This window comes from Oncorhynchus mykiss, chromosome 18 (genome assembly GCF_013265735.2).
Source record: "Oncorhynchus mykiss isolate Arlee chromosome 18, USDA_OmykA_1.1, whole genome shotgun sequence".
Taxonomy (NCBI): Eukaryota; Metazoa; Chordata; class Actinopteri; order Salmoniformes; family Salmonidae; genus Oncorhynchus; species Oncorhynchus mykiss.
Genome location: NC_048582.1, coordinates 19448326 through 19516914, shown reverse-complemented (window position 1 = coordinate 19516914; position 68589 = coordinate 19448326). Strand labels below are relative to the sequence as shown.

The window sequence follows — 68589 nt, the reverse complement described above, 5'->3', positions numbered from 1 at the left end:
TGAGAGTATGGGAGAGGAGATGGTGATATATAATAGAAGAGGATGATTGTGGTGGGAGACTTGCAGAAGGAGATTAAAAAAGAGGATGTTTTTTATCACTCTTAACGTCTCGAACCACACTCTCACAGCCCTGTGGCTCTTCTAAAGGGATTATCTTCCTCATTAATCTCAATACTAATCCTGTATGTTTTCTGTCTGGCGTGCACACACTCTGCTGTCTGGTGTGCACACGCTCTGCTCTCTGGCGTGCACACGCTCTGCTCTCTGGATGTAAATCTCTAATCTCTCCATGCATAATGGCATTTCAGTTACATGCACATTTGTCCATTTGTTTATTCAAAAATGATTTTCATTCATCCATCCATTCCTCCCAGTATGTTCATCACGGCAGAGTTCCCAAGCTAAACATGACCGACAGTTCTGCTTTCTATCCAACTCCACAGAGACAATCTATTCTATTCCAATGCTATTTTAGACCCCCCCCCCCCCCCCCCCCACCAGGGGTGTGGATGTGTTTGTTTCAATAGTGTCTGTTTCCATGGACCTTATGGACATGGGGGGTGGGGGGGGGGGACTGTTGCTAAGGCAACTAGTATTGGTTGTTAGACAGAGGGGGAAGAAATTGTAAGAGAACGAGCGAGACTGCGGAGGAGATAGAGAGAGGAGCCGAGTAAAAGCTTTGGGAAGGAGAGGTAAAGGGATTCAGAGGGACAGGGGGAGAGGGAAGAAATGGGAGGGAGTTCAGATTTCAACTCACTCTCACTAAATGTTTGTGTTGAAGCAGAGCTGCTGCCTGCCAGGCACGCAGGATTATACCATTGTTTGTGTAGCTCTATGTTTGTGTGTGAGAGTGCTTCCTGGAAGGCTAAATAGGCAAATCTCAAACTAATGCTGACTGAATGGAGACTGTCCGTCTCTCTTTCTCTGATTGGACATTACAAGACACATGGTTCTGCTTTTGGTTCTGTTATGTAAAGGGAGTGTGATGTTGAATGCAACTGTGGTATCTATGACTGGGAGAACAATTCTTGGATCACGTCTTGTGATGACTGGTTTCCTGTCTCTGGTTTCTTTTCTCTCTGGCTCTCAGCTGCACACAGAGGTGTGTGTCTGTCTGTGTGTGTGTCTGTCTGTCTTTTGTATTGGTACTGCTGTGCTATGACTCTCTCTCTCTCTGGCTCTCAGCTGCGAGCGGAGGTGTGTAGTCTACAGGGGGAGTTGGAGGGGAAGAGGTCAGAGATGGAGACCCTGGATACACTCCTCCAGCTGCGAGCGGAGGTGTGTGGTCTACAGGGGGAGTTGGAGGGGAAGAGGTCAGAGATGGAGACCCTGGATACACTCCTCCAGCTGCGAGCGGAGGTGTGTGGTCTACAGGGGGAGTTGGAGGGGAAGAGGTCAGAGATGGAGACCCTGGATACACTCCTCCAACGGCGAGAACGAGAGAGTCAGGAGGGAGGCAACCTCCTCAACATGCTTACTGAGGACCTACACACTGCCAAGGAGGAGAGGTGAGGCTGTCTGGAGGAATGTAGGCCTGACAATGATCAGCTAGAGTGTGCATGCTTCATTAATGAAAAAAATGCTTTCGAGTTTAAAAAACAAATGGAGTGATTTTGTTGGTCTCGTCTCACTTTGACCTCTAGGCACACTCTCCAGTCAGCCAATGAGAGGCTGAGGAAGGTTCTGATTGAGGTGGTTCTGAGCACCATGGCAATGGAGGAGCTAATTGGCTGCCGGGTCAAAGCCTGTGTCGGGGTCAGAGGTCATGATCGGGGTGAGAGGCCAGGAGAGGAAACAACCAATCAAGAGGCAGGTGGGTGGAATCTAACAACTGGACCCATTTCCTTGATACATTTATGACAGGGAGTGAACAAGGACACACTTGGGAAGAAAGGTCTGATAACTGTGTGTGTAATACCTGACCTGTCTCCTCTTTCTGTAGCAGACATGTCGACAGGCGCTCTAGATCTCTCTCAGCGTGTGTGTGAGAGCCTTCTACTGGCAGAGTCCCAAAGAAACTCTGGAGGAGAGGAAGCAGCCCTGGGAGAGGAAGCAGCCCTGGGAGAGGAAGCAGCCCTGGGAGCCTGCAGCCAACTACGCCACTCTGTGGACACACTCCTGGAGCTCCTCACACGCGCTAGCACACAGGTAACACACACACTAGCTTGTTGGCATGCAGTGAACGCTTGAGGTTAGTGGGGGGGTCAACACAACATTCTATGCATTGAATTTGCATGAAGCTCAGCCACTGATCTTTGTGTTCCTCTGTCTGTCTCTCTCGCTCTTTTTTGGTCTCTCTAGTTGGAGGAGTCTTGTTCTGTCCATCTGTCTCTGGAGGAGAGATTTTCCCAGGGCCGTTCAGACTCCTCCCAGATGCTGCTCCAACACCAGCTCGTGTTGGATCAGCTGGACCAGGAAGCGGGACTCAAGAGCAAGCTCCAGCTGGAGCTCCACAAGGCCGAAGGTCTGTAGAGATACTGTGTGTCTCTCCGATGTGTTTTTAGAATCTTTGTTTGTAAAAACAGTGTGATATTGTGTGTGCATTCATGTATCTGTGTGTGCATACTGTTTTTGTGTGTAGGTCTGTTGGAGGGCTATGTGGCTGAGAAGGCAACTCTGGAAGAATCTCTACAACAAAAGGAGGCTCAGGAAGAACGGCTTGTTGATGAGCTAGAGGGCCTCCGGGCGCAGCTGCACCAGATGGATGGCCTCACGGTGGAGCTGGAGGGCCTCAGGGTGCAGCTGCATCAGAAGGAAGGCCTCACCTCTGAGCTAGAGGACCTCAGGGTGCAGTTGCAGGAGCTAAGCGAGGAGCAAAGTCTCCTCCAGCGCCAGAAGGTCCATCTCACCGCCGGACTGGGAGAGAGAGAAAAGGGTGAGGGGAGGGGATAGATGAGAGAGATTGTGGTTTAAGCTTAACTGGGATTGATTATGTTGCGTATGTTTTGTGTACACGTTAAGTCCTATTCTTAGTTGTCTGTTCTTCCTGTAGGGTCCTGTCAGAGTATAGAGGGGGACACGGGTTTGTCGCTCAGTTTCCTGTGTGTGTCTGTGTGTTTTAAAAACTGCCCCGTCTCATTTCTTATACAGAGTCCATGGCATGGGGATTAGTGTGTGTGAGTCGATTAATGCAGAATGTTTATTTGTGTGGTTGTATTTGTTTGCTATGACTTGTGGCCAAGTTTTTTTAATAAAAAAAATATATATGTTTCCTGACCAATTCTATACTTTCCCTTATCTATAGAAAGTGCATGTTTGGAAGGATTGTGTGTGTGTGTGTTCCTAACCACCTGTGTTGTGTGTGTCTAAAGGCCTCCTCGTTGAGGCAGATCGTCTGGCCCAGGAGAGGCTGTGTGTGCAGCGGCAGGCGGCGAAAGACCGCAGCTCACTGTCTCTGCGCCTCAGGGCTCTGGAGACCGAGCTAGAGGAACAGGAGAACCAGGGCCTCACGGCGGAGCAGCAGCACAGGGCTCAATCAGAGGACCTCCAGCAGCGCGTCCAGGCCCTCGAGAAACAGCTCAAACACGACAGGCAGTTTATAGACGTAAGTGTCACGCTGTGGGGAAATGTATGGATGTGTAACACACTTGCATACACTCAAGTTTATCTCTGTGTCTCCAGGAGCAGGCAGTGGAGCGGGAACATGAGAGAGATGATTTCCAACAGGAGATCAGAAGTCTGGAGGCTCAGCTCAGACAGCCAGCCAGACACACTGCCGGGGCCAGCAAGGGCCAGCGGGTAAGACACACGCGCACACGCATTCTTACCTTAGTGTATTGGTGTGTGTTAAGTCTTTAATACTGCAGTGTTTAGTCAAGACAATATCTGATGTTGAGTCATTATAGATATTGAATGTTTCTAATGTTTGAGTTCCTGCTCCTGAATGGACCTGTTGCTGACTGTTTGTTTTGTTTTATTTCACGGAATGTTCTAGATTGAGGACTTGGTTCTGCAGGTATGGAATCTCACCAGTGACTCCTAAAGCTACATGCTACTCTGCCCCCACCGTGTGTGTGTGTGTGTTGTGATCACACCTGCGTGAATAACTGATACATAATCATTGAAGATACATCTGCCGTCAGAGCGCCGCCGCTTCTCTCTCCTTTTCATCCCCCTTTTCTCCATCTCGCTCGATCACCCTCCTTTCCCTTCCATCCCTCTGTGCTGTGTGTTGCTGCTCTGTCTCATGGCCTCAGTAGTTGTAGTGGCTGCAGACCCGGAATGGCTTTAGTAAACCCGGCGTACAGCTTAACATGGGAAACTCCATAGGACCCCTGGCAACTGGCGCCCTGACAACCGACATTACCCCCCCTGTTTCTTTCTCAGGTGGAGAGCCTTCAAGCCCTCATCAGGGACAAGACAGAAGACCACACCTCCCTGCTGGCAGCCAATCAACAGGTCCAGCTTGAGGTTGCTGAGCGCAATGAGGAGATTGACAAGCTGGCTGGGCGAATTAGGGAGCTGGAACAGGCGTTGCTAAGCAGCTCCGAGAGCAGCAGAGCTGTCAGTCAACTGGAGCAGGAGCTGCGCAGAACTCGGCAGAGGGAAGAGGAGCTCACACAGGTAAACTCTATCACTCTCTCTCTCTCACTCTCTCTCACTCACACACACTAAATGACTCTCTCTCCCTCCAGGATAAGGAGTCATTGCAGCAGCAGCAGTTGTCAAATCGTCTCCAGATTTCAGCGCTGCAGTCTAAACTGGACGAGACCCGTCACTGTTACCGTGACAACAATGCTAGCACCCCCGACCCCATCCAGCTTCTCCGAGACGCGTTGGACACCGCACAGCAAGACCTGCAGAACAAGGAGCAACAGGTGTGTGTTTCCAACCTCAACACCTGCTTCAGTAAAAGGTCTAACAGAGCTTAACTGCTAGTGTATGGAGATCTTTGGCCAGAGAAGATTAGTTTGCTTGGTTGCATTAATTTGTTAACGTGTGTGTGTTCTAGGTGTGTGTGTTGGCTGGTCAAATGGAGGAGACTCAGAGAGACCTGACCATAAAAGAGGCGGCGTTAAAACACCTCACTCTCCAGCTGGAGCTCCTGACCAATCAGAACACGGATACCATCACCCAGCTTCACGACCAAGTCGCTTCTCTCAAAGTGGGTCTGCTTCAGTTTTCAGTCATGCTAGTACTTGTTAGTCCTCTCTAATGCCAACAATGATTCCCCTACTGTGTTCTAAATCTCCCCCTTGTGTCTTTCTCTGTTTAGGAGACAGTTTCAGCCCTTACCTTTCGCCTGGAGGAGAGGGAGATAGGAGAGGAGGAGAGTCTCCCATCTGCTCTGTTAGAGGAGAAGAATGACGAGATAGACCACCTGACCCAGGAGATACACAAGCTAGAACTGGAGCTGGAGACAGCCGGGGACATCACGGTACACACCCTCCCACCCACATACACACACACCTCCATAATTCAGCCCCGTTATATAATGACATAATCTCTCAGAATTCAAACTACTGTGACCTCAATGTAGTACACACTACACACACACAATGGAACGGTCATTATTTTTGCCTGAACTGGAAGCCATTCTCCCGGTCTCTCTACAGGCCTTCCAGACAGAACTTGAAGACCTCCGCTCCCAGGTGGAGCACCTCCGCTGTGACATCATCAGGGTGCGTCAGGACAAGCAGGAAGAGGAGGAGCGGTTTCACGAGGTCATCAGCACGCTACAAGCTGAGCTAAACACCCTTGGCCCCGCCTACCACGAGGTCAGCGACCTATCACAAGAGGGCGACAGTGTTAACCCTTCATCTGCTCCCAGCCCGGAACCTGCCAAGTACCCCCAACCAGAGAGAGGAGGAGGAGAGGGCGACAGTCTTAAGAAGGAGATGCGTCTCCTCCACTCTTCATCTTCTCGTTCTCGTGTGGAGGCCCTGCAGGGGCAGCTGGAGGTGACGGTGGGAGAGAAGGAGGCGATGGAGAGACTGCTGCTCTCTCAGGAGGAAGAGTACAGAGGACAGGGGGAGGAGATGGGGAAGAGGCTCAGGGAAGAGAGGGAGAGAGGGGAAGAAGTAAAGAGAGAACTCCATCTAAAAGAGGCAGAGCTTGAAGAGGTGAGAGCCAGGAAAGAAGGGCTGGAGGAGGAGAGAGATGCAGCTGTGGAGGAGAGCAGTCGCTGGCAGGCTCTTGCCCAGGAGACTAACTCCCTGCGAGGGGAGAAAACTCGGCTAGACTCCCTGGTCCTGGTGCTAAAATCAAGGGTTGAAGAGCGGGAGAAAGAGACTGAAGCCCTTCTACAGACCTTGGTGGCTGTCGAGACAGCGAAGGCAGAACTTTCGTCAGAACGCGAGGCCCTGCGGAAGAAGGAGTGCAGACTCCAAGAGGAAATAGAACACCTCCAGCAGGAAGTAACCTCTCAGAGGGCCTGCCTCCAGGAAGTCAGCCGTCAACTAGAGGAGAGGCGAGCCAACCAGGAGGAGGCTCAGAAGGAAGTGCTGGTAAGTGGCGGCAGCGTCGATCCAATCAGATTGACTCAACATGTGGCATCAATTTAAACACATTTCTTTCTAGCCAAGTAGGAGCGGTGTTATATTTAGTAGTATTAGTTATTTGTAGAATTAGTTGGTAGGTAAAGGTTGACGCAGAAAGGATAAGTTGTCGTCTTTGAAAGCCTGCCTGATGTTTTCATTCAAACTTGAGTAATCCATTCCATTTAGCCTCTCTAAGCCTAACTTGCAACACTAAGTAGCTTTCACTGTTTAGGTATTTTTCTGTGTCAGCTCAGCTCCCTCTAACCCAGCTGGCTATGGTTAAAGAGGGAGAGAGTGAACGAGAGATTGACTCTTTGGAGAAAAAGCATCAGCTAAATGGTATATTTATAGAGGGGAAGAGACTAAGAGTAGGCATAAGAGAGAAACTAAGAGATGTTGATGTGTTGGCACCCAACAGAAGAGTGCTACTCATAGAGGAAGTGACCTCATCAGAAAGAGGAAGCCAGGAGTGGTCAGAAAACAGTTCCGTGTTGTGAACTTCTTTCACACTGGCATTTATTTACTTTCTTTCTGGAAATGGAGAATGGCGTATAGGTTTCTCGCCATGTGTTCTGGAATGCGACTTGCCAATCACTATTTTATTTTAAACACTTTTGGTGAGCAGTTTGCTATAGATTTGTGTTTGGGGAAAATAATGCTGTTGAGTAGGGTTAGTCGCACAGCATTTTCGGCACATTGTGGGTAGGAAGGGTAAGAGATTTGTGTTGGTGTGCGTTTTGCATATGTTTCTTGTTGTCTTCAAGGTTTTTAGTGCTGTTCTTGAATGAATCAAAGCCCAGGATAATGGATTGCAAAGAAGACTGATTTACATATTTGATGGTGCTGTTGATATTGATCATACTGATGATGATGATGATGATGAAGGCTCTTCTCTTAGACATGTGCTGAGGAAACTCTGGCGAAGGCTGACGCTGCCCTGCGACAGAGGGAGGAGGAGCTACAGAGACTAGGGGCAGAGCATCAAGCCCTGGAGGCAGAGTTAGCAGCTGTGAAGGAGGGTCTTTGCTCCAGCACAGAGAGAGCTGAGAAACTACTGGAGGAGGGACAGGTACGGTGTGTGTGTGTGTGCGCGCATTTAAACTGAACATGTCAAAAAATGTATTTTGAACATAACACTGTTTTCTCTTATTTCATTCACCTGTCAATCAGACCAAGGACCGGGCCCTGGTTGACCTGGAAACCAATAACCAGCATCTGAAAGCGGAGCTCCGGGGCCTACAGGAAGACCTGGCCGTGCAGGAAGAGGAGCTGGCCTATCAGCAACAAGAACTGCTGCAGCTCAGACAGACCTGCAACCCGCACAGCAGACAGACACACTCATTGAAGGGTGAGTACACATTCAAGCTGCTACACAGACAATGGTGTTTCTCTGATGAGTGCAGAGCTGTTGGATGAGCGTGATCATCTTCCTCCTCCAGACGTCACGCCCAGAGGATTCCAGGACGGTGTGTCTCCCAACGAGTCCCTGAGTTCTCCCGAGGTTCTCCGTCGACTGGACTGTTCTGATGAGAGAACCAGAGAGGACAGGTTCCACCCCTCTGTTCTCCACGGTTCTAGACTGTCTGACCTCAGTGCTTTAAACAGCACAGGCCTGGGGCTCCAGGCTAAAGCCTCCCCCCGGGTAAGGAAAGACCAGTCCTGTCCAGGGACAATCAGCCCAGAGCTGGGCACACACAGCACCCACTCCCCTGGGTCCATCTCTGCCTCGGACAACCTCTCCATGTTGGACTCAATGGACGCTGACAAGGTGGGTGGAAAAAGTGTTGGGAAATGTGTCCACACACACACACGTATATTAAACCTCTCTCACCTGTCAGGTGCATGAGCTGGAAGCCCTGGACCTGACGGCTCCTCCCTCATCTCTTGGCTCCGCCTCTCCTCTGTCTGCAACGGAGTGGGCCAGTGATGGATATGGCAGCAGTAAGTCTGTTTGTCTGTCTTTTTGTTGGTCCTGTCTGTCTGTGTTCATGTGTCTAATCTCTGTCTGTCTCTTTCTCTCGGTCGTGTAGATGTCAGTTCAGAGCTCGGTGTAAGACTCAAGGTAGAGTTGGAGCAGACAGAGAGGCTGGACGCACAGTTCTTGGAGTACCTGCGTTGTCGAGGCATGAACCCCGCAACCAACACACACACAGACAACACACACACAGGCAGCGCCGCCGGGAGTATGAGCTACAACGACGAATTGTTGTCTCCTGAACTACAAGTATGAACACACACACACACACACACATGCCTTAAATGTTTCAAATGAGCCCTATACCAAACTATGTGTGTGTTTCCAGGGTCTGTTGAAGAGAGTGTACCAGGAGAGCTGCAGGGTTCTCGCCCTCTCCCAGCGTAACGCCCCCTCTAACCACCTCTCATTGGACCAGACGATCTGTCAGTTAGACTCTAAAGCTCCTCCAATGTGTTGGGAGCAGGAGAAGAGGGCGTTACAGGAAACTGTCATCGCTCTGAGAGAACTGCTATGTCGGATGGCACAAAGACCGGTGAGTGTGTGTGTGAGATCTGTGCTTAACTTCTGCATGTGTGCATACTGACCCTCCTGTGTGTTTTAACAGGAGAACTCGGTGGATGCTGGTTGGAGCAGAGGGCTGCAGGCTGCAGTAAGGGGTGTGTTTGACTGTGAGAGGGCAGGGCTTCGCTCTGAGCTGCAGGCCTTTCTCTCCTCCCACCCTGAGATAGACTCCATCCACCTCCTCCGTCAGCTGGAAACACTGCTACAGAGACAGGTGTGTGTTTTACGTGTTTGGAGTGATCTCCACTAAGGCAGTCCTCCACTAAGGCAGTCCTGTATACTGTAAAAAAAAAGAAGCTTCACTGTATCTGCTTAGCTTAATTGAAAGAGTGAAAAAATAACGCTCTCCCCTCCCTCGCTCTGCCTCATCACTCACTGAGGAGCAGCAGCAGGGTCTGCAGCTGCAGCACTCCCAGGGGGAGGAGTCATCTAAAGGGGAGGTGTTATCCAGGCTGAGGGCGGAACTAGAGGAGAGCAGAGAGCGACTTAACTCCTCCCACAGCACCCAGCAGGAACTACAAAACGAGATCCTTAAACTCAGGTATACATACATACATACATACATACATACATACATACATTTATGTATGCACACTCATTAATAAAAATACTGATGTGTGTGTCCACTCCCAGGCTGTGTATAGAGGACTGTGAGGAGGCTGTAAGGAGGGAGGAGACCAGAGTCCAGGAGCTACAGCAGGAGCTGGACCAGGAGAGAACTCTCACACACCTCCGGGAGAAGGAAGAGGAGCAGCAGAGATCAAAGGTTGTGTCCCTGAGGGGTCTGCTGGACCAGGAGAGGACGACCTCTAGTAACCTCCGACAGGAACTCCAGATAGAACTCTCCCGCGGCCACCTCCTCCAATCACAGCTCGACACACGGCTAGCCGATGCCCACAAGGAGCTGGAGGAGGAGTGTGCCCGTTCCGCCCGGCAACTCGACACTTTCCAGTCACAGGAAAAGAGTCGGCTGGAACACTTCCTGAAAGAGGCCGAGTCCCGCCTAGCCGACGCCCACATGAAGGAACTGGAGGAGGAATGCGAGCGCTCCGCCCGGCGTCTCGATGACATCACACGCAGACAAGAAGCGGACGCGTCCCGAGACAGGAAGTTCATCTCGGAGCTCCGCTCTCAACTGGAGCAGGAGAGGAGGCAGGGGGAGGAGCTAGCCACCGTGACAGATGGACTGAGGGCGGAACTTCTGCAGAACCAGAGGAGAGTAGAGGAGGAAGAGAGGAAGAGGAGAGAGGAGGCACAGAGAGATCAGGATGCTGCAGCCCGCCTCCGAGTTACTATGGAGACACTCAAGGAGCAGAAGCAGGAGGCTAGTCGAGCATTGGAGACTGAGAGAGAGCGTTCTGGTCGCTTAGGGGCGGAGCTCAATGTGCTGAGGGAGAGGCTTCGATCGGTCAATGACGAGGAGAGGGAGCGGGAGGAACAGAGGGAGAGGAGGAAGGAGAGACATGAGCAGACGGTGAGAGAGAGGCGACACGAGAGAACCAGCAACAAACTGGTGAGATTTTCACGCAACATTTTAGCATTGCCTGTCTGACTTGTAATACAACTGTGTCTCAGTATGCCATCTTTTTCTTGTTTACTTCCCTGTTTTCTCTTCCCTCTCTCTCTCTGCAGTGTGAATTGGAGTTATTGTGGCAGCAGGACCAGCAGAGGATGAGACATCTCCAGCAGACTCTGGCTGAGCTAGAGAGGGAGGAGAGAGAGATGGCCACAGAGAGACTGTCCAACCGACACCAGTACAACTCTAGCCCATTCCAACCCAAGAATAACACATCGACTGGGCCAGACCAGACCAGCACAGCCCTATACAACCACCAGGTACCAGAAATGGCTGATCATAGCTTGGCTTAGCAACATGATGCACTGGGAGACGAGCTAGTTGGCAGTGTTTTTAAGTGTATTTATGGTATTTGGGGGGATTTGCGACTACAATAAATGAGTTTGATAAGAACCATGGTAACCAACTTCTCTCTGCTTGCAGTCTTCGTCTTCTTCCTCGGTGCTGGGGGAGAGGTTGTTGAGGGAGAACTCTGACCTGTCGGCCCGCGTGAAAGAGCTAAGTCAGGAGACAGTTAACCTGAAACACACCCTGTCCTGTCTGGAACGACAGCTACGACAGGCAGAGACTGAGAACCGGCCCAGCACTGACCTCAGCAACAGCAAGGTGAGCCACCCGGGCGCACACACACACACTTGACCTCTGGGTTGAAAGTCCCCATGGATCATCTGGTGTGAAGTCCCTTGTCTTGATGTCCCTTTAACCCTGTTTGTGTGTCTGTCCCTCTATTCCAGCGACTGTATGAGCGCTATCTACGGGCTGAGAGCTTTAGGAAGTCTCTGGTCTACCAGAAGCGCTACCTTCTGCTCCTGCTGGGGGGCTTTCAGGACTGTGAACAGGCAACTCTCTGTCTTATCGCTCGGATGGGGGCGCACCCCTCGCCCCCCCACGCCCACACACACTCTCCCCTCTCACGCTTCAGAGCTGCAGTACGAGCTGTCATCGCCATCTCACGGTGGGTTGGGTGTTGTGTTGCTCGTGTGTGTGGGTGGGTGTTATATGTTAGAGCAATGGGTCATTGTGTCATGCATGTTAACCCTTCCCTGTCCTTCTCCTCCAGACTGAAGTTCCTGACCAGGAAGTGGCAGAGAGTCATCAGGAGAGGAGTTACAACAACTGTCACTGTCAACGGACACAGCACAGGTGCGTGTGAGAGACATCCAGAGCGATGAAGATAGGATTACCAACAACAGGCAAGGTACATGGACAGTTTTTGTAACCTTTCTATTTAACTCTCAGCTTCCAGGACTGAGGTTTTGAGGCAGCAGCAGCCACTGGCCAATCACAACTCCTCTCCACCTACTAGAGACAGCAGCCCCACCCGTAAGGGTGTGGTTTCACCAATGAAATCACCCTTCAGGCTGCAAAACCGGTACTGCTCCTTCCATTGTAAACATCCATTCATTTGAGGGGAAATCTCTTTAACGACAGCTTGAGATTAAATTTTTTTCCTCTTCTTTCTTTCTCTTGTCTTCTCTCTTATTCTCCCCTCTTGTACCCCCTAGAGTGTATTCCAACCCGGTCCTGTCCTCTGAGTGTGCTCTGTCCAGTGTTCTGTCCCAGGATGCCGAGCGGTCTCTGACAGACTACATCCACCACCTGGAGAACGTACAGCAACGCCTGGGGGCTGCACGTCCAGGTACACACACACACACCCTGGTTACACTTAATGGTTGAGCACACACTCACTGAATGAGATGGGGGGGGGGGGGGGGGATCAGAGGTGACAGGGAGAAAGAGGGGCTTTAGCTTGGTGATGGCATCGTACCACGGCAAGTCCACTACCCACAATCCCTGGGTTAGGGGACGGCATTGTTACCATGGACACTTCCTCTCTGACAAACTGATCAATCAATCTCACCACCTCCAATCCCATCTCCTGACCCAGTTAGCAGGGATTACTTAGCCCCACCTCAAAGTTCCCCTGATATGATTGGCTATCGGCAGTTGTGGCTGCAAGAGAACAGGACATGGCTGTACCTCAGCTGTCTGTCCCTCATCTACTGGTACGGCCCAGGTGAGGACCTAACTACAAGTACCAGAATACACTGCTTCGTTAATATCTCCCCACATCACCCCCACCATACTGAACAAACTACAAATACCAGGATGCACGTCTCAGGGTAGGGAACAATCTAGTGTAAGCAGGCACAATGGACCATTGTTCATTTTAGAATGGCTTTCTTCTGTACTGAGTGTTTTCCACAGACACCTGAGTGTTCATATGTTTTATGTTTGTGTGTGTGAGAGGGAGAGTGTGTGATGCCCTTTTATCTGGTTCTGACACATTGTTTTCTCTCCTCCAGACTCTCCATCTCTTCTCTCCTACCACAAGAAGTCTGACTGCTGAAGGAAGGAATGAAGACGTGTATGAATGCCTCCTTTCAATGCAACATATTTATGATCCATCTGTGTTCAAATATACAAGGGAATGTATTTGTCTAATATCTGATTTAGAAAGTTAGACACTTTTTTAAAAAGACGAATGTATTTTTTTACAATTACTTTTTTCCACAGATATTTCTGTCGGCCTCCGAGTAAATCCTAAGAGGTCTTCTCACCCGAATGCATGTGTTTTTGAAAGTATTAGATCGATATTTTTCTACCCGACTTTTATTCAAGTTTGTATCTCTGATTCTGTATATATGTTCGCTGTTAATATTTGTTAAAGTTTCATGTGGATAAATGTGTCAAGTTTCAGACTGGAATTCTGAGCTAGATCAAAGCTGGTGAACATGTTTTGTCAATGATTTTAATTACAATTTTTTATAGATCACCATTTCTACAAAATCAATAAATATTTGAATTGTGTGATTACCTGCCTTGCGCATTGGGTGTGTATCTTTTTAAGGCAGGATCAGACATGCACAGACTTACATCAATACTTAGTATTGTTAGATTGTGGGTTGATCAAAAACTGATGGTGGTCCAAACACACCTCCATTTTACTTAGTTAATCATTCATTAACGCTGGTGATTAGTTCTGGGGCGCTTTGGACGCACATGTATTTACCATCTCAAAATGAGACTGACAGTTTCACAGACGGGGCAAACAATCTTAACCAGCAAAATCTTTGGTAGTTATGTCTTCAGTTACACTGCAGATCATGACAGTTCACATAGGGGTCAAATCACTGATATGACATTTATTGGTGCTCTGGTAATTATAGATTAAACCATTTCTATACTATATTAGAATGTTTATCAGCAACAATTTCATCTGGGGCTTAAATCACTGAGATGCCCATTAAATGATGAAATCATTCAGGGCATACAAGGTAAGTCATTGGTTAGTCGAGTGGAACTGGTACCGTTTTACATGCGCACAGTTTTCCAGATAGTAGCTCATCCTGTTTAAGGTCTTATTCCGTATAAACTGTTTACATGCACCTTTGATTTCCCGTTCACGAGTAACCCTGTGGACATGAATAAGCAGAATATTCCTCATTTAAATGAATATGGGTTAAATAGAGTAGTAATTGAAATCTGGACACTGACTCCATATAATCTCACATGTGCCATAATATAAACTGCAGAATTTATGCGTGTCTTGCATTAAAATAATAAACAAATATCTTGCATTTGCCTCGGGAACAAGAGTGGAGAACTTTACATGTTGCGTTTATTTTAGTTAAGTGTTGGTCTCATGTTTCATGAGCTGAAATAAAAGATCCCAGAAATGTTCCATACACACAAAAAGCGAGAGTTTTGTGCCCAAATGTATTTACATCCCTGTTAGTGAGCATTTCTCCTTTGCCAAAATAATCCACCCATTTGACAGGTGTGGCACACTTTTTTTTAAAGGTTATCTGTGACCAACAGATGTATATCTGTATTCCCAGTCATGTGAAATCCAGAGATGAGGGCCCAATAAATGTATTTCAATTGACTGGTTTCCTTCTATGAACTGTAACTCGGTAATATCTTTGAAATTGTTGCGTTATTTTTGTTCAGTGTATGATTTATTTCAGCATCTCTTGAGAAAATGCAAATGTATTATCTTTGACACTTATGCATGCAGAGTTTTTTAACCACATCAAATATGCTCCCAAAACGAACTAAAGTATATAAAGAAACGTGTTTTGTCAGCTTTTAATTAAATAAAAACCGTTAAAACTGATGCCATTTGGACACTGCACAGGACCAACCATTCCCATTTGTTTTAGTTATTGCGTTCTCCCCGGGTCCCTAAACGAAACAGAAAACTTTAATGGTGATAACTAGATTAATGCATTCATTCTATCGATGTCAGACAGTCTGGCGAACACTATTTTATTTAGTTTTCTAGGGCAACACGTTATGGACAGAAGATACGCTGCATGTATAAATATAGTTGACGAACAAATGGCCGAAATTCTAAACAGAAACTTGTCTAAATTTGGGGTGAAAATAGCCATTAGGCTTTGCGGTCCAATCCTGAGTATAACCTAAATCAATTGTGGTGGATCGAACTGCGCAGGTAGCCTACTTTTTTGAAGTAATTTGTTTGACAATCCAACGAAAAAATAAGCACACAACACCAATGATATGCAAAACGGAGCACTTACAGACATTGAAAAACTGGCTGCGATGTTTTTACATGCCACAGTATCCAGTTTAATGCTGCTTTCAAATACTAGTCAGAACTAGGAAACTCCGAAATGTTTGCTAACTGATTGTATTTATACAAGTGCCGATGTCAACCGCTTAGCAAGTCATACATTTCCGAGTTTCGTAGTTGCAACTAGTAAGGGAACGCGGCATAAGAGTAACATATCCAAGTAGACCGGACGTGGAAGTCTGACGTTTTACCCCTACAGTTTACGGTCTTCGCGTTTGTGTACATTCACGTCAGTCATTTCAACACGAAGCTAAATGCTGGGCTAACTGTGCTAGATAGAAGGCGAATGGTGGTTTGGCGCAGGTAGAACATTCGTGCCCACTGAGTTTGCATTTTAAACCGCAGTTAGTCCTGGCCCGACCGTACGAGGAAGTTTCCATTCTCTCGTATCTGTCTGTGATGTACGGATGGGTAGTTGACGGACTATCGTCGCTTTTCGAGCCTATAACCGGGCAAAAACATTCCGGTTGGCCTGGTTTGAACGTTGGCGGGGAGATAGACTCGCAACGGCAGGATAGCAACGCCAGGCCAACCAAAAGGAACTACCAGAGGTCGGTGACTAGCACATGTACTGTTCTTTGGTGCTTGTGTGCTCTGTGTAGCTGTTTACGTAACGCGTTAGTAAGCTAGCTGGCAAACGCTAGCCAGTCAACTTGCTAACCGCTAACATGTCACCCAAGTTCGCTAACCTAGCTAGCTAATTATTAGCAACAATTGTCATTCATTCCAGTTGGTGTTAGCTGCTTGCTTCAAAAATAAACAAGGCGAGCTAACGCTTTCCTCGCGCCACTTACTAGACATTAGTTAAATATTTCCTAACGTACCAAATAACAAGGTACTGTATAAATGAATAAATGTAACAAACTTACTGTAGCTAACAAATGTAACTTTACTATCTGGCTAGTTACTGTCAGGTAGTTACTGTTCATTGTTGTTGAGTAAACGTGTTTACATTCTGTTACAGCGTTCATGTTTCAGGAAATGTTAGCCAAAGTGAACCAGTGGCGATCAAGAGACGGAGAAAAGGTATGGTAACCTATTACCAATAACTTTTAAACACTGTTCTTATAATTAATTGTCATTGTAACTAACGTTAGTTAGTTAGCTTTGAACTTACTACATCTGTACTGTACTCTCTCATTGTCATAGACATCATTAGTTTTGTGAAGAAGACTGTAGCAGGGGTGGCTGGGCTGCTGAGACTGAGGGACCCACTGTCTCCTGCCAGTGAGAGAAACAGAAGGTACACAGCAAGCCAGGTATGATTGTGTACCAGTGGTGCGTTCTAGTACTGTACACAACACACTCATAAACCACTGCTCTGACTGAAAGACACATACCAGTATATAAAAGTTAAAATGTTTGTGCAATAGCTGCACAATATTCACATCTGACTATGTCCTAAATCACTCCTATTATGTAGGGCCCCGTGGGCCTGATGGGAATAGATGAACTTCACACCTCATGGATGAGCAGCTCTGACTGGAAAATGGGTGAGTAACGAGGGCACTGATTGGAAAATGGGTGAGCAACGAGGGCTCTGATTGTTTGATCGATAAGGAAGGAGGACAGCTGTGTTGTACATTACAACATCATAGTATGTAATGTATGTGTAACAGCAGAGGGGACAGGTCAAGTGGTGGCTTCAACCTGTTTATCCCTCTTTCCATGTCTCCAGAGAAACCAACAGTAGGAGGACAGAGGGAGCGGGGGGGGCTGGGCCTCCTCCAGGGAGCCTCTCCCCCTCTGAGAAAACACAGGTAGGTCTCCTCTTCTGTCTACTGCATACTTTCAGTTCTGGGGCTTTAACACAAAGGTTCTACATATGTGGGATATGTGTTCTTCCTTTAAACGTTGTCCTCTGTCTTGTTTTCAGTGGCTCAGTGCTGGGTCCAGGGAACCCAGACAGAGGGAGAGACGGAGACGAGCCCCAGAGACGCTCCCTCCAGCTCCTGCCCAGTCGGCCTACCCTGGGGGTTGGGACAGGACCCCCCAGCTCAAACCTACCCCCGCCCACCTCTAACCGCACCCACAGACAGTGCTTGGCAGTGGAGGAGGTGAGTTAAGAATGAGTTTGAAATTAAAATCAACCCTGTGATTGATCCTGTTTTTTATTAAATGCCATGCCAGGTATGTCAGTAGTTGTCAGGTGTTCTGTGTGTTCTGTTTCCAGGCTCTGAAGGAGAGTGATAAGGAGCACTACAGACGGCTTCTGGAGATGGTGTCCGATAAATACAGCAAGAGCCAACCGCTGCCCTTCACCCGCACCAAACCCCAGGGGTGAGTGGTGATGGAGAGTGTGAGATTATAGTTTTAATTCCAGTGGTTCGGTTAGCTAGCTTTTACAAACCTCTGTTTTCTTCGCTTCCTCACAGGGCAACATTTACACAGGATGGACATAGAATGGCCATTTTGGGAAGAACCTATGAGTCTGTGACCCCAAAGACAGGACCCCTCAGAGGTAGACTACTATCACAGCCTCTCTCACCCCCCTTTCTCATGTATTGGAAGCTGTTGTCCTAGGCTAATGTTTTCTCCTCCTATCTGCAGCCAACCCCAGTGTGTATATGTGGAGAGATACATCCTCAGCCAAACAAACCAGAGACATGAGAGGAGAGTTGTGGCTCAGTAAGCCTCTCAGCGCAGCTGTGGATACACAACCTGCCAGTAATGCAACGGTAGGACACACACTTATGAACTGTAGTAAGGATGCTAGGAAGAGTCATAAGGCTGCTATGAAGCATTCTAAGGTTGTTATAAAGTCTCTCTCCCTCCAGCAGAAGCAGCCAGAGCTGGATCTCTCTGCAGAGGTGGCAGCAAGACTCAACCTGGTTGACAGAGAGAAGCCAACACACACTGACACACTCAACAGTGCTGAGGAGCTCCCCAGGTTCAGCAAGGTGAGTGTTCTTTTTCCCTATAATGGTATGTCTGTGTAGTGTGTTGACATGAGTGTTCGTATTCTATGGGTCTGTTTTCATTCTGTTTATTTCAAACTGTGTGTGTAGGAGATGGCTGTGGAGGTTAGTCGTGCCCTGTCCCAGAGGGATCCTAACCTGGTCCTGAGCTCAGCCTTCAAGCTATGCATCACACAGAGAGACTTGGCCTCTCTACAGGAAGGGAGCTGGCTCAACGATGAGGTGTTTGGTTGTTGGCTGTTAAGTTTGAGGTTGCTGGTGTGTGTGTGTGTGAGTCTAACAAAAAACTCTCCCTCTCTGTCTCTCAGGTGATTAACTTCTACCTGTCCCTAGTAATGATTCATAGCAGTAGTGCGGGGCAAGGGCTGAAGGTCTACTCCTTCAGTACATTCTTCTTCCCCAAACTTCATGGAGGGGGGCACTCCGCTGTGAAGCGATGGACCAAAGCTGTGGACCTCTTCCAGTATGACATCATCCTGGTTCCGCTGCACCTGGGAGTCCACTGGTCACTGGCTGTAAATCGCCCCAGATTGACGGGGATTCATTCACTTTAGAACAGTGGTCACCAACCGGTTAATCACGGCTGACTGGTCGATTTCCTAGTCAATCACCAAACATTTCTGCACTTGATTCGGCAGTCCTATACTGGGAAGGCTGTGTTCCCATTTTGAACCATTTCATTTGTTTGAAGGGAGATCTCCGCCTACCCGGCAGGCCCATTGAGAAACTCAAGTGCACCTATAGGCAATGTTCCCTCTAAGCTGCACGCTGAAATATCAGCCTGCACAGAGAAGCACGAGATTGAACATCACTCAACTTTCTAGAGTTTACACTATCAACATTTCCCTTTACTGTGGGAATTGTGATTGAATCAATGCAATACTAGCCACTTTCAATGCAACATACTGAAATATAACTAACTATTCAAGTGATTTTGTTGTAGGCAGAAAGCGTTGTAGTAGGATTCTATTGCATTGACACGCACGACTCAGCCCATACTCTACAGACTGGTGCGGCATAACCAATCAGCAATGCAGTAGGCCTATATGCAAATAGACCATTGCCGTATATGGATCTGTGCCATTCACTTTGAACAGGACTGTGTTTACAGCATGAGAGGTCGTGAGTAGATGTGATTGTTTTAAAACAAAACAAAGATAATTGAAAAATCATCTGAAGAACATTGGCAGAGCAATTCAAGCATAGCCAATATAGCCTACTATAGCACAACCCTCATTGCTACATAATTGTTTTTAATTGGTTAATGTTGCATAGGCTTATGTTTTTTTTAAAGTCCTGTTAAAAAAAAAAAAAAATCTGAGTGGTTGATCTGGGCTTGCATTTTGAGTCAAAGTGATTGTTACTCAAAGGTTGGTGACCACTGCTTTAGAAAGTCCACTGGTACTTCTCTGTGGTCATTTGTAGATACCTGTGGACTTTGTTTATTTCTTTCTCTAGGTGATAAACTTTAACTCCAGGACCGTGAGGTCCTATGACTCTATGGGACAGAGACATGATGACATCTGCAACCTCTTACTGTGAGTCCTCAGTCCCCTTCCAGTAATCATTTGGTTTGACAAAAGTACCTGTAATCTGATGACCATCTTTTTTGTCATTTCATTCTGTAATCCTGTTACATGTATTTGGTTCGTCCAACCCTGTCCAGGCTGTATCTGAGAGAGGAGCACAAGGCCAGGAAGGACCGAGATCTGGACGCGTGGACAGTGGGCAGCTTGAGGCCCAGTGTAAATTACAGAGACAGAAATACATATCTAATCATCTTTGTTGTTCTTATTTTGTCTTGAATGTATACAGAGTGCGTCTAGGGCTGTCAGAAATAGCATCCGTTCTCTAGTGATTTTCTTTTCACCAGGATCCCGTGTGTGTGTGTGTGTGTGTAGGAGATCCCCCAACAGAAGAATGGCAGTGATTGTGGAGTGTTTGCCTGTAAATATGCTGACTATATCGCCCAGGGGCGGCCTCTCAACTTCCGACAGGTACATAGCCTGCGATGGCCTATCATACTCACTTGGTGTACACTCATACAATCTCTTTTTCACTCACACACTGATGTCTCTCACTCGCTCTTCTCAGTGTCACATGCCCCTGTTCAGGAAGCTGATGATCTGGGAGATTCTCAACCAGAGGCTTCTGTAGGACTACATAAAAAGACATTTCAGCTGCAGAACATCCATTACAACAGAAATGCTAACAAACAATTACATCAGGCATGACTACTACACAGACTCCAAACTACAACAGGAAGGACAACTAAGAAGCACAAAAGCAATAAATGAAAAAGACTTAAAGGACCAAAGCTATGGACCACAGTATGACCTCTTACCCTCTATCAGTGGGTAGAAGTGCAGTCCTGGTAGTGAAGACAGGGTGGGTGCTCTCTGAAGAATAGAGGTTACAAAGGAACGGTTTGGAATTGATTGTGTGTTCAGATACATCCTGAAGTGCCTTGGACTCCAGAGAGGGTCTCTGTCATACTTCTAGAAAACACTAAATGAGGAAGCAGTTGCACGCTTGAAGATCCCTGCTGTTGTAGATGCTATCTTAAACTTGGAACAAGCTTTCTGTGTGAAACCAGAGTGTTTTGTGTGTGTATATATGTTTATATTAGGTACTTTATTTTTATGACTAGTAGAAAGTGGAGTGACAACTGAGGCATATGTTATGAGTGTTATTGAATGTCTTAATTTATGGTTGAATCATCAACGAAGGCAGACACAAGAAGGCTGCATGTGTGCGTTTATTTATGTAAATATTTTTGGACATGTTTTGGTGCGCGTAGCTGAGTTTAGCTGCTTTAATTTTGTCTGGACTGGAAGAGAGACCGGAGTGTGAGGTGTGCCATCTCTAGCAGAGCAGGACCCCATCTTAATCCCTCACCACCACTAACAGATGGGGACAAATCATTTAAATCCTAAATGTGTAACAATAGTTTATTTATTTGATGCGGAAGGCTTTTCTTTTATGGCATGTATATAATTTAATCCAGCAGTAACAGCATCCGTGTAGACGTTTTTGCCATGAACTTTATAGCAGTTCTATTGGATTGTATGAGTTTTCATTAAAGGCATGTAGAGAAGAATTTCTAATGAGTCTGTACTGCTTTAGCTTGGGTCTGCCTCTGAAATTGATCCCTATGACTCAAAGTGGTGCATTTATATAGGGTTCCATTTCCAATAGGCCCTTGGCAAAAAATCTGTATGTGCTTTAGCTTACTCCCCTGTGGTGTTCAGTGTGATGGTAACCCTGTAGCTAACATGTCTGGGACGGCAAAGGAAGCTGAGTTGGCTAAAGCGCGTACAGATCTGGGACCAGGCTAGTACTGCTTATGCACTGGTCATTACACTGCGTATTACATTGTGTGTATTTCTGCTGCTATTATTCCTGCGTGCATAGAGCCGTGCTGACAACCTCAGTCATGTTTTTGTATGTAATAAAGATCAGAAGGAAAGAAATGGATCTGCTTGTGTTATTGACTAATCACTGTCATGTCATTTATGAGTGTGAGTGGCATTTCTGTCTTAGTGTGTGGATATCCTTTGTTTATGGAAGCTGTATACGAGCTATGTTTCATTATACTCCAAACCTACAGGTGGCAGTATTGTGACTTTTGGCGTCTAGTCAACCATTTTTTTGTATGAGGGAGAAGCCCGGCGCATGCGTGACTGCACAAAAATTGGACCATCGAAACAGACCGACTTCTACGCAATATTACTTTCAAGAGTTATCTTACTTAAAGTAGTTTGAAATGTAATGTATTTGCCTTAATCTATGTTTGATATACCTGACAAAGGGCCGTCATTTTATATGACCGTATTTGTGTGATCTCCAGTGCAAAATCGTTGTTCTGTGGTAGTGTAGTTTGTTTGCAATATTTGGCATGTAGCTGGCGGGAAGTGAAAATGTTATCATATTTATCCCTTTACGATATTTTCATCAATTTGCCAATGGAAGGTGTCTTTTTAACCAGGGCGTGCCCCGCTTAATGTTTTTGAAAATCACGGTCGATTAATGTGAGAAAAGTACTTACACCGGGGCTTTTTCTGGATGGTAGCGTCCCACTGGAAGGATCCGCTGTGAGTCTGCTTTGTTTCTAAAACCATACATACATTTTATCTGCTCCCCCACAGGAGAATTGTTTAACAATTGCAATGTGAGATTTATTAATATGTTATCATTCTTCGATTAACAGCCATCAGCCCCTTTTTGTCCCTTTTCTTTTAAAGCACTCTGACATTTCCACCACAATGTCTCAGTCAGAGACGTGTTGCATTTGTGGGGTGAGGTTTGTGAGGGGGCCCAAGGGTTACAACAGGAGGAAAGTCACCACGCTGACCAGCCCCAAGACCTTCCAGCTAGTCTTTGACATCACTCCTGATGACTCATCCTTCCTCTGCTGGGTCTGTCTGGGTGTGCTCAGAAGGAAAACCAAGCAGGATGGGAAGCTTTGGACTTGGTCAGATTTGCCAACAAAAGTTGGCAGACATCGAAAGCCCCGTGCCGAAATACCAAGCTCATCCACAACATTATCCAATCAAACTCCAATTATAACCAACCCATCCTCGTTATCCATAGAGGAGTGCATTGCTTCTAAAAAAAACAAACGGAGGCCAGTTCGTCAGTGGGACGGAGAGAAATGGACCACCTTGACTTCTCGTTCCCCAGAATCCCATTCAACGGCCATCAGACGACCTCAAACGCACATAGCCCCAACCACACACTCCTCTTCAACACCATCAAATCAAGTAAATTCCTCCACATTATCAAGTCAAACTTCAAATCAGATCAGTTCTCTGTTCTCCTTTGGAGAGAGGACAACAAAAAGACGTCCGAAGGCACCCCAACCTACAACACACTCCACACTCCTGTCTCCGTTCCCCGTTGACGAAGGTATAAGGCCCAAGAAGAAGAAGCTCCCTTTCTCCAAGACTAAGCAGAGCTATGGGTTTGGCCCTCATGCCAAGGCCCTGCATTACATGCACAGCCACCAGCACCTGAAGGCCTTCAGGTCCCTGATGAAGACCAAAGCTAGAGAAGCCATGACCATTTTCCTCGCCGAGGTCATCGCCCAGGAGGTAATTGTTGTTTTAACATAACATCATTCATTTAAAGAATGTATTTGTTTATAGGCTACTGGCAGTTTATGGCTCATCGGGTGTGAGTGTCGTTGTTGACGAAATGTTTGGCAAAGAAATGTATGATTGATCCATTTGTCTGATTTACCAGAGTAAGGTATTGATGAAGGACCAACGTGGGCCATTGCGTCAGCCGCTGACTGAGGCGAGTGTGAGTGGATTTTCCTGGGACGCGGTTCTAGTGTGGGGGGAAGAAAAGGCCCCTATGACCCTGGCCTGTCTTAGGGCCATGTTCCCCAAACCCAACCCCATCAGGACGCAGGTTATGATGGGAGCAAGGGAAATTAAACGGTGAGAGATCAGAGCTAATCAATTAATAATAATTGATTGTAGGTACTTTTCCAGATGATCAAAGCGTTTTATATTGTATGGGGGTCACAACAGTTTTATTTCAAAAAATGTACATTTAAAATTCTGTTTTGTACTTGAAAACGGGGTTCCACAGGGCTGAATTATGTGACTGCTGTTCATTATTAATGACTTGCTCTCTGTGTGCATGAAAGCATACATTTGTTGTAACATGTTCTCCATTGATCTCTTTTGAAGCCCGAGGACAGAAGAGGCAGCAGGTGATATGGTCAGCCAGAGGGCGGGGCTTATCCTGGCCATCGTCCTCTACACCTCCATGCAGAAGTGCAACTTCATCCAGGCCTCTCTGGGGGTCGAGTTCTGGAAACAGGGCTGTCCTCTCAGCGTGTTGAAAGCCCTCAGTGCCCTGGGGGTGTGTCCCGGTGCTGCCTCTACCAGGAGACACGCAGAGAGGCTGACAACCGGCTTTGATCCACCTCAGCAGGACCGGACAGAGGGGGTGGAGGAACCTGGGGTAAGTTCTATTCCCTCAGCAGAAAAAGTATTCTGTTTGTTTACTTTTGTATGTCTCTTGGTGTCTGTATTAAATTATTTTTGAAAATAATTTCCCCTTGGTTTGTTCTGGTGTGGCTCTTATTCATTTGTGGTTCCTGCAGGACTCCTTTTGTAGATCTGAGGATGAGAGTCGGACTCTGAGTTGTTCTGAAGAGTATCCCAGTTCCTCTCCGACACACTCTCTGAACCCGTTCTCAGACCAATCCCACTCCAGAGACGGGTAAGAACCATTTCCTGGAGGGAGGGGTTAGCAGTCCGTAGCTACTCTTTTGATAACCACAAAGTCTGTCCATAAAACTACCTCGCACAGAAAGGTGGGATTAACTGGAGCTAATTGATTAGATTCTCCTTTATTTATCTATGTGCCCTCAGGTCCTCGTCCGATCGGAGTTCCAGACCTGACTCCAGATCTTGCTCCAGGTGAGAATCTGTGTTTTTGATGTGTTTGTGTTTGATGATGATCCCTCTCTTATTGTGCCCCTTGACCTTTCTCCTCTCGTGTCCACTGCAGGAGCGACGACTACCAAGGCCCTACTCAGAGGCCTGACTCCCGGGAGTACCAGAATCTGATCAAAGAACATGGTTACCACAAAGTCCAGAAGTAAGTTATAGAGAAGTGATCCTCTACAGAGCTGTAGTAATCAAACTGAATTTCGGTTGAGGACCTGTGTATACAGGTTTTCACTTCAACCATTTGCTCTTATCTCAAGGCTATAACCTACAAGTGTCTTCCTGTCCCTCTCATGCCTTCACAGACCTACTTTGAGTCGATGGACGAAGAACAGTGAGGACAAAAGGGAGGCAAAGGAAAAACCTGTTCAAAATCTCAAGAGAAGGAAGATGACGAAAAAGAAACCTGCTCAATCGCCTCCAGTAGTAAACGCAACTGGCGCGCACCGTTCAGACATGGAGACTTCTCATATAATTAAGGTAAACATGGAACCCGTTCAAACGTCTCAAATAGACAACACACACGTGGAACTCGTTCAAATGTCTCAAGTAGACAACACACACGTGGAACCCGTTCAAACGTCTCAAATAGACAACACACACGTGGAACCCGTTCAAACGTCTCAAGTAGACAACACACACGTGGAACCCGTTCAAACGTCTCAAGTAGACAACACACACGTGGAACCCGTTCAAACGTCTCAAGTAGACAACACACACGTGGAACCCGTTCAAACGTCTCAAGTAGACAACACACACGTGGAACCCGTTCAAACGTCTCAAGTAGACAACACACACGTGGAACCCGTTCAATTGAGCGATACAAACAAGAAACCTGCTCATATAAGTGAGACAAATGTACAACCTGCTCAAATGTCTGTAATGGGCGAGACAATCATGGAACAAATTAAAATGCCCAAAAGAGGCAGGCCAGGGAAGGAACTTGCTCAAATGTCTGTAATAAGCAGGACATGCATGGAACAAATGAAGATTCCTAAAAGAGGCAGGCCAAGGAAGGAACTTGCTCAAATGTCTATAATGAGCGAGACAAACATGGAACAAATTATAATGCCCAAAAGAGGCAGGCCAAGGAAGGAACTTGCTCAAGTAAGTAAAACAAACATAGAACACACTCAAACTCCACAAATAACCGACACACACTTGGAACCTGCTCACAAGCTCAGAAGTCCAAGGAAGAAACCTGTCCAAACGCCCCAGGTAACTGACACACAAAACAAACCCATTCAAGTAAGCAATCCAGACATTAAACTTGCTGAGACAAACAAAGAATCAGTTGTACAGGCCAAGAATGGGAGGCCAAAGAAGGGATTTGTTCAAATTCCACTATTAACCGACACTTGCATGGAACCCATTCCGGTAAGCGAGGTAAACGCGGACACCACTTTAATGCCCAGTAGCATGAGATCAAGGAAGAGACCCAGACAAGTTCCCCAAGTATACGGCACAAACCAAGAACTAACTCAAATGCCCAGAATAACCCAAACCAACAAGGAACCCTCCGAAATGCTTCAGAAAATGGACACACGCATGGCACCTGCTGTAACATCTAAAAGAGGGCGGACAAGGAAGGGACCAATTGAAATGTCCCAAGAAACCGACTTACACACAGAAGCCGGTCTAATGCCTCAAGTTGGTGAAATGAATCGGCAACGTATCGAAGGACGGGAAACAAATAAAGGACCCGCTGAACCCCAAAAACTCGCTGGAAAGGCTAAAGTAAATCAGACAACGAAAGTACCTGCAAAGACACCTGAAACACTAGATCAAATGAAATTTATTCCAAAGCGCAAAAGAGGCAGGCCAAGGAAAGAACTTGCTCAAGTGATCAACACAGGCAAGGAAACCCCTTCAATGCATAAAATAAGCAAAACAGGCAAAGAATCTGCTCTTACCCGGGAGATAAAAATTATTGTCAATAGGATGGAAAGCTGTAGTGCTGCTGAAATGCCCCAAATACGTGAGATGAACAATGAACCTGTTCAAGTAAGTGCGGAAAACTTTGAACCTGTTCAAAGACTGAGTGGGGGGTCAATGGAGGGGCTCGTTCAAATGCCCCAAGTAAGCTGCACGGACATGGAACCTGGTAAGTTAGGCAGGACCATCATGGAAACCACTTCAACGGCAGAGAGGACTGACAAAGAACCTGTTCGAAGGCCTCAAGCAAACGAAACAAAAGCAGAACTTGCTCAAACGTCTCAGATAATGGAAACGATAAAGGAACACATTCAAGTAACCAACACAGACAAGGAAACCGCTTCCGCGCCCAAAAGATGCTGCACAGACATGGAACTTGCTAAAAGGTACAAAATGAGTGACTTTCAGACCCGGGTAATAAGAATAGTTGACACTAGAATGAGGGCAAACAAATCTGTTTCAATGCTTCAAGTACACGACACAAACCAGGACCCTGAACCTGCTGCAACACCTGAAATAGGCAACACAAACAAACAACCCACACGAGTGATCAGAATAGTTGTTAACAGGAGGATACCGGCAGACATATGTAGTCACACCCGGAAAAGCCTGGAGTGCCTGGCTGAGGTAGCGGCCAAATGTGCTCCATTAGATGTTAAATCTGCCGAAGAGGATGGATAGGTAGGTAGACGCATGTTACTTATCAAAATAACAAACTCCACAACATGACGTCTCAGGAATAATTAATTTTTTTGTGAAAGGTTATAACCCTAACTTAATGGGTGGGGAATAGTCTGCCTCGTCTTCTGTATTCGTTTTACTGTAATTGTACATACCAGGCTTTTGTCTTAGCAATTGTCTTCTCCACCTTGTTCATTTGATATGTACATAATCCCAGCAACCTTCTTGTGTTTGTCATTGTGTCCACTGTGGATTTAGTGTATTTGTTAGTCTTATCTCATTTTATATTTAGTTGTTCTGGTTGTACTTCTGTGGTTGTTGACAATGTAATAAAAATGTATGTGTTTTGTACAAAGGTTATTCCTGCAGTCATAGTATCCATGCTAATTTCAGGGTATTTGTTTTCATTACACTCACAAATGTAATTTAACTAAAAGCAAAGACTGAACCAAAACAGATTTGCCCACTAATCTTTAAACTAGAAAAGAAATCGTTAGAAAACAACCACAGCGTTTATTTTGACTCGAGGCTTTTCCTTTCATACTGTTCTTGATGTATACATTCTTGCAATAATATTGCGTGGTAATACTTGTGATAATTTTGTGTATATTACTGTTGTCTCGTGTAAAAATGACACTCACAGAATAAACAGTACAATTGTATACATGGATACCAATGCTTCATAATAAAACATATTTGAAACTAGAAAAACAACCACAGTGAGATTCAAGCCTCAGGCATCAACAACATTAGAACCAGTGGCCTGGTCCACATCCCTGGAGCTAGTCCAAGGTAGGGACAACCTTTTTTTCACATATTTAAAGCTGTTCAATCGGTTAGTCATTTCGAATTTTTGTAGATTAGAAATATGATAAGTGAAGTGTATATTGGGTAAGGTTGGAAAACAACAGTTGAAATCGAGAAGGTAAATGTTGACCTTTTGGTTGCACACATCCAGATGATGCTGCGTACCATATTGGGCAATGACGCTGTAGGTGTGATCTAGGTGTAAAAGCCTTTTCTAATATTTGACTCTCACCTTCAATAACACCTACAGCATCATCAAGCAATCAAATGTATTTATAAAGCCCTTTTTTACATCAGCCATTGTCACAAAGTGCTATACAGAAACCCAGCCTAAAACCCAAAACAGCAAGCACCATAGCTAGGAAAAACTCCCTAGAAAGGCAGGAACCTAGAAAGGAACCAGGCTCTGAGGGGTGGCCAGTCCTCTTCTGCCTGTGCTGGGTGGAGATTATAACAGCACATGGCCAAGATGTTCAAATGTTCATAGATGACCAGTAGGGTCAAATAATGTGTTTGTAGAGGGTGCAACTGGTCAGCCCCTTGGGAGTAAATGTCAGTTGGCTTTTCATAGCCGATCATTCAGAGTTTGAGACAGCAAGTGCGGTAGAGAGAGAGAGTCGAAAACAGCAGGTCCGTGACGAGGTAGCACGTCCGGTGAACAGGTCAGGGTTCCATAGCCGCAGGCAGAACAGTTGAAATTGGAGCAGCAGCACGACCAGGTGGACTGGGGACAGCAAGGAGTCATCAGGCCAGGTAGTCCTGAGGAATGGTCCTAGGGCTCAGATCCGCAGAGAGAAAGAATTAGAGGGAGCATACTTAAATTCTCATGGGACACTGGATAAGACAGGGGAAATACTCCAGGTATAACAGACTGACCCTAGCCTCCCGACACATAAACTATTGCAGCATAATTACTGGAGGCTGAGACAGGAGAGGTCGGGAGACACTGAGGCCCCGTCCGACGATACCTCTAGACCCGGCCAATCAGGCAGGATATAACCCCACCCACTTTGCCAAGGCACAGCCCCCACACCACTTACTACCCTGAGACAAGGCTGAGTATAGCTTACAAAGATCTCCCCCACAGCACGAACCCGAGGGTGGCGTCAACCCAGACAGGAAGATAATGTCAGTGACTCAACCCACTCAAGTGACGCACACCTCTTAGGGACGGCATGGAAGAGTACCAGTAAGCCAGTGACTCAGCCCCTGTAATAGGGTTAGATGCCGAGAATTCCAGTGGAGAGAGGGGAACCGGCTAGGCAGAGACAGCAAGGACGGATCGTCGCTCCAGTACCTTTCCGTTCACCTACACACCCCTGGGTCAGACTACACGGAATCATAGGACCTACTGAAGAGATGAGTCTTCAATAAAGACTTAAAGGTTGAGACCGAGTCTGCGTCTCTCACGTGGATAGGCAGACCATTCCATAAAAATTGAGCTATATAGGAGAAAGCCCTGCCTCCAGCTGTTTGTTTAGAAATTCTAGGGACAATAAGAAGGCCTGTGTCTTGTGACCATGGCTTACGTGTAGGTATGTACGGCAAGACCAAATCGGAAAGATAGATAGGAGCAAGCCCATGTAATGCTTTGTAGGTTAGCAGTAAAACCTTTAAATCAGCCCTAGCCTTAACAGGAAGCCAGTGTAGTGAGGCTAGCACTGGAGTAATATGATCAATTTTTTGGGGTTCTAGTCAAGATTCTAGCAGCTGTGTTTAGCACTAACTGAAGTTTATTTGGTGCTTTATCCGGGTAGCCGGAAAGTAGAGCATTGCAATAGTCTAATCTAGAAGTGACAAAAGCATGGATTCATTTTTCTGTATTTTTTTTGGACAGAAAGTTTCTGGGTTTTTGCAATGTTACGTAGTTTTTGCAATGTTATGGAAAAAAGCTGTCCTTGAAACAGTCTTGATATGTTCGTCAAAAGAGAGATCAGGGTCCAGAGTAACGCCAAGGTCCTTCACAGTTTTATTTGAGATGATTGTACAACCATGAAGATCAATTGTCAGATCCAACAGAAGATCTCTTTGTTTCTTGGGACCTAGAACTAACATCTCTGTTTTGTCTGAGTTTAAAAGTAAAACATTTGTATACACTTCCTTATGTCTGAAACACAGGCTTCCAAGAAGGGCAATTTTGGGGCTTCACCATGTTTCATCAAAATGTACAGCTGTGTATCGTCCACATACCAGTGAAAGTTAACATTACGTTTCTGAATGACATCACCAAGAGGTAAAATATATAGTGAAAACTATAGTGGCCCTAAAACGGAACCTTGCGGAGCACCGAAATTTACAGTTGTTTTTTCATCGGACAAACCATACACAGAGGCAAACTGATATCTTCCCGACAGATAAGATCTAAACCAGGCCAGAACTAGTCTGTGTAGACCAATTTGGGTTTCCAATCTCTCCAAAAGAATGTGGTGATCGATGGTATCAAAAGCAGCACTAAGGTCTAGGAGCACGAGGACAGATGCAGAGCCTTGGTTTGACGCTAATTAAAGGTCATTTACCACCTTCACGAGTGCAGTCTCAGTGCTATGATGGGGTCTAAAACCAGACTGAAGCGTTTCGTATACATTGTTTGTCTTCAGGAAGGCAGTGAGTTGCTGCGCAACAACTTTTTCAAAACATTTTGAGAGGAATGGGAGATTCGATATAGGCCGATAGTTAAAAAAATAAAATAAATCTGGGTCAATGTTTGGCTTTTTCAAGAGAGGCTTTATTACTGCCACTTTTGGTGAATTTGGTACACATCCGGTGGATAGGGAGCCATTTATTTTGTTCAAGATAGGAGGGCCAAGTACAGGAAGCAGCTCTTTCAGTAGTTTAGTTGGAATAGGGTCCAGTATGCAGCTTGAAGGTTTAGAGGCCATGACTATTTTCATCAATGTGTCAAGAGATATAGTATTAAAAAACTTCGGTGTCTCCCTTGATCCTAGGTCCTGGCAGTGTTGTGCAGACTCAGGACAACTGAGCTTTGGAGAAATACGCAGATTTAAAGAGTCCGTAATTTGCTTTCTAATGATCATGATCTTTTCGTCAAAGAAGTTCATTAATTAATGTATCACTGCTGAAGTGAAAGCCATCCGCCATCCTCTCTTGGGGAATGCTGCTTTTTAGTTAGCTTTGCGATAGTATCAAAATACATTTTGGATTGTTTTTATTCTCCCCAATTAAGTTGGAAAAATAGGATGATCGAGCAGCAGTGAGGGCTCTTCTGTACTGTCTTTCCAAGTTAGTCGGAAGACTTCCAGTTTGGTGTAGCGCCATTTCCGTTCCAATTTTCTGGAAGCTTGCTTCAGGGCTCTGGTATTTTCTATATACCAGGGAGCTAGTTTCTTATGAAAAATGTTTTTTGTTTTTAGGGCAGTGGTTCTAGGGCAGTGGTTCCCAAACTTTTTGTAGTCTCGTAACCCTTTAAACATTCAACCTCCAGCTGCGTACCCCCTCTAGCACCAGGGTTAGCAAACTCTCAAATGTTGTTTTTTGTAAGAGAAGAGAAGAGCTCTAACTTCCTAATCATAGCCTCAATTTTGCCCCACACTTTATATATATCAAATCAAATTTTATTAATCACATGCGCCGAATACAACAGTGAAATGCTTACTTACGAGCCCCTAACCAACAGTGCAGTTTCAAAAAATACAGATAAGAATAAAAGATAAAAGTAAGAAGTAATTCAAGTAAAAAATAAAATATATACAGGGGGGTGCCGGTACAGAGTCAATGTGCGGGGGCACCAGTTAGTTGAGGTAGTATGTACATGTAGGTAGAGTTAATTAAAGTGTCTATACATAGATGACAACAGAGAGTGGCGGTGGGGAAATGCAAATAGTCTGGGTAGCCATTTGACTAGATGTTCAGGAGTCTTATGACTTTGGGGTATAAGCTGTTTAGAAGCCTCTTGGACCTAGTCTTGGCGCTCCGGTACCGCTTGCCGTGTGGTAGCAGAGAGAACAGACTATGACTAGGGTGGCTGGAGTCCTTGGCAATTATTAGGGCCTTCCTCTGACACCGCCTGGTATAGAGGTCCTGGATGACAGGAAGCTTGGCCCCAGTGATGTACTGGGCCGTTCGCACTACCCTCTGTAGTGCCTTGTGGTCGGAGGCTGAGCAGTTGCCATACCAGTGAGTGATGCAGCCGATTGTGCAGCTGTAGAACCTTTTGAGGATCTGAGGACCCATGCCAAACCTTTTCAGTCTCCCGAGGGGGAATATGTTTTGTCGTGCCCGCTTCACAACTGTCATGGTGTGCTTGGACTATGTTAGTTTGTTGGTAATGTGGACACCAAGGAACTTGAAGCTCTCAACCTGCTCCACTGCAGCCCCGTCGATGAGAATGTGGGCGTGCTTGGTCCTCTTTTTCCTGTAGTCCACAATCATCTCCTTTGTCTTGATCACGTTGAGGGAGAGGTTGTTGTCCTGGCACCACCCGGCCAGGTCTCTGACCTCCTCCCTATAGGCTGTCTCATTGTTGTCGGTGATCAGGCATAAATAACACTGTTGTGTCATCAGCAAATTTAATGATGGTGTTGGAGTCGTGCCTGGCCGTGCAGTCATGAGTGAACAGGGAGTACATTGAGGGGCCCCTGTGTTGAGGATCAGCATTGCGGATGTGTTGTTACCTACCCTTACCACCTGGGGGCGGCCCAGGGTCCTTGGTGTTGAACACTGAGCTGTAGTCAATGAATAGCATTCTCCAGTAGGTGTTCATTTTGTCTAGGTGGGAAAGGGCAGTGGAGTGCAATAGAGACTGCGTCATCTGTGGATCTGTTGGGTTGTATGCAAATTGGAGTGGGTCTAGGGTTTCTGGGATGATGGTGTTGATATGAGCCATGACCAGCCTTTCAAAGCACTTCATGGCTACAGATGTGAGTAGTCATTTAGGCAGGTTACGTTAGGTTACGTGTTCTTGGCCACAGGCACTATGGTGGTCTGCTTAAAACATGTTGGTATTACAGACTCGGACAGGGAGAGATGAAAATGTCAGTGAAGACACTTGCTAGTTGGTCAGCGCATGCTCGCAGTACATGTCCTGGTAATCCGTCTGGCCCTGCGGCCTTGTGAATGTTGACCGTCTGAAGGTCTTACTCACATCGGCTGCGGAGAGCGTGATCATGCAGTCTTCCGGTACAGCTGGTGCGCTCATGCATGTTTCAGTGTTATTTGCCTCGAAGCGAGCATGGAAGTAGTTTAGCTCGTCCGGCAGGCTTGTGTCACTGGGCAGCTCTCGGCTGTGCTTCCCTTTGTAGTCTGTAATGGTTGGCAGGCCCTGCCACATCCAACGAGCGTCAGAGCTGGTGTAGAATGACTCGATCTTAGTCCTGTATTGATGCTTTGCCTGTTTGATGGTTCGTCGGAGGGCATAGCAGGATTTCTTATAAGCGTCCGGGTTAGAGTCCTGCTCCTTGAAAGTGGCAGCTCTATCCTTTAGCTCAGTGCGGATTCTGCCTGTAATCCATGGCTTCTGGTTGGGGTATGTACATGCGGTCACTTTGGGGACAACATCATCGATGCACTTACAGCCAATGACAGATGTGGTGTACATGTTATTCTATAAAATCCTTTCTCTGTAATCAATATTACATGATTGAGCTAATCATGTAAATGTAATTAACTAGAAAGTCGGGGCACCACGAAAGAGTGTTTATAGAGCTGTTATCTTCCGAATAAACTCTGAAAGACCTAGTAATATTTTACATCAATAGCAGTCAATATCAATCGTCACCTTATTTCAGTCTCATCACGAACCCTGGCTAACAAATTGAATCAGCAATACAAAATTGGTTTTAATTATTTATTTACTAAATACCTAACTAATCACACAGAATTACATGTACACAGAATGCAAATTATGTCATACAGAAAAAGTCCCTGGTGGACTGAGCCAACATGACGGCTGGTTACACAAAGGGAGGGGGTTGGGTTTGAGTGAAAGAGCGGGAAGACTGAGGAACAAAGGGAGAAGCTGTGCTATCGTAAATACAGTATCTTATGCATTCTAAATTACCGCCCATTTGGAAAATGGAAATGCAATAAATATTTACTCTGAGCTGCGCTTTGGTAGGTTGGTCGTAGATGCTGGCGGTGTTGGCCAACAGAGATCTTCCTGTCCTCGGAAGAATGTCTCTGGTGGTAAATTGGATAGGTTGTAGTAACTTTGTTGTGTGTTAGACTGGATACGTCGTCCGTCCTTTCCTAGCCCCCGTTTACAGCCTCTGTTGCTAACTCAATGGCTAGGATGTCTCACTTCTTTAGTGAATAAGAGTTCAAAGTTCATACCATTCACAACCAAAGCTCACGCTGAGATTGGCTTAGTTCTGTAGTTGACATGTTAGTCCTATCGTCCTCGGAACAGAAGGTTACATTTTCATCAAGGGCTTATATAGTGGAGGGGAAGAAGGGTGTGTTTCATAGTTTATAACCCATGTCTCTTCACAGGGGCGGGCCACTGATTGAGCAGAGCTCTAACCTTATGAAAACCCAATTCTCTCATTTGGAAGCTAAAATTACATTTAATCTTTTCACAAATAGTTTCATATTCAAACATTTAAATTGCACAACAATTCCATGTGAATCTGATAACTAGAATGTGTAGACTTTCCCAGATACAGTTTATGTTGTCCTGTCATCAGTCATAATGTCTCAGATGACAACCGAAACTGACATCATATTCATTAAGTACCAACGCATATTTTCAACTGGTTCTATTACCAAAATATGGTTCCTTTCCCCCCACCGGTGGATGTTCCCAGACTCTTTATGTTTAACAAAGGCTATTCAAGAGTCCTTCAGTAGAGTCTAGAAAGAGAGGGGAGAAAGGTATTTATGAGGTGATCATAAACCTTACCCACAGGCCAACATCATGACAGTCCCCCCATGTTGGGTTCAATCTTGCGATTAACCTGCCTGTTGCAAACCAACATTAAAAGTACCGTGGGTTGTCCTGGTTGTGGACCATCGTTGTGGTCCCCATCTGGTGGTCGTCCCGGGTAGGGTTTCTGCTAATAAAGAAGTCCGCTCCATGGCTGGGCAGCAGATGTCCAGTTGGTGATCGCTGTTGCAGTCCCCCCCTCTGGTGGTCGACCCGGGTAGGGTGTCTGCAAATGAAGATGTCCGCTCCATGGCTGGGCAGCGGATGTCCAGATTGGGAGCGCCATTGCAGTCCCCCCCTCTGGTGGTCGACCCGGGTAGGGTGTCTGCAAATGAAGAAGTCTGCTCCATGGCTCGGCAGCAGATGTCCAGATTGGGATCGCCGTTCTGGACCAGTCGTCTGGTTGTCCAGACTGGAAGATCTGGGCAGTAACTTAGGCAGATGTTAACAATGCAAGCACACACACTCATGAAATATATCATTACATTTCCTCCTAAATGAGCGGCGTTATGGCACTAACTGATGGTTGAATGGGGGAGTTGTTTATGGCTCTATCACTTTCTACGTGCCGAAGAAAATGAAACAAAATGAATGAAAGCCAAAACAAAATATAGTTATGCCCCCTTAATCATCTAACTGGACTGTATTCTATCTACGTCCATGGTCTTGGAAAAATGACCCTATCGTGGCATTGTCTAATGTCATATCTAGGGCTTTCCTAATTTGCGGGGTCTACAGCTGTAAGGCACTAGTTTTGGACAGTCAACAGGGATGACCTATGGACTTCTGAGAAGAAAACTGGTGAGTGCTGTAGCTGTAGAGTTAAAGGCCTCAAAATAAATGTTCAACTTTACTAAGGCTGGTATTTTGCTCGGACCCTTAAGTGATCCTAGCATAAATCCTAATTGGATGTTCCGTTGTGCATGTGCGTTTATGCTTACGCAAGCACACATGTCAAGGGAAGGAGACCAAGTATCCTGGCAGATTACAACTTGTTCAGAATGAGTCTGACGTACTCAGGTAATTTTCAGGTCAATGCCTGGAGGTCAGAATTGGTGTCGAGGGTGTCTGTAGTGGTTTTACTACCAGTCACTGTCTTCCACTATTGTAGTGGCGGTAGGTATGAAGAAGGATACTTCACAGCTATGTTATCCACGGAGGAGCTAACCTCACGACGGAAGTACTCTTTAAGTATTGGACCAGTCATACGTGGTGTGATCATGGTTCATGACTTCTAATAACGATAACTAATATCGTTGCGGAGGTCAGAGATCAATCCTTTTATGAGTGGCGGTTCACTAATTAGCGGAGGAGTGGTGACCACCTCCTTTGATAGCTTGCACATTATTAGACAAATTTAGAGGAAAAATATCATGTTTTTTTCAAAGTTTGGGTTTGGAATTCATTGGAAGCTGCAAAGACAAGTTTAATCTATTTATAGATGTTGACGAACCATCAGTACCGTACCAGTAATGTGGAAGTTGGAGGTGAATGAATTTGCAAAAGCAAATTGAATTAATTAATCAATGCCATTGATTAATCATACCTGGGTAGGCTATCTGGGTATTAAACTTGAATTAACCTGAGAGGTTGCTTCATCCAGGTTAATATGAGAAGTTTAAAAGTGTCTCATTTGATTGGAAGAACAGGTATATTCAACAATTTAACCTATTAAATTGAATGAGACAATAATCCATACAATCTCCATTGATTGGATATTATAAGTGTAAACAGTAGATCAAATGTTGGGAACATTCACCACTGTGGTACACTTCTCCCTAAGGCCGAAACCACATGGGATTCCCGCTGGGGCGGGACTTCTGTCAGTACTGGATTGCTGAATGGGTTTCGCAAAAAAAAACAAATTTGACTGATTGATCAATTTAATGATAAATCAAACCTGTATAGGCTATTTGGGAATTAAACTTGAATTAACCTGAGAAGTTGCTTCATGTAGGTTAGTTTGCATAAAGTTTACAATGTCTCATTTAGAAAACTCATCAATTTGGATATTATTTAAAAGATCCATTTGAGAATGTAAATCTGTCAATTTCACTTATTAGTTCAATTGAATAAGACATCGATATCCATCTGGATATCATAAGGAATGACTTGAGTGTGACCTGAATAATTCTTCTTGAAGGAATGTACTGGCACACTTCAGCGGTCACTGATTTGCACCCGCTGGGGGGGGGGGGGGGGGGGGGGGGGGGGTCATTAACCTTACCCACAGGCCAACGTCATGACACTGTGCTAGCAAAAACAGTCATGTAGCTTAGCATCTTCTTCATTCACACTTTTTTATTGATCTAGTCACTGGTGCTTCTTGCTTTCATTTTTGCTTGTAAGCAGGAATCAGGAGGATGGAATTATGGTCAGATTGCCAAATGGTGAGCGAGGGAGAGCTTTGTATGCATCAGTTTTTAATGTCCCATTGGTAGTTTAATCTTCCCTTTTATTGTCCAAAGATTGCATGTTTGCTAGCAGAATTGAGGGGAGTGGGGGTTTATTCAATCGCCTCCTACTTCTCAGAAAGCAGCCCGCTCTCCGGCCTCTCTTTTTCCGCCTCCTCTTCATGCAGATCACTGGGGTCGGGGCCTGTTCCCGCGGGAGCCAAATATCCTCTGCCTCGGGCTCATCAGCGTCGTGAAAGTAGAAAAACGATTCTGCTAGTCCGTGGTGAGTAATCGCAGTCCTGATATCTAGAAGTTATTTTCGGTCATAAGAGACATTTGCGGCAACTTTATGTACAAAAAGAGTAAATAAATAAGTTACAAACAATGCATATAAACAAACAAAAAAACACAATATAGTTGCTGAGAGTCCCTGTAATCCTAGATTCAGATCATTCAGGCGAGAAAAAACATCACCCATATAGGCCAGTCGTGTGAGAAACTCATCATCATGCAAGCGGTCAGACAAGTGAAAACTTTAAACTCGTCTCTCAATTTAAAAAAAAAAATGTGTCAATACTTTGCCCCTTGATAACCAGCGCACTTCTTTCTGTATGTTGTAAAAGCGTTACATGGTCGCTGCCCATATCATTGCATAGTGCAGAAAATACACGAGAGTTCAGGGGCCTTGCTTTAACAAAGTTAACCATTTTCACTGTAGTGTCCAAAACATCTTTCAAGCTGTCAGACATTCCCTTGGCAGCAAGAGCCTCTCAGAGGATGCTGCAGTGTAACCAAGTGGCTACGGGAGCAACTGTTTGCACGTGTGTTACCACTCCACTATGTCTCCCTGTCATGACTTGTGTGCCATCAGTACAGATACCAACATGAGCAGTAGCTACGTTTGGCTACATACCGACCGTTAGTGGAATTCCCGTGAGAGAGTAACGGTTAATGTGATTGGATGTTAATTATTTGACTAGACTACCTGTATTTGACATTGTGTTGTTATTTCGCTGTACACTAGATGGTTTAATTTCATTTTTGGCAGTGAAATGAGGCCACTCAGGTGAGAGAGAAAAAAACATCTAAATGTATAGCCCAGTTGGAAAATATAAATGGAGTGAATCACATTTTTATTTGATGTACCCCCGAAGGCATTGGGGGTATGCATACCCCAGTTGGGAATACCTGATCTAGAAGCTGTTTTATCCTTTCCTACACTTAAATTACCCTTGCCTAACGATTGCGTCTGAAGCTGGGCTTTCAGCACGGCTATCCCCACCATAAGGCGATCGTTCTCCTGTATATTATGTGTACAGCAACTGCAATTAAAAGGCATATTGTTAATGCTACTACTTAGATTCGGCTGGTGGAGGTCCTGTAGAACCATGTCCAGATAAAGAGTCCGGGGTGAAAGAGTTTAATGAAAAAAGTTGAGCGGGGGGGGGGGGATAAAATATGGAACTATTATTAAAAAGTAAAAACCGTAAAGTTGGCAACAAACCGCACAGCAGCACATAAACAAGGCCACAAGATGTGACAGGAAATAATGTGTTTTGGTACACCAGAAGTACATTAATGTCCAATGGAACGCTGCGTTTGCCTACAGCATTCTGTGTGGTGCATATGTTGGATTTATCGAACGTATGCATCATTGTATGCGTGGAAGCATTGACAGAAATGGTATCCAGATGACACAACTGCTGACAGCTACAGGGACATAAACACAAAAAAAATGCTGCTTGCGTACCATTTTGCGCAATGATCAGACCGACAGTGTCATTGGTACAGCAGAAGTACATTCATTTCAAATGGAATGCTGTGTTTGCAGCGGTGCGTTCTGTGTGGTGTGTATCCAACGTAAGCGTCGAATTGTATGCATAGACTTGACAGATATATTAGCAAAAGGTGAATTGTGAACTTTTGTTGCACATTCAGTAAACATGCTTGACTGCAGAATTTATTAAGCAGCATTAATGGAACGTAACTGTCGTCTGATCGAGGCGGCACCTGCTGCTCTAACAGCTAGATCACACCTACAGTGTCATTGGTCCGCAGCATGATCTGGATATGTGTGCAACAAAAGTTCAACGTTCACCTTCTGCTACCATTTCTGCCTAGCAGTTTAACACATACAGTTTGATGCCAACGTTCGATAAATGCAACGTATGCCCCACACAGAACGCCCTGCAAAGCAATGAGGCAAGGCAAACGCAGCGTTCCATTGGAAATGAATGTACTTCTGTTGTACCAAAATGCAATGATGCTGTCGGTGTGATCGAGGTATAAGCTCCACCCCACTGACAACTGTGCTAGAAAACAGATAGGCAAGTATTCAAGGTGTGTTACACAGAAGAACAGCACACAGGACAACCAACAATGCACCTTTCACCGGCATTGTTCCTGACGTTTGTGGAGATTGTGTTCAGGGTAAACACTGCCCATGTCGGGTCAAGCGTAAACTACCTAAATGTCTGTTCTAACGTTTCGAACACACCGACTGCATCACTGCTGCATAACATTTTGCGCAGCTAGGCAACTATACTGATGCAGGTATCTTTTGCAGATGGTAGCATGCGGTTGCACACATGGAGGAGATAATCTTTTTCGCAGTATCCTCAAAACCGTGTATTTTTGACACAACTGCCGACAGCTACAGGCACATAAACACATAAAAAATGCTGCTTGGAGACAAGTGTCCACAATAGTAGGATTTCCAGGTCAGTTTAGTAGTGAGATTGTGCTAGATGTGGCTAGGTAGCTAGCTAGCTAACCTAGCCAATGAGGTATGTGTGTGAAAGAAAGTTATATAAATTATGCTAGTTACTACCCCTGATAACTTTCCAAAATAATCAAGTTTGAAATAGTGTGAGTGTGTATGTCAGATAAATAGTAATAGAAATGGTAGATACTACTGTACCACTGATAATTTGGTCAGATGTGTGTGTGTGTCTGTCTATGTGTACAGTAGGTGACACGTCCATGATAGCCATCTAATAACTATAGTTATGCTAGGTAATGGTTTGGCTTATCATGTTCATGTCTATGTAGAAGAAGACTGTAGGAGGAAGTGGAGAGGACTCAGGGACAGGTATCAGAGAGAGAGAGAAGGGCAGAGAAAGAGAAGAAGAGGTCTGGGTCAGCAGCTTCAGGTCAGCAGCCTTGGCGCTTCTGCCACATTCTTTTCTGGATCCATTTATTGTGTCTGGGGCAACGAGTGGCAATTTTACAGCCAGACCCTCTACTACGTCATCCACAAGTGTTGTCCCCACCGGTGTATCAAGACCCTCAACGTCATCTACAAGTGTGACCACCGCCTCCACCGGTACAGCGAGACCCTCTACAACGTCTACATCATCCACAAGTATGACCACCACCGGTGCAGCGAGACCCTCTACAACGTCTACATCATCCACAAGTATGACCACCACCGGTACAGCGAGACCCTCTACAACGTCTACATCATCCACAAGTATGACCACCACCGGTGCAGCGAGACCCTCTACAACGTCTACATCATCCACAAGTATGACCACCACCGGTGCAGGGAGACCCTCTACAACGTCTACATCATCCACAAGTATGACCACCACCGGTGCAGCGAGACCCTCTACAACGTCTACATCATCCACAAGTATGACCACCACCGGTACAGCGAGACCCTCTACAACGTCTACATCATCCACAAGTATGACCACCACCGGTGCAGCGAGACCCTCTACAACGTCTACATCATCCACAAATATGACCTCCACCGGTGCAGCGAGACCCTCTACAACGTCTACATCATCCACAAGTATGACCACCACCGGTGCAGCGAGACCCTCTACAACGTCTACATCATCCACAAGTATGACCACCACCGGTGCAGCCATGGAAAATGATGAAATGGAGGAAGCACCTCTGGATCTAGGACCACCTGAGATTATTATGAACCTCACGGAAGTGACCACTGAGAACCTCGTTGAACAGGATGTGGCCGTGGAGAGAAACAATGAGGAACAACGTCACACCAGGCGTCATCTGAGGTACCAGCCCCCAGATCCACTCAACTCATTTCAGCAGAGGCTCCTCCAAGCCGTAGAGAGGGATGCAGCCCAACCTGATGATCACAGGAAGGAGACCCTCTTTGCCATGAGCCCGGTGCCAACACTAAAGAGGCTGCCTCAGCAAAGAAAAGCAGCAGTCAAGGTTAAAATGTATCAGCTGCTTTTCAAAGCCGAGTTCAATGGTATGTTTTCTTTCCTCTCCACATCACTGTCGCAACACTTATGACACTACCTGTGAAGTAAAGTAGGTCATTTTTACAGTATACTCATGTAGGCTAATTGGTATTTCAGATCAAAGTATTAATATGAGGCAAATGTATAGCTGTTGTTTCTGGGTTAGAAAATATCCTAAAACTGTTTGCTCTCTAAATATTTGCCTGTCATATTCATCTTTTGATCGGAAATACAAATTCCGTGAGTAAACAGCAAGTATTATCAACTTTACCACACTGTTCCAATATTTATGCCACTAACTACACTATACAAGCAGTATTTAGTTAACACAAATCTCACCTTTTATGGTGTTATATTATGTTAAGCTTGTATGTGTTGTTTTTCTCTTCTCTTCCAGAGATGGAGACAATTTAGCCGGCCAGTTCACAGGAAGGACAGGAAGAGGAGTGTAACCTCCCTCATTGCACCTTTTCACACACGTCAGTTCCGTTTAAATTGTCAATTCATGAAGTAATTTGTTTATAAAGTCTTAGGATAGCATTCATTATTAGTGTTACATAGATTTCTGAATTGACAGAATTGAAACTCATACACCGGAGAATTCAGATGCTCTTGTTGGTCTCTAACAAGACTAAAGGTGAATATATTTATTTCATTTAAAACCACTTGAAAACCAGGGTGTTGAAACGATTTGTGAAGTTATGTTCCGTCGACTGGTCCGTGACGTCCAGGGGCCATTTGTTTGTTTAGCTGTGTTATGGCTACACATTTATTTTTTCAGACAGACACACCTGTCCTCCACTTCTGTCTGTGCCTCAGATCTCCAGTGCCCTCTCTCTCTTTATGGCCATGTCTGAAGTTCCCCTACTACGTCTAGGCTTTATGAGTAGTGCCTGCATCTGTCTGCAGTTGTGCCAAAAATGCATGCTCTTGTTCTCTTACAGATTACGGGCTACACGTTTATTTATTTATTTATTTTTTAAATGTTACACGCACATACATACACACCTCTTTCAATAGTTATGTTTTTAACATTTTTACAACACACAAACCTGTCATGTTCTTCCCTGTACTTGAATACTTATTAAATTATAACATTTTCATAGTCAGTTTCATTTGTTTATAAATATATCATTTAGACATAATCTGCTTATTTCTTCCCTACACTTTTGCAGATCTAAGACAAGATGAAAGTAAAAACACATTCTCTTCCTACCTGTATTTTGTCAGGCCAGTGAATATTGTGGTAAATTGTACTATTTGTATGGACCCTAGGTTACCTTTTCCCTTTGTTATCATACTAACTGTATGTTAGTATGATTAATTAGTGCTCCCGCTTACCTGATGTACCATGCCAGGTGTGTATAATACTGATGTTAATGGGAGAGGGAAGGGGTTAAAGTGTGGTCTTTACTCACAAATTTCACTTAAATATAACTTCCAAATGAAGAGAGACAATGACACAAAGTAATCTGGGGAAAAATTCAATTTTATGGACAACGGTGGATGGTTCTTAAAAGAGCTGTTACACTCCACGGCATACTGCCATGGGACTTCACCTGCTGGCTATGAGAAGTAGGTGGTCAGTTTCTCCCTCACCTGGAGTGCCTGTCTGGGGGCGTTGTTGGCACCTGCCCTGGTGACATCAGGTAGGTGACCATTTGGCGTGCCCATCTCCATCCGGAGCGGCTCCTGGAATGACCTCCACAGGTAGTTGTGGAGAACACATGTGGCCTTCACGCAGGCATCGATATGAGGGGCTGAGACCAAGCACTCTCCGATACATTCTCCACCGGGCTTCCAGAATCGCAAAGGATTCAACAACTAACCTTGCCCTGGACAGTCGTTTGTTAAAGATCCTTACAGGCTTTGGCAATGGCAGCTGGCGTCCAGCGTAGGGCCTCATGAGGTTGGGTCTTAAAGGGAAGGCCTCGTCGCTGATGAAGACGTGGGGAACAGGTCCCAAGTCTTCAGCTCCAGGGAGTGATGCAGGTAGTGGAATCTCCAGGGTGCCATCCTGAAGTGCCTGGCCAAAGGCAGAGTCCCGGAGGGTCCCGCCATCACTTCCCTTGCCGTAAGCACCAACATCGACAACGGGGAAACAGTAGATGGCATCTACAACAGCCAAGAGTACAACTGAATATGAACCCTTGTAGTTGTAGAATTGCGAACGTGAGCACGGTGGAGCCTGGATTACTACATGTTTCCCGTCAATGGAGCCAAGACAATTGGGGAAATTCCACCTCTCCAGGAACTCAGCAGCAATGGCGCTCCAGTCTTCCTCCTTGGGGACAGGCATGAATTCACCAACCAGACTGTCCCAAATGGCTTGTGCCACAGAGGGGACAATGCCTGCCACCGTGGACCGTCCAACTCGGAAGCTGAATCCCATGGTCCTGTAGGAGTCCCCTGTCGCCAAGAATCTGAAATATAATTCAAAATAATGATCAATATTGTGTCTAACTTGAATTCCACCCACGTATTATATCTACTCATATAGCTAGCTACCTCATTACTGTGTTATGCTCTACTAATTATATTGTAATCCTCATCAAAAAACATATTTAGGGTGTTTTTTTACTCACCCTTTGTCTCTCCCACGACGTTATTCCTCTCTCCTACAGCATCCATCACAAACACATGCACATGGTCAATTATGCAAATTGGGCGATGACGTCATTTAGTAACTTTTAGGACAGCCATTAGCTACTTTCCTTACTGAGGAGTTGGCAACACTGCCTGGCTCCAACCATCTGGAGCAGGTGATCGAACTGCCTTCGGTCCAGACGAAAGTTACTTCGGAATTCCTCTCCAAACAGTCTAAGCTCTTGAATTAAACGGTGGAACTCTCCTGCCTGCTTTCGGGACTAACCATCTCTGGACCCACACAGACCTGCGCTTTCGGCGGGGCTGGTCCCGGCCCAACAGCGTGATCAAGACCACCTTCCTCAACGTTGGTCTCATTGTTGAAAGAGCCTACTCTGCTCTCTAGACTATTTATTATTGCATTTCGCTACAAAACTGCATTTTGGAGGGAAATTATATTATAGGCTCTCACAATTAATTTGTGGATGTCATCGAATAAATAATGCTTGGAAAATAAATGAATAAAACATGTAAAGAAATTCTACAGTCAATCTTACGTTATCCCACATTTTTTTACTGGATATGTGTGCAACAAAAATTCAATCACATTTTGCTACTTTTTGTCAAGTCTACGCATACAAATTTGATGCATACGTTCGATAAATCCAACGTATGCACCACACAGAACGCACTGCAACTGCCTTCTGCAACGCAATGCTGAAAGGCAAACGCAGAGCGTTCCATTGGAAATGAATGTACTTCTGGTGTATCAAAACGCAATGACAGTCGGTGTGTTCGAAGCGTAATGCACTACTCTATAACGGACATTGGATTGAAACCAGGCCTTTTAGGCAACGATTCAATCCAAATGAGCGCTGTAGAGCAGCTAGTCAAAGTTGACTTGAAGGTATTTTATTATTGAGCCGACATGTGCAGTATTTCCACTGAATTCAATATATGCAAACATTGGGGGAAAATGCCTGTAATAGCTGCGTTGTTGGCTGTCCAGTGTGCTGCACTATGAATTTAATCCAGGCCTTAGAACACCCTCCCCACCAGGAATTGAACCAGGGACCTACCACATGGAAAGGTCTATGTCCTCCATTCACCTGCATCCTACTTCCACAGAGAGGTTTCTTGATTTTACCCATCTATACACCAATCACTAAGCTTTGCCCACTGATTGTTAGGAAGAAATCACCAACGTGATTCAAACCAGTAACCCGCTGTGTGGCAACCTGATTCTGGGTGTACACATTTTGCATCTGGGGGCAGCTCTGTTCTTGACAGAATTGGCACTCAAGTCGTATACACTAAAATGGCCCTGTCAGTACAGATGAAGGATTTAAATTTGACAGTTTGCTACAGCAGGAAAGTAATCCTGCAGTAACAGGAAATGTTAATTAAAATTAAGACATTTTTGTAGGGGATGATACATTTTTCATGAGGGAAAAATCAAGTCTGACATGTCAAAGTGGAAATTAAACTTCAGAAGCCTTTTTAAACCTCAAAAACACCAAGTAAAAAAATTCCTGCAACAGGGTTATCAAATTAAGAACCTACATCTGTACAGCGATTAGATCTTAAACTCCACTATTGCTGTTTAATTAGTTTAGACATCTTGTAGACATCCTGGACCCAGTCACTGTAAGCACCTACTGAGCAAACTTTCATCCAACCAATTACATTAGAACAAAGAACAGCTCTTCCTCGAGGAAGGTGATAACTAGTCAGTTTCACAACTGAATGCATTCAACTGAAACGTCTTCAGCATTTAACCCAACCCCTCAATCAGAGGTGCTGGTGGCTGCCTTCACGTCATCAGCGCCCGGGGAGCAGTTGTTGTTGGGGTTACCTGCCTATGTCATATCACTTTTATAATAATGGGATGCAATGCAAACATGGTCATTGTTGAGTAAGAAAAATAAGATCAATGATCTCAATACCTCCCTTTTTCCTTTGCTGGGGTCCTGTGGACATGTGGGCCATAAATATAATACCATCATCCTTAACATTTATCTTAGCCTTTTAATTGTTTACCAATTTACCAGGTTTACCAATTCCTATAGCCTCACATAATGTTCACCAGTTTGCCACACACCAAGTACAGGATAAATTAAGAAAGTATTGATGGACAAAACTTGAAAAGATGCAGTTTTATTATTGCTTGGAATACTGCAGACTTAAAATCATGGTACACCCATACACACAGCATTGAACTAGGGTAGAGCTTCTAGCTCTTGGCTCTTCTCCCGAACATACAGGAGGAAGAAGTTACCCCCTAACCACTGATAAAGGGTAAGATTTTTTTTATCAACCTAAAGGTTAAGGTTAGAATTGGGGGTAAGGTAATCAGATCCTAGAGCTGCATTTACCTTGGGCCCTCTCCCCTAGAGCCTATCGTGCACTAAATATCACTGTACTTCAACACATCTACCCAGTAAAAATGAGCCTGGTGATACAAAATAAGATCAGATGGATTAAACAGGGTTCTCCCCAAATAATGTAAGAGGGGTGCTGGGCCACCTTGTGGACTGGCTGCGCCACTATGTGAAAATGAACCCTACCGAAATGTGCTCTTGATCGCAGGAAATGGGAATTACAGGTGTTCGCTGTATTCAGCAGCACCACCATTTTTTTTAAATCCTGGGGAGAACCCTGGATTAACAAATCGACAGCTTCTCTAAACACAACGGCAAGACTGACAGAAAGAAGCTCATGTACAGAAATCCACCTACTGAATAAATGTAACTAAAATAAACAAAAAATATGACTTTATCAAGTTCACAATTACATCCTTTACCATTTCCCTAACTTCCCTAGATATGCACCCCACCCTTGGCCCTAACCCCACAAAAAGTATCATCTTGCTCCTCTTCTCCCTCTGCTCAGTAGTGGCCTGTGGAGACAGGAGGGAGACATTTAGACATTGAGGCCCCGCCGCTGCGTCACTAGTATAGCCGTCAAGTTAACCATGTTAAGCAGTGCTAAGTCTGGTTGACTTACGTGGGGAGTAAGACCGCGAGCGGGAGCGAGACCGGTAGGCCCCTCGGCTGTAGTACGGGGACGGAGACCTGCGTCTGGAGAGACAACACACAATAAGCATCCACCAACCAACTGCCCCAGTCCTGCTTAGCAACCACTAACTATAAGATCCAGGCCAGGTGTCTCACCTGTAGGACCTGTAGCACTCTCGGTCGTCATAGCGATCGTAGCCACGGTCATAGCCTCTTTCGTAACCACGGTCACCGCCGCGGTCGTAATCCTTCGAGCTACGGCGAGATGAGCTTGAGCTGGGGCCGCCACTTCCTCCTCCTCCTCCACCACCGCCTCCGCTGCTGCTGCCGCCGCCGCCACCACTGGAAAACACACACGGTTAGAGGATTCACTGAATGTAGAACGTGTGTGTGCATCACGTGGGCCATCCCAGATGCGTGAGTCTAAGAGAGACGGTCACTCACTATGTGGGCCGTCCCATATATATCCCAGGGGTAGGAGTGTGTGGTCGTTTGGTGATGGAGAAATCGACCCTGATCCTCCGCCCATCCAACTCCATTCCATTAGCCCTCTCCTTAGCCTGAAACAGAGAGGGAGGGTGGAGGAGAGGGACAAAGACGTTTATGCTCACTCCATGCTCACTCAAAAGTTCTGATTCTTCTTTGTTCTTCCCCTGCAATAACCCCTCCCTCCCTGCCTTCCTACCTCATTGGCGTCCTCCCGGACTTCGAAGTAGACGAAGGCGAAGCCGCGGGAGCGTCGTGACTGCTGGTCGTAGACGATGCTGACGTCAGCCAGGGGGCCGTACTTGGAGAACACGTCTCTCAGGTCTCTCTCTGTGGTGTACAGGCTCAGACCAAACACACCCAGGCAGCAGTTCGGGTCCGGGTTGGCCTATAGAGGAGGATTGTGAGAAGGATAGGGGTTGTGTGTGGGGTTTGCCTAAGAGAGTCTCGTCTCCAGAGGTGTGTGTGTGTGTGTGTGTGTGTACCCGGTTGCCAATGTGCCTGCGGCGGTTGGACATGGGGGAGTGGCTGTGGCTCCGACGGCGGCGGTATTCCCCGCTTCGGGAACGGCTACGGGAACGGCGGCGGTGGGAACGGGAGCGAGAGCGGGAATAATGCCTGCGGGAGCTTCTGTGGGAACGAGACCTGAGGAAAATAAAATAAAATACATGTTAAGAACATTTAAAGCAGGGTTTCTAACTGGCGGCTGATTTTATTTGGCCACCCCAGTGTTTGTTATTCAAATTTTTTATTCAACATAAGACTGTAAAAACACCAGCACATCAGCTCCAAGTGATTTTAATTTTGGAAATCTGTTCCAAAGTATTCCCACACATAATAGAGGTACACGTGATCGTTTGTTTGGACTTCTTGCGGTCAATTTGCAGTCTACAAATGATTTGTAATTATGTTCTGGCCCCCTGACCATCCGCTCAACAAAAAAATCAGCCCACGGCAGAATCTAGTTGATGGTCCCTGATTTAAAAAGCGTTTGGAAACAAAAACATGAATAAAGCCATAACACAAAAACAACACAAGCTCTATGTGGACCTGAACAAAAACACACACTATGCTACCCAGCAGCTCCTAAAAGTATCACCACAAAACCCAAAGCCTCCTTGGAGCTGGGGTTCTTACCTGGACTTGGAGCGGGATCGGGAGTGGGACTTAGACCTGGAGTGTCTGGAGCCATCTTTGGAGCGGGCTGGGGAATGGGCCGGGGAGCGGCTGGCAGACTTCCCAGAACCCCTTGGGCTCACACTCCTGGAAGCGGACCGCGAGTCCTGAACGGGCCAGATATACATAAAACACAATTCAGAATTAAAACATAGAAATGGTCAGGATAGAGAGAGAGGAGGTACAGAAGGAACCTCGCTCAAACCTGCTACAGGCCCCTCTTATATTTCAGCTCCAGTAGTTTAAGAAAAAAAATCATAACATTTCATTAACGACAGGTATTTGTTGTAACTAGATCTGCCTGTTACAGGCGACCAGAGGAAGTCATATAGGCTTAAAGTAGGTGTTAATCTAGTTAATCTTAACACAGTTCTAGGATGAGCGGATTGTTCTCTTACACTCTAGGCAGCGTAGCAGAGTTTAACCTTGCGTGTTGAGGACTAGGTAATGTGTCTGAGATGGAGGAACAGTTGGCATGCATGCTTAAGAAGTGTTTCTCATGCCATCCCTCAGGGAGACCCCAACTGTTGCACATTTCTGTTTTAGTACACCTGATTCAATTTGAGAAAGAGCTTGATATTTTGTTGAATCAGGTGTACCAGTGGTGGAAGAGAACAAACAGGTGTAATGACTGGGGGTCCTTGAGGGATGGCTTGGGAAACACTGCTTTGGAAAACAGAAGGAGAGGGAGAGAGAAATAGGATTGTAGTAATAACATAGCAGGCTATAGGGAATTAACCATACCCCCGAACACTTCTCATAACTTCATCACTTCTTTAACTTCATAACTTCAAAACAACCATCTCTTTTCTTCTTTCTTCCGTTTCACACCATTTCTGACTTCATTTTTCTCTCCTCTTCCCCCACTTCCTTCCTCCCATTTGATTTCTGCCATTACATCACTCTACCAGTGGACAGCGTGGCCGCTCGCTTCTGCCAGCTTCATTTTACATTAGCATGCATCAACACCATCAGCTTCATCAAATATGCCCTTTAACAACTTCAAACTTCATATCTGAAACTTCTTCCGCCATTTTGCTTCTTCCCAACTCAACCTTAACGAAAAACAGACAAGGATGATAAAAAGGGTTGGTTTTTTAAATTTTTATAAGAGCTACAGAGGTCAAAATGTGCAAAAACCAGGCTCTTTACACTCAAATCAGACTAAATAAGTTGTCTCACCTGAAAAGCATTAAATCAAAGCAATGTTAAGGAAATATGTATATTGATTTCTCTGAAATGCACAACATCAGAATATGATGAATGAAGACTAGAAAAGTTATAAAATTATGGTATTCTTTAATCCTAGTCCGAGGGTCACACAAGGAGTGCAGGCTTTTGTTCCAGCCCAGTACTAGCACATCTGGTTTATCAAGCCCTTGGACAAAGATTGAAGAACTGCTATAATAAATCTGAGTACGGGTTTAAAGTAAATTAGCTACTTCTTTCAATGCCCCACTCAGTATAACATTTGTTTATGTGTGACTTAAAACAAAAATGGCTTTTGCAGGACCATTACAGTGCAACTAAATAACAACTTTAGAAAGAGACAGTACTCTCACATGGGTGGTGCCATGTGGAAGAGCTTGATACATTGTAACTGACTAATGTATAGCTACAGAGGTTATGCCAGATAATGTGATATAACCAAAGATTGTTGTTGTCCATTACTGGGCAATAGAGTTGTCTGTTGTCTGTAGCTTGTGAGGTGTGGAAACAATGTTGCTTTTATGAATTTTGTCTTGCTGCTTTTTGTTCTATGTTGCTCTGTCTGTATGCTATGTCTTCCTTGTCCTATGTTGCTCTGTCTGTATGCTATGTCTTGCTTGTCCTCTGTTGCTCTGTCTGTATGCTATGTCTTGCTTGTCCTCTGTTGCTCTGTCTGTATGCTGTCTTGCTTGTCCTATGTTGCTCTGTCTGTATGCTATGTCTTGCTTGTCCTATGTTGCTCTGTCTGTATGCTATGTCTTGCTTGTCCTATGTTGTTCTTTTTAATAACCTACCCAGGGACTGCGGTTGAAAATTAGCCGGCTGGCTAAAACAGGCATTTTTACTGAAACGTTGATTAATGTGCACTGTCCCTGTAAAAAAAATGAATAAACTCAAACAAACCGCCGCCATAGGTTTTTCAACTAACCTGTTCTTGGTGATACTTTTTTACTGAATCGAGAACAAAGAAAGTACCTTTAAAATGTCAATTTCAAATTGCCGGCAGCTCTACAAAAACCAGCGAAAAATCTAAAGATAATAAATCCATGTTCTGTACCGCGCAAGATGGTTCCTAGCCGGCTTAGCTGCCGCACATCTAGAATTTCCCAGTATCTTTGCAGAAACTAGTAGTTTCTTTGCAACACGGCCATGTGTAGAAGTAGATGACAGCGCATTAAATGGTGCGACCAAAACAAAGAACTACACACATGCTGGAAGCATATCTCACTCCCTACAAAACATGGATTTATAGTTTTTCTGAATGGTGTTTTTTGTAGAACCACCTGCAACTGACATTTCTAAGATACTTTCTTCGTTCTCGATTCGGCGGGAAAAGTATTGCCAAGAACAGGTCAGTTGAAAAATCTATGGTGGCGGTTTGTATGCACACGCTTCAACAGGGCAGAAGTCTGTGTGTTGTTGAGATTCTGGATGGCCATTGGTCAGATTGCTAGCAACAATAAAAAGATGCTGCCATGTGGGGAATCGTAGGTTGTTATTGCTACCATGTCTTGTTTTGACTCATGTCACACCTACGCTAATATGGCTAAAATTCCCTAGCTAACCAACAACTGTAACGATGCATGAGAGATAAGTGCTCATTGTGCAAATATATTTATGTTTTCAATAAACAGTGGAGACGAAATATAGTTCAGACATTGTCAACAATCTATAGGTTGGTTTATACTGTCTATCAACATGTCTTTAGACAATTTGAATACGACAAGTGTTGATAATCAAAACACTTAATCTATACTCCGTGGACATAGCAGCGGGAAGATATTGTATATTTTAAAAATATATATACAATTTGCCCTTGCTACAGCGGACCGCTAATACAGTATTAGTAAAGGCCCAGTGCACTACTTCTGTGTAAAAAAACCTGTCTTATATATATATATATATATAAGACAGATGAATAAAGTTCAACTTTGACCCCGCGGCTGCCATTGTCATGGTTACCTGACAGACAGTGCACAAGTTCTTAAATTCTCCGGTAGAATGACCTGCTTTTATTTCGTCACACTCAGAACCATAAGCTATTTTCTGTAATTTTCTCGCCATTCATTTGTAAATAATTGCCTTGTTTATTTTCCTGTAATATTGTAGGGTGTTCACTCACTGCTCTAGAATTAAGTGAAATACAGAAATTCAAGTGCTACTAAAGTAATGTCTAAACGTAGTTTTCTGTCATTATGAATCACATTCAACTAATCAGATTGTTCTCTACAATATCAGAACATTCATATGCTTGTACTTAATAATTAACAGTGTTGATTAAATAAGAACATTAGTTTGTTGCGACAGTTGCTAGTTTTAACTGCCCAGCTCTTGGTTGTATCTCTTCCATTTTTCAGTGTTGGAGGTAACATTTAGAGGTGTCTCCACGGTTTGGACCAATCAAAGTAAACTTGATACCCATGTCATTTTTAACATCAGATCAGTGGCTTTGTATTCCTCTAACCCCGGGTCAATCAACATTGAGAGGGGCCGTTTCTATTGCGATTTAAAGGGAAATACTCAGAAATAACTATGAAAACTGTAACAGACTGTCTCCAGGGAAGGTAAATATTGAAATTTAGTCTTAGCTTTGTAAATTAATAAATATATAGACCCAATTTAGTTTTGTATTCCGTAGATTTCCTTTAGAAAAAACCCATGTTATCACACAGGAACCTGCAGCGACTAGCTAGCAGTAAATAGTCTAACTTGTGAATGATATGGTAGAAACAGAGTTTGGAATATTGATGCAATTCCCTATTGAATGCATCTATTTTTTTTATCAAGCACAGAATAAGAACTCTATGGGTGTACACCCTAAGTAATGAATAAAAATGAGCTTTATTTAAGACATTGTCAGCTATGATATAGTCGTTATTTGAACTGGCTAGCCAGCTAGCTAGCAAGCTAGAAACTAACAAAAACATGGTTTAGAAAGTTACTTTTATTTGCCTGGTTTGCCAGATTGAAATATAATGTATTACATTTTTAAACAGATGAGTTTATTGGTGTTAAAATACAGCAGTTATGCTATTTTGGACCAGCAGGCAGCTTTTGTGTGGCAGCCTGTCATTTTTGTGTTTGTTGTCATGAAGCCTGTCATGTTTGCGTTTATACTTTTTCATAACAAGTTTTATGTCAGACAACAATCGGATGTTCATGATGTCACTGCAACAACTGTCTACATGCATATCGATAGACCAACTGTAAACCAGCCTTAAAATTAAGCCAACCCCCTCTATTTCGCCCGAGTCAGTTTTGTCGCAAAACAACCAACCCGTCTATTGGTGTCTATGGAAGACACCCAGTTAAGTCGACCGGCACTGACTTTCTTCCCCCCCTTATGGTAAACGGCACGAGTGAACCATCTTCATTTAGCCACCATTTTTTGTTATGTCACATTATCTGGCGTACAATCTGTAATTAGCTAAGTGACTGCAGAAGTAAGTGAGGACGAAGTTAAACATTCTAACCGTAAACCACTTCGCTAATTAGTTACTAATCTATAGTTAGTTATATATTGCATTCACCTGCAATGATGAGTAAATGTACATTGGTAACTGTTTCTCGCCAGCAGTCTCAGTAGACTCGTTAATTCAAAATGTAACGTTACTTGATGTGAATTAGCTAACGTTAAAACAGCTGCAAACCACTTGGCCTGATTGGGCTAACATATGCTAGCGTTAAGTTGCAAAATACACTGAAAAGACACCAATGTTAACATAAGATTAACTGGACATTAAATTACAAAATATAAACGGTACAAAATCCATACAGTCGATGCAAATCAATGCTATTAACTACATCATGGTTGTGCTAACTAACGTTAGCCGCCTAGCTAGGCTAGGGCAAAATGGCGTCGTTGAGTCTATTCATTTTAGGGCAAGAATCGTGGTTGATTATACGCACCCGCTCGCCAAAATCCTTTTCGTTGTCGCTCATTTCTTGTCGATAGAAACTTAAACGATATATATTTAACTGGTTTATTATAGTTAACTAACAATGTTATCAAGTGAAGCGAAACACTGCTACTCGCTTCCGTTTCTTTAGCGCCGCATGAGCAAGTCAAAAGCGGATGTGACGCTTGAACAACCACAGTGAGTAGACGGGAAAGTCTAAACCTTATTTTTTTTAAATTCTTGTTGCCAAATACTTTATACACAAACAAAAATTCCAAAATTCTATACCAAAATTACCAATTTTTCTGATTGAATTTAATTATCTTATTAAAACACTAACCCTAGTGAATAACAACAAGAATAACATCTTCATGAATCATTATAATAAGATATTTTCAGAGTGAATATAATTGCACTTAAATTGTTTATTTTTTGTATTTTCTTTTAATTTATATTTTTTGTATGTTTGAGCATTGTTAATACCTGTGTTTGGTTTGCTAGACATGTTTGATGTAGCAATGTAAGTTGATTTTTGTATTATGAATAAAATAAATGTATAATAAAAAACTTTTTTTTTTAAATAACGTCTAAACCAGAAAACAGACAACATAAATACACCAGACATGTAAAAAAAACAAAGAACAGATGAGGACATAGATACATTTTTAACACGTAGGTCAACACATTGCACATAAACATGTTGCTGTTGGATAAAAAATGTTATCTGTAATGATGCAGGTTATTTACTGTGCATCATGTTACGGAGTTCTAATGTGGGATCTTTAATGGTATTCATTGCTCTGCTTTGAACATGTCAATAAAAGGAATAGCCTAATGAGCAAATAAAAATAAATACATTTTAAAAAAGGAAAGTCGAAACCAGATAGGAAGAGTAGCCTAATTTACCGGAAAACCGGTCCCCCTCCAACAGGTGGCGATTTTTTCGTTGTTTCGCCCACTATGCAAGTTTTTGTATGGAGGTCAATGAATGGTTAATTTGCTACCTAAGGTCCATTTGATCGAATAGACGTTTGGAATGCCTACGAGTGTACCGATATAAGTAGGCCACGTGACAGCCCAGCAACTTTGGGAAAAAACACGTTTTATCGGAGATGGCTATGCATATTCATGTTATAAGGCTAGTAGTGTATCCCGCCATAGAATACTCGAGATTGACGTCAACAACCCTCATCAAATACTAAAAAACAGATTACAATAATGAGATGTCTCCACCAATCCAAATAAAGGCGGGAGCTAGACAGCCCACCGTGCCTCTTTGTGGACAACGACATTGTTAGGGTAGAGAGACGTATATCCATAATCTTTAGGGATGTCCCAAGGATCCAGGATAGCACTAAACGTATTGATCCAGAGATAAACTATACAAACTAAATAATTCAAACAACAAAAATATTTATAATGTTTTTATACAAAATGTTAGTTTTTCCAGCTGGATTAACATTATTGACCCTTCACTAAACGACAGGGGCAATGCTCAGGATGTAATAATGTAAAGTTCACTCCTGATAATCAAAATGTTCAGGTTTTCTGCATGTTCAGCTTTAGTGCAAGCACTTTGAACAGTCCCAAGTCGTTGCATTTACCAGGGAGTCAAACTAAGAAAATACGTTTGACTACATTTAAAACTGATACCAAGCTGAAACTGACCATGGTCTTAACCAGTAGAGGACAACCTCTGTTTGAGATACTTTTTAAATAGAAAACAAATGTAGACATACAATATCTATGTACAACTCTTGGTTCTGAAAACTAACTTTGTTTTATGAAACATTCTTCACCAACATAACTTTACAAAATAAAAGTCTTTGTGTACTGTGCACTGGTGTGTGTAAATAAGCGAGCGAGAACCCATAGGATGTCATAGAATCTGGTAGGTCAGAATGTCCGCTGCGTCCCATGTTTCAGTTACCTCCATGTCCACTTCCCTTATTGGGGGCATTTGAGAGACTTCTTTGTTTGTGGCTGGTATTTGAGGAAAATGTTTGTTTGTGTCTGTATTTTGGCAGCTTTGTTTATCCTCCTCCTCTTGGGCTGTAACTATAGTGTGATTTATTTGCCTGTTGTGTTTTGCACTTCTGAGATGGTTCATTGTTTGTTCTTTTTTGGGATGTTTGAGCAAGTTTCTTTATTGTCTTTCCTTTTGGAGGCTTTGGTTCTTCAGCGGATGTTTTCCAATGGGCCAGCAAAGTCCTGAGGAGACATGGGGGAACAGTGAGACATGGGCAGACGTTTTTCCTGATCAAGTCATGTGGTCAAGGAAAGGCTCTGGGCACTACTAATCAGCAGGAACAACTCTGGGCCCTGCACATGAGGAGGAGAGCACAATCACCCAACCTCAACCCAATTGAGATGGTTTGGGATGAGTTGGACCGCAGAGTGAAGGAAAAGCGGCCAACAAGTGCTCAGAATATTTGGGAACTCCCGCAAGACAGTTGGAAAAGCATTCCTCATGAAGCTGGTTGAGAGAATGCTAAGAGTGTGCAAAGCTGTCATCAAGGCAAAGGCTGGCAACTTTCAATAATCTAAAATCTAAAATATATTTAGATTTGTTTAAGATTTTTTTTGGTTACAACATGATTCTATTTGTGTTATTTCATCATTTTTTTATATCTATTTTACAATGTAAAAAAATAGTAAAATAAAGAAAATCCCTTGAATGGGTAGGTGTGTCCAAACTTTTGACTGGTACTGTCTTAGGGATGTTTCTGCTGAATGGACACATAAGGGATTAGGGAAGGGATATCTTCCGCTACCTCTCCTATCAACGGAGGTGCATGAGGACAATGGAACCAACGTGTTTCGACTTTTGGCTTTCAGGGTTTTTACAGAATTAAAACAGAATGTGGCTTTTATACATTTCATGAGAGGTTAGGAACATTTGGGTAATTCTGACCTTATACAGCTCATTTTTGCATTATACTGGCAAGCTTTTATGCTGTTTAAAAGACACTCATGGCTTCGGTTGGTCAGAGGAGGTCCCGGGGGTGGGGTCTGTGTCTGGCTGAGGGGGTTGTGGACTGGAGGTCTCAGGGCCAGAGGTTGGGGTCTGGCTGAGGGGGTTGTGGACTGGAGGTCTCAGGGGTTGGAGTCTGGTCTGTGTCTGGCTGAGGGGGTTGTGAACTGGAGGTCTCAGGGGTTGGAGTCTGGTCTGTGTCTGGCTGAGGAGGTTGTGAACTGGAGGTCTCAGGCGTTGGAGTCTGGTCTGTGTCTGAATGAGGGGGTTGTGAACTGGAGGTCTCAGGCGTTGGAGTCTGGTCTGTGTCTGGCTGAGGAGGTTGTGAACTGGAGGTCTCAGGGGTTGGAGTCTGGTCTGTGTCTGGCTGAGGAGGTTGTGAACTGGAGGTCTCAGGGGTTGGAGTCTGGTCTGTGTCTGGCTGAGGGGGTTGTGAACTGGAGGTCTCAGGCGTTGGAGTCTGGTCTGTGTCTGGCTGAGGGGGTTGTGAACTGGAGGTCTCAGGGGTTGGAGTCTGGTCTGTGTCTGGCTGAGGAGGTTGTGAACTGGAGGTCTCAGGGGTTGGAGTCTGGTCTGTGTCTGGCTGAGGGGGTTGTGGACTGGAGGTCTCAGGGCCAGAGGTTGGGGTCTGGCTGAGGGGGTTGTGGACTGGAGGTCTCAGGGGTTGGAGTCTGGTCTGTGTCTGGCTGAGGAGGTTGTGAACTGGAGGTATCAGGGGTTGGAGTCTGGTCTGTGTCTGGCTGAGGGGGTTGTGAACTGGAGGTCTCAGGCGTTGGAGTCTGGTCTGTGTCTGGCTGAGGAGGTTGTGAACTGGAGGTCTCAGGGGTTGGAGTCTGGTCTGTGTCTGGCTGAGGGGGTTGTGAACTGGAGGTCTCAGGGGTTGGAGTCTGTTCTGTGTTTGATGGTTCAGTGGTGGAGGAAACTTCTCTTCTCCTTCCTCTGTCTGATTCCATTCTGTTCTCCGCACCCTGGAACACACATATCATCACATCAACGACACTCATAGCATTTAGTGCGTGTGTGTGTGTGTGTGTGTGTATGTACGTACCCTGTTGCCGATGTGCCTGTGGTGGTTGGACATGGGGGACTGGCTGTGGCTCCGATGCAAACGGTATTCTGCTGCAGTTCTGGCAACATGGAACTAGTCACCCCCAGGCTGTAGTGGTTTCTAAATGTGCTTTAAGGACAGCGCTGTCTCCAAAATTCCCATCCCAGAAAGGACAAAGTTACAGTGGGGCAAAAAAGTATTTAGTCAGCCACCAATTGTGCAAGTTCTCCCACTTAAAAAGATGAGAGGCCTGTAATTTTCATCATAGGTACACTTCAACTATGACAGACAAAATGAGAAAAAAAATCCAGAAAATCACATTGTAGGATTTTTAATGAATTTATTTGCAAATTATGGTGGAAAATAAGTATTTGGTCAATAACAAAAGTTTATCTCAATACTTTGTTATATACCCTTTGTTGGCAATTACAGGGGTCAAACGTTTTCTGTAAGTCTTCACAAGGTTTTCACACACTGTTGCTGGTATTTTGGCCCATTCCTCCATGCAGATCTCCTCTAGAGCAGTGATGTTTTGGGGCTGTTGTTGGGCAACACGGACTTTCAACTCCCTCCAAAGATTTTCTATGGGGTTGAGATCTGGAGACTGGCTAGGCCACTCCAGGACCTTGAAATGCTTCTTACTCCTTCGTTGCCCGGGCGGTGTGTTTGGGATCATTGTCATGCTGAAAGACCCAGGCACGTTTCTTCTTCAATGCCCTTGCTGATGGTAGGCTTTGTTACTTTGGTCCCAGCTCTCTGCAGGTCATTCACTAGGTCCCCCCTTGTGGTTCTGGGATTTTTGCTCACTGTTCTTGTGATAATTTTGACCCCACGGGGTGAGATCTTGTGTGGAGCCCCAGATCGAGGGAGATTATCAGTGGTCTTGTATGTCTTCCATTTCCTAATAATTGCTCCCACAGTTGATTTCTTCAAACCAAGCTGCTTACCTATTGCAGATTCAGTCTTCCCAGCCTGGTGCAGGTCTACAATTTTGTTTCTGGTGTCCTTTGACAGCTCTTTGGTCTTGGCCATAGTAGAGTTTGGAGTGTGACTGTTTGAGGTTGTGGACAGGTGTCTTTTATACTGATAACAAGTTCAAACAGGTTCCATTAATACAGGAAGTGGAAGACAGAGGAGCCTCTTAAAGAAGAAGTTACAGGTCTGTGAGATCCAGAAATCTTGCTTGTTTGTAGGTGACCAAATACTTATTTTCCACCATAATTTGCAAATAAATTCATTTAAAATGTGATTTTCTGGATTTTTTTCTCATTTTGTCTGTCATAGTTGAAGTGTACCTATGATGAAAATTACAGGCCTCTCATCTTTTTAAGTGGGAGAACTTGCACAATTGGTGGCTTGACTAAATACTTTTTTGCCCCACTGTACATCCAGATGCATTAGTCCTGAGGATAATATCCGGGAACAGCCCTGTCCTCTGGTTGATGATATCCTTGCCCTCTAATGGCGTCCTGGTTTGGATAGAAGATGACAGAAGGTCAAATACAAAGAAATGATGAATACCCGTTCATAACTTTGATGTGCTCCCACTGTCATTTAGTAACCCTTTACACTCGTACCTGTATACACGGGTTGAAAATGTAACGCAGTGGCTGTACAGTAACATGCTATAAATGATGTCAGAGCTCAGGCTCTGTGCTTCACAGCGCTGTATGGGTTTTGACTGACAGCCGTTCTGAACTTCAGCACCGCACACGACAAGAAGTTGCCACCAACCCTCCCGCTAATTGGGTAAATTTTGCACATTTCTTGTTATTGGAGTGAGGGAAATGCTGTAAATTAAGAGGAGTCTATATTTTGAAAGATGTGGTGTTCAGGATTATAACAAATACCGATTTGATGTCATTGAAGCAAACCAAACATCCAAACGTCCAAACGTCCACCTGACCCAGATTCGATTTAAAATGGGTGGTTTTTGGGTAAACAACAACACACAATTGTGTGATGGCGGGGATGCTGGGTTGTGATCCAAAGAAAACAACTACAAGTGTGCTTGCTCAAAAAATATTCTTACAGTCATAAATGTGCATTGAAATTACTTGGGAACTGTGCACACTTTGGAGAGGTGTGTGGCCACTTGGCCCTCTTACTCAAATCCTTGTAATGTTTTTGTCTTATGTTGCACCTACCACACATTTTCCAGGAATATTCTTATCACACTGAATGTCTCCAGAATATTTTCAGATTTTTTTATCAACAACTGCGGCAAAAAGTACAGTGAATGTCAAATGCACAAAATCAACAGTGTAATATTTGGATTCAGTCTTCAGGTGAACTGTTGTGTTCTCAACTTTGACCTAATAACTTTCCCATATTCTCCAAACTGTTCCATTCCAATTGCTACCATGCTTTGCATATTTCTTCTGTATGAAACATTTAAATGTAGCCCTATCCATATAGGCCAATTCCCACAAGTGTAAAAGGTTAATAACAGACAACTTTTAATACTGAGATACAGTTGGAGTCGGAAGTTTACATACACTTACATGCTGGCCAGACCGGACACGTGGCATGCGCGAGCATGCAAAATAAATGTAGAAATCCATGTTATTCAATTATTGTACCCACACTGCTCGTGAGCGTCTGCGTTGCCAAGGGCTAAAATAGAACTCCTTTCTATTTCTGACGCAGATCGCGCTGCAAGTCCTGCCTCTCTCATCTCCTCAATGGTTATACCCACGTGGGTGATTGAAAGACGAACTGTTGCTGGTTGTCGTGGTAATACTATGAAAGTGTAGATGCCAATCACCATATAAGTTCAAAGATGAAAAAGCCTGGAAGGAGGAGAGATGATTAGAAACAATTTGGTTGGCCGTTTTATGTGTGGATTAATTGTCAGAGTAGAGAACCTTATGCATTTCAGGTAAAGTAACAACTCAATGTTTATATCCCAGGACAAATTAGCTAGCAACAGCAAGCTAGCTAAATAGGACAAATTAGCTAGCAAGTGCAAGCTAACAAGCTAAATTGCCATATGTCGTGTCTTTACTATCATTAAATTGAAGACTTAGTTTTTATCAAAGATTCCTGTAATTAGTATTACGCGATTAAACGGAATAATCATGTAACTGTAATTAACTAGGAAGTCGGCACCAAGGAAAGTATTCAGATTACAAAGTTATAATTTCCCAATATAACCTTTCAGATATTTTCATATCTGATCAATAGTCTTCGAATTAATGAAATAATTAGTCTCATTCCAAACGTCGTAAATTGTTGGTTATCTGCACGAACCCAGTCTTCACTATGAGTCATCCATAAATCAATTGTCTTAAATAATTTATTTATTACTAACTAAGTTATTCACAGAAATGCATAAACAATCAGTAAATATAGTTACATGAAATGATAGGAAAATGTGCCCTAGTGGGCTGAACCGGCATGGCGGCTTGTTAGACAAAGGGGAAATGGGGGGGTCGACTAAGAAGTCACTACAGAGTGATAATTATAACAATTAAAATGCTAATCCTTTACACATGAACGCTCACTCATTCGGGAACAATTGCAATCAATATATATATATTTACGCTCAGTGTCTCGTCTTGATTGCTGGTTGAAAGTGTGTGTCTTTCGTAGAATTGTCCGTCTCGCTCCCTCTCTCTTTCTGTCTTGGTTAGAGGGGGTAGTTCAAAGTGACATTCGTTATAGAATGGATGTTTCAGAAGCTGTCGTTCTTCGGGTTCAATGATACCGAATTCCTAGTTGCAGACTAGTAATTAATATCAAAGACTTGTTCTCATTCTGTCGGTATCGATAGTCTAAGAGTTTAACCACGTGGTATGGTTAAAAGATTCAGCAATGGTCTGCAACCTTTGTCCCCCTCCTAATGGAGAAAAACATGGTCTGGTGATAATTTCTCAAAGTTGGGTTTTATTCGGAATGGCAGAAAAGGGCTGTCCCAGGATGTCTGACCCTAACTGGGCTCAGGGGCGGTCCTCTGATTTAGTTCAAATCCAATTCCCTTTTTGAGTTTTCCTTCATTAAACAGTTCAAAATCACATTGTAAAATTGTGTAAATGTAATGGCTTTCTTCTGGTGAAGGAGAGGAGAACCAAAGCGCAGCGTGGTAAGTGTTCATAATGTTTTTAATATAGACAAATGAACACTTGGAAAAAAAACAATATACGATAACGTGAAATCTACAAAAACCGAAACAGGACCGTGTGACGACCAACACACACACGGAAACAAACACCCACCAACCAACAGTGAAACTCAGGCTACCTAAGTATAATTCTCAATCAGAAACAACTAACGACACCTGCCTCTGATTGAGAACCATACTAGGCCGAAACAGAAACCAAACATAGAAAAACAAACAGACTTCCCAACCCAACTCACGCCCTGACCATACGAAATAAAGACAAAACAAAGGAAATAAAGGTCAGAACGTGACAGTAAACAGTATCATACTCACTCATTCATCTTATACAACAATTAGATGTAAACCTTATATCTGGGGCTATTATATAAACAGCGTTATGGTAATGTGGCCATACCGGCTCCCATGAACTTCCCAAGTTGTGACAAACGGACCAGTTCATAGCTGGATTCTTCACCGATCTTTTACACTTTCTCCGGAACATGAAATTTGTTCGTACCTCAAGTTCTGTGAGGTGGAAGGATTTCCTTTGTCTCCATGAAAAACTACTCTCTATAACTGTGTGTCCATGAGGTCTTCTCAGGAATTTACGACCTCTGACCACAGCAGCCTAGTTGAAGGAGGTAAGGGGGGAGGCAGGGAGAGGGGGATGGGGTTGCTATACTCAAAGAGGCCAACGTCATGACATACATGTTTAATGCTTTTCGACCTGTCCCCAAATTAATGTAATTGGTTCAGAGTTTGTTTTGATATTTTAACTTGCGTGTCCGTGATCGCGTTTGGTGTAGGGGGACAAAATAAATGTATGCACGATTACGCACGATTACGCACGATGGCGCACGTGCACAGCCGGTTTGGGTTCCGTGTTTGGTTGGAGTCATTAAAAATCATTTTTCAACCACTCCACAAATTTCTTGTTAACAAACTATAGTTTTGGCAAGTCAGATAGGACATCTACTTTGTGCATGACACAAGTAATTTATCCAAAAATTGTTTACAGACAGATTAATTCACTTATAATTCACTGTATCACAATTCCAATGGGTCAGAAGTTGACTGTGCCTTTAAACAGCTTGGAAAATTCCAGAAAAGGATGTCATGGCTTTAGAAGCTTCTGTAGGGGCGAATTGACATCATTTGAGTCAATTGGAGGTGTACCTGTGGATGTATTTCAAGGCCTACCTTCAAACTCAGTGCCTCTTCGCTTGACATCATGGGAAAATCAAAACAAATCAGCCAATCTACAACAAAATTGTAGACCTCCACAAGTCTGGTTCATCCTTGGGAGCAATTTCCAAACGCCTGAACGTGCCACGTTGATCTGTGCAAACAATAGTATGCAAGTATAAACACAATGGGACCACGCCGCTGTCATACCGCTCAGGAAGGAGACGCGTTCTGTCTCCTAGAGATGAATGTACTTTGGTGCAAAAAGTGCAAATCAATCGCAGAACAACAGCAAAGGATCTTGTGAAGATGCTGGAGGAAACTGGTACAAAAGTATCTATATCCACAGTAAAACGAGTCCTATATCGACATAACCTGAAAGGCCGCTCAGCAAGTAAGAAGCCACTGCTCCAAAACCGCCATAAAAAAAGCCAGACAACGGTTTGCAACTGCACATGGGGACAAAGATTGTACTTTCTGGAGAAATATCCTCTGGTCTGATGAAACAAAAACCGTACTGCTTGGCCATAATGACCATCATTATGTTTGGAGGAAAAAGGGGGAGGCTTGCAAGCCGAAGAACACCATTCCAACCGTGAAGCATGGGGGTGGCAGCTTCATGTTGTGGGGTTGCTTTGCTGCAGGAGGGACTGGTGCACTTCACAAAATAGATGGCATCATGAGGAAAATAAATGATGTGGATATATTGAAGCAACATCTCAAGACATCCATCAGGAAGTTAAAGCTTGGTCGCAAATGGGTCTTCCAAACGGACAATGACCCCAAGAATACTTCCAAAGTTGTGGCAAAATGGCTTAAGGACAACGAGGTCAAGGTATTGGAGTGGACATCCACAAAGCCCTGACCTTAATCCTATAGAAAACGTGTGGGCAGAACTGAAAAAGTGTGTGTGAGCACGGAGGCCTACAAACCTGACTCAGTTACACCAGCTCTGTCAGGAGGAATGGGCCAAAATTCACCCAACTTATTGTGGGAAGCTTGTGGAAGGCTACCTGAAACATTTGACCCAAGTTAAACAATTTAAAGGCAATGCTACCAAATACTAATTGAGTGTATGTAAACTTCTGACCCACTGGGAATGTGATGAAAGAAATAAAAGCTGAAATAAATCATTCTCTCTACTATTATTCTAACATTTCACATTCTTAAAATAAAGTGGTGATCCCTTTTACTAGGATTAAAATTGAGTTTAAATGTATTTGGCTAAGGTGTATGTAAACTTCTAACTTCAACTGTATTTGTTGGGTTCAAAGGCCAGTAGTTGGAACATGACAACTGACTTCAAACATATTCCCGAACTAGGGTCAAGGGTTTTTCCTGGTTATGTCACATCAATCTCCTGGGTCCAGTTTTTAAAATATTCCCTAATCAGATTTCAGCAATCAGATTTGAATAAATGTTCAATTACATTCTGATTCTCTGGATAGTGATTCGCTTTGGTAATCCAATCTTACCTTTAATCATACTTCAATGTTGTTTTACCGTTTTTCAAAACTCGAAAGGTAGTTGTTTGTATAGTTTTGATGCCGAAAATCTGGATAATCGTGATCCCACTGGAAGGGTGGATTTAGAAAGGTGAAAGGCACTGCAGTATAGGTATATGGTCAGTTGTTACATTGAGAAATATCAAATAAATCCATGTACTCACTTAAAGGTGATATGCAGGTTCTAATTTATTTTACTTCGGGAATTTGGCAATGAGGGCCCTTATCTACTTCCCCAATGGATACCCTTTTTATGTCTCTGTCCAGTATCAAGGAAGTTAGAGGTAGTTTTGTGAGCCAATGCTAACTAGTGTTAGCGCAATGACTGGAAGTCTATGTTACTATTATCATGCTAGCATTTACCATAGACTTCCAGTCATTGCGCTAGCTAGCAACTTATTTCAAACTGCACACAGAGACATAAAATGGTATTCACGAGTTAATCTGACTCTGATGAAGTAGATAAAGGGTTTCTGCCAAAAAAAACAAATTATCCCTTAAGGCACAGACAGACCATTAGGATTGTCTGGTAGACCTACTTAGCACCTCTGTTCAGAGTGCTGGCTGTAATTTACAAAGCCAGTGCAAACCAATTCTGGTCTACACTGAACAAAAATATAAACACAACATATAAAGCATTGGTTTCATGAGCTGAAATAAAATATCCAAGAAATGTTCAATATGCACAAAAAGCTTATTTCTCTAAAATGTTGTGCACAAATGTGTTTACATCCCAGCATTTCTCCTTTGCCAAGATAATCCACCAGGTGTGGCATGTCAAGACGTTGATTAAACAGCATGATCACTACACAGGTGCACCTTGTGCTGGGGACAATAAAAGGCCATTCTAAAATGTGCACACAAGACAATCCGACAGATTGAGGGAGTGTGCAATTGGCATGCTGACTGCAGGATTGTACACCAGAGCTGTTGCCAGATAATTTAATGTTAATTTCTCTACCAACATTGTCCAACCGGCCGCACAACCGCAGACCACGTGTAACCAGGCACATACTTTCACACACAAACATTAGGTATCCTACGCACACACTGTCTTGCTACCCAGCCGACAAAGATTAGGGGAGTCCGTGAGAATCACTCCCCGTCCTCCCTCAAGATAGGGAGACCCTGGGAAGTACTCTCAGTGGCCCCCAGCCAAGGTCGGCACAGAGTGTTTTTAAGATACTATAATAGACATATTGTACAGATATATTGTTATACCTATATTCTGACCAAAAACTACACTCACGGATATATAATTCTACTGACTAAAACCACACACATCATTAGAATAATCTCATGATTCTAATCAATTTCATACAATCATATGGTTACAGGGTGGAATATTCGAGTCATTCATTTAAACATATAAATCCCATTGACACCTACACATCCGGCTTCTTCACCTGCAGGATCGTCTGATGCCAGCCACCTGGATAGCTGATGAAACTGCGTTTGTATAACCAAAGAATTTCTGCACAAACTGTCAGAAACCATCTCAGGGAAGTTCATCTGGTGCTCGTCGTCCTCACCAGGGTCTTTACCTGACTGCCATTCGGCATCGTAACCGACTTCAGTGGACAAATGTACATATTACCTCAACTAACCGGTGCCCCCGCACATTGACCCTGTACCGGTACCCCCCTGTATGTAGTATCGCTATTGTTATTTCACTGCTGCTCTTTAATTGCTTGTTACTTTTATTTGTTATTCTTATCTGTATTTTGTTTGAACTGCCTTGTTGGTTAGGGGCTCGTAAGTAAGCATGTGACTAATAAAATTTGATTTGATTTGAAATGCCCACCTTCAATGGCCACTGGCACGCTGGAGAAGTGTGCTCTTCACGGATTAATCGCAGTTTCAATTGTACCGGGCAGATGGCAGACAGCGTGTATGGCGGCATATGGGCATGCGATTTGCTGATGTCAACGTTATGAACAGAGTGCCCCATGGTGGCGGTGGGGTTATGGTATGGGCATAAGCTATGGACAACGAGCACAATTGTATTTTATCGATGGTAATTTGAATGCAAAGATAGATATCGTGAAGAGATCCTGAGGCCCATTGTCGTGGGATTCATCCGCCGCCATCACCCCATGTTTCAGCATGATAATGCACGGCCCCATGTCGCAAGGACCTGTACACAATTCCTGGAAGCTGAAAATGTCCCGGTTCTTCCATGGCCTGCATACTCACCAGACATTGTTTCAGTATGATATGTTGGATAAAGGAATAAAGACGGAAACCATTGTCAAGTTTTCAATAGCCTTGTTCAAGCATTGTACAAATCCCTACACGTGGAGTCCGGGGAACAGTCTGGCTAGTCGATTACCTTTCAACTAGACTCCGTAACATCATCCTTTTCAATAGAAAGTGCAAACATAACGACATAACATTAAGTTCTTAACAAACAAGTCATAACAATTGAAAAAGCATGACATTTTCTTTTTACCTCAGTTGTCATCTTCCTCTTTTTTTTATTTAATTTCAAGTTAACACAGTCTTTTGCTTACAGAGTAAGCTTGTCCGGTGGCTTGCACAGGCGACCCACCCGTCAGTAATTATTGGCTCTGACAGGGGTAGGATTAGGGCCACGAGCTGGAGAGCTTGGTGGGGTAGAAGCCTCACCTTCAGTTGGCTCATGTCTCAATTCTGCGCCCCCTTACCCTTAGACCTGGACTGTGATCCAGCTCATCTAGGTGAGTGTATGGTGGGTTCTGGTTCGTCTGCTCTGCCACGCGCAGATCCACCCGATTGCGATAGAAGGAGGGAGCCACCAACATCTACCAGGTAAGAATGTGGTGCAACTTTCTGTAGGCACGTGCCCAGCCTCCAAAGTCCTGTGTGGGTCTCCCGGCAGCGGTTTCATCCTTATTGTTTCACCCACCTCCAGCTCTGGTAGGTCTCGAGCAGTCCAGTCGTAGAAGCACTTAACGAGCTGCTTTCTGTGACGCAGTTTGTCCGTGACGCCAACCATGACGCAGGGCTCAAGTAGCTTGTTAGCTACGGGGATGGTAGTCTTCAGACGTCTGGACAGAAGGTGTTGTACTGGGCTGTTGTCCATGTATTCGGTGAGTGTGTTCCTCCACTGTAAGATCGCTTTCCATAGGTCGTTGCTGTCATGCAAGGCCCTGCTTAACAGGTTTTTTTGCAATCTAGACAGCTGACTCTGCCTTGCCATTTGCTTTTGGTTGTCTTGGAGAGGAGGTCACGTGGTCAAACTCCCATTCTGAGGCGAAACGCTTGAACTGTGCAGTGAATTGTGGGCCATTGTCCGTGATGACCTTGTCAGGCTGACCTTGCCATGCAAACTGCGCCTTGGAGCGATGTATTACCGTCTCTTCAGACAAGTCAGGGAGCAGTTCAATTTCCCAAAAGTCAGAGTAGTGATCAACAATTAGAAGATAGTTATTTTGTCTGTGGCTGAATAAGTCCATGCTGACGTTTTTCCAGGCCCTTGTGGGCAGTTCGTGTGACATCATGGTTTATTTTTGCTGTTCATGAGCGTACAGCTGCTGACAAAGTCTTTACTTTCTGCTTGCATGTTTGGCCAGTATAATGTTTCACGAGCCTGGCGGTAGCATGCGTCACCTCCAACGTGACTGGAGTGTATGCGGGTAAGAATCTCTGGATGTAGTGATTTGGGAATAATGACCTTCTGACCTCTGAACAAGAAACAATTTGCACGCTGATCTCATCTCAAAAGGTCCAGTATTCTCTCACTGTGAAAGGTGTCTCCTCTTTCAGGGAAGGCCAACCTGTGAGAGCCATGGACTTCAGTGACTGTAGGTGTTCGTCCTTGTGTTGCCTGATCTGGGCTAGGCAGTGATCTGTGACGTTTAAGTAGTCTGCCTGATTGATCTGTTGAACAGATGGCATGCCGCTGATAGACAGTGCCTCT

At 44.4% G+C, this 68589-nt stretch overlaps 6 protein-coding genes across 25 annotated transcripts in view; 4 read left to right on the top strand and 2 right to left on the bottom strand.

Moving 5' to 3' along the window:
- LOC110497083 (pericentrin) overlaps positions 1-13416 on the top strand; it is a 36480-nt gene extending 23064 nt beyond the window's left edge. For 5 of the 11 annotated variants that reach the window (XM_036952200.1, XM_036952202.1, XM_036952198.1 and 2 more), the window contains 29 exons: positions 1186-1508; positions 1644-1813; positions 1943-2148; positions 2302-2464; positions 2582-2875; positions 3312-3544; positions 3622-3738; positions 3935-3955; positions 4327-4563; positions 4635-4817; positions 4952-5104; positions 5216-5377; positions 5556-6446; positions 7378-7548; positions 7650-7827; positions 7919-8247; positions 8318-8420; positions 8510-8703; positions 8783-8989; positions 9062-9232; positions 9399-9559; positions 9652-10531; positions 10651-10854; positions 11018-11200; positions 11329-11549; positions 11655-11737; positions 11834-11966; positions 12100-12233; positions 12901-13416. In XM_036952200.1, coding sequence (XP_036808095.1) covers positions 1186-1508; positions 1644-1813; positions 1943-2148; positions 2302-2464; positions 2582-2875; positions 3312-3544; positions 3622-3738; positions 3935-3955; positions 4327-4563; positions 4635-4817; positions 4952-5104; positions 5216-5377; positions 5556-6446; positions 7378-7548; positions 7650-7827; positions 7919-8247; positions 8318-8420; positions 8510-8703; positions 8783-8989; positions 9062-9232; positions 9399-9559; positions 9652-10531; positions 10651-10854; positions 11018-11200; positions 11329-11549; positions 11655-11737; positions 11834-11966; positions 12100-12233; positions 12901-12944 — 6549 coding nt within the window. In that variant the 3' untranslated portion in view covers positions 12945-13416. The remainder of the gene's footprint in view (positions 1-1185; positions 1509-1643; positions 1814-1942; positions 2149-2301; positions 2465-2581; positions 2876-3311; positions 3545-3621; positions 3739-3934; positions 3956-4326; positions 4564-4634; positions 4818-4951; positions 5105-5215; positions 5378-5555; positions 6447-7377; positions 7549-7649; positions 7828-7918; positions 8248-8317; positions 8421-8509; positions 8704-8782; positions 8990-9061; positions 9233-9398; positions 9560-9651; positions 10532-10650; positions 10855-11017; positions 11201-11328; positions 11550-11654; positions 11738-11833; positions 11967-12099; positions 12234-12900) is intronic. The other 6 variants (XM_036952204.1, XM_036952199.1, XM_036952203.1 and 3 more) reach the window with 5 other exon arrangements.
- Positions 13417-14861: 1445 nt separating this feature from the next.
- LOC110495762 (sentrin-specific protease 2) lies at positions 14862-21589 on the top strand. Of its 6 annotated transcripts, none has more exons than XM_036952192.1 (16): positions 14862-15053; positions 16159-16220; positions 16344-16453; positions 16618-16687; positions 16873-16954; positions 17071-17251; positions 17368-17474; positions 17570-17655; positions 17745-17872; positions 17972-18094; positions 18203-18334; positions 18421-18627; positions 19571-19650; positions 19779-19857; positions 20014-20109; positions 20207-21589. In XM_036952192.1, exons 4-16 carry the CDS (start codon positions 16633-16635, stop codon positions 20267-20269), a joined length of 1419 nt encoding a protein of 472 aa, XP_036808087.1. In that variant the 5' UTR covers positions 14862-15053; positions 16159-16220; positions 16344-16453; positions 16618-16632; the 3' UTR covers positions 20270-21589. The 6 variants fall into 6 exon arrangements, with proteins under 6 accessions (XP_036808087.1, XP_021426849.2, XP_021426850.2 ...); XM_021571174.2 differs by lacking the exon at positions 14862-15053 and adding an exon at positions 15268-15745; XM_021571175.2 differs by lacking the exon at positions 14862-15053 and adding an exon at positions 15269-15745 and having other exon boundaries at positions 17975-18094.
- Positions 21590-21792: 203 nt separating this feature from the next.
- Positions 21793-27854, top strand: LOC110495761. 3 transcript variants are annotated; one of them, XM_036952191.1, is made up of 9 exons: positions 21793-22206; positions 22323-23205; positions 23357-23556; positions 23812-24088; positions 24231-24349; positions 24502-24549; positions 24641-24730; positions 24885-27214; positions 27262-27854. In XM_036952191.1, the coding sequence occupies exons 1-8, from the start codon at positions 22178-22180 to the stop codon at positions 27193-27195; spliced, it is 3957 nt and encodes a 1318-aa protein (XP_036808086.1). In that variant the 5' UTR covers positions 21793-22177; the 3' UTR covers positions 27196-27214; positions 27262-27854. The 3 variants fall into 3 exon arrangements, with proteins under 3 accessions (XP_036808086.1, XP_021426848.2, XP_021426847.2); XM_021571173.2 differs by having other exon boundaries at positions 22357-23205; positions 24885-27854; XM_021571172.2 differs by having other exon boundaries at positions 24885-27854.
- A 13193-nt stretch (positions 27855-41047) lies between these two features.
- On the top strand, positions 41048-42606 carry LOC110495759. Its single transcript, XM_036952190.1, has 2 exons — positions 41048-41509; positions 41899-42606. Exons 1-2 carry the CDS (start codon positions 41077-41079, stop codon positions 41913-41915), a joined length of 450 nt encoding a protein of 149 aa, XP_036808085.1. The 5' UTR covers positions 41048-41076; the 3' UTR covers positions 41916-42606.
- A 3622-nt stretch (positions 42607-46228) lies between these two features.
- On the bottom strand, positions 46229-54066 carry LOC110495758 (transformer-2 protein homolog alpha). 2 transcript variants are annotated; one of them, XM_021571169.2, is made up of 9 exons: positions 53885-54053; positions 49511-49821; positions 48728-48873; positions 48076-48235; positions 47790-47978; positions 47549-47664; positions 47261-47446; positions 47094-47167; positions 46229-46986 (listed from the first exon to the last, which is right to left on the bottom strand). In XM_021571169.2, exons 4-9 carry the CDS (start codon positions 48106-48108, stop codon positions 46976-46978), a joined length of 609 nt encoding a protein of 202 aa, XP_021426844.2. In that variant the 5' UTR covers positions 48109-48235; positions 48728-48873; positions 49511-49821; positions 53885-54053; the 3' UTR covers positions 46229-46975. The 2 variants fall into 2 exon arrangements, with proteins under 2 accessions (XP_021426844.2, XP_021426842.2); XM_021571167.2 differs by lacking the exon at positions 49511-49821 and having other exon boundaries at positions 53885-54066.
- A 1927-nt stretch (positions 54067-55993) lies between these two features.
- Positions 55994-58143, bottom strand: LOC118941117 (pollen-specific leucine-rich repeat extensin-like protein 1). Of its 2 annotated transcripts, XR_005037405.1 has the most exons (3): positions 57897-58143; positions 56789-57816; positions 55994-56085 (listed from the first exon to the last, which is right to left on the bottom strand). XR_005037405.1 is itself a non-coding variant. In XM_036952189.1 (2 exons), the coding sequence occupies exons 1-2, from the start codon at positions 57983-57985 to the stop codon at positions 56922-56924; spliced, it is 984 nt and encodes a 327-aa protein (XP_036808084.1). In that variant the 5' UTR covers positions 57986-58143; the 3' UTR covers positions 56496-56921. The 2 variants fall into 2 exon arrangements, 1 of the variants encoding a protein (XP_036808084.1); XM_036952189.1 differs by lacking the exon at positions 55994-56085 and having other exon boundaries at positions 56496-57816.
- Between the last annotated feature and the right edge of the window lie 10446 nt (positions 58144-68589).

Coding starts and splice junctions, on each gene's coding strand:
- LOC110495759 (XM_036952190.1), top strand. CDS start 41,077: ATGACCACCACCGGTGCAGCGAGACCCTCTACAACGTCTACATCATCC.
- LOC110495761 (XM_036952191.1), top strand. CDS start 22,178: ATGGTAGCGTCCCACTGGAAGGATCCGCT. Junction 24,089..24,230: donor AGGGGGTGGAGGAACCTGGG/GTAAGTTCTATT, acceptor TGGTTCCTGCAG/GACTCCTTTTGTAGATCTGA. Junction 24,350..24,501: donor CAATCCCACTCCAGAGACGG/GTAAGAACCATT, acceptor ATGTGCCCTCAG/GTCCTCGTCCGATCGGAGTT.
- LOC118941117 (XM_036952189.1), bottom strand. CDS start 57,985: ATGTTGCCAGAACTGCAGCAGAATACCGTTTGCATCGGAGCCACAGCC. Junction 57,817..57,896: donor ACAGGCACATCGGCAACAGG/GTACGTACATAC, acceptor TGTGTGTTCCAG/GGTGCGGAGAACAGAATGGA.
- LOC110495762 (XM_021571174.2), top strand. CDS start 15,594: ATGTACGGATGGGTAGTTGACGGACTATCGTCGCTTTTCGAGCCTATA. Junction 16,955..17,070: donor CCCCCTCTGAGAAAACACAG/GTAGGTCTCCTC, acceptor TCTTGTTTTCAG/TGGCTCAGTGCTGGGTCCAG. Junction 17,873..17,971: donor AACCTGCCAGTAATGCAACG/GTAGGACACACA, acceptor CTCTCCCTCCAG/CAGAAGCAGCCAGAGCTGGA.
- LOC110495758 (XM_021571167.2), bottom strand. CDS start 53,917: ATGAGCGACAACGAAAAGGATTTTGGCGAGCGG. Junction 48,236..48,727: donor CGATCCCGCTCCAAGTCCAG/GTAAGAACCCCA, acceptor TATTTTCCTCAG/GTCTCGTTCCCACAGAAGCT. Junction 47,979..48,075: donor GCAGGCACATTGGCAACCGG/GTACACACACAC, acceptor CCTCCTCTATAG/GCCAACCCGGACCCGAACTG.